General features: G+C 35.5%; 2 protein-coding genes across 3 annotated transcripts; one reads left to right on the forward strand and one right to left on the reverse strand.

Moving 5' to 3' along the window:
• The first annotated feature begins 25105 nt into the window (after positions 1-25105).
• LOC107853971 (pollen receptor-like kinase 4) lies at positions 25106-38627 on the forward strand. The gene is made up of 4 exons (XM_016698956.2): positions 25106-26389; positions 28939-29532; positions 29921-30248; positions 38017-38627. Exons 1-4 carry the CDS (start codon positions 25708-25710, stop codon positions 38363-38365), a joined length of 1953 nt encoding a protein of 650 aa, XP_016554442.1. The 5' UTR covers positions 25106-25707; the 3' UTR covers positions 38366-38627.
• Positions 38628-43767: 5140 nt separating this feature from the next.
• LOC107871888 (U-box domain-containing protein 52) lies at positions 43768-49572 on the reverse strand. Of its 2 annotated transcripts, XM_047411734.1 has the most exons (10): positions 49022-49572; positions 47678-47781; positions 47399-47520; positions 46786-46991; positions 46631-46706; positions 46122-46413; positions 45852-45953; positions 45351-45779; positions 44192-45011; positions 43768-44097 (listed from the first exon to the last, which is right to left on the reverse strand). In XM_047411734.1, the coding sequence occupies exons 1-9, from the start codon at positions 49179-49181 to the stop codon at positions 44238-44240; spliced, it is 2265 nt and encodes a 754-aa protein (XP_047267690.1). In that variant the 5' UTR covers positions 49182-49572; the 3' UTR covers positions 43768-44097; positions 44192-44237. The 2 variants fall into 2 exon arrangements, with proteins under 2 accessions (XP_047267690.1, XP_016574233.2); XM_016718747.2 differs by lacking the exon at positions 43768-44097 and having other exon boundaries at positions 44191-45011; positions 49022-49535.
• Positions 49573-72089: the final 22517 nt, after the last annotated feature.

Genomic DNA, 72089 nt, shown 5'->3' on the forward strand with positions numbered 1-72089 from the left:
GACTCTATTTCTGTAAGACCTTGCAAAGTTCCCTTGTAGTATGAGCCTTTAGAGCATGTCAAGTGAAGTGTAATTCAGGCCCTAAAAGATTAAGGAGTGGCTTCTAAAGTGATTAGAGTTTAAACCTTGATGAGTTTTCCTAAAAATGACTTTCTATTATGTGGGAAATTGAATTGTCTTTCTAACGATACCCATTTCATCAAATTTTGACATCAGAGGAGAAAAATATGACCATTTTATAGAAAGTAGTAAAATCGCCCAGGTGTGACGAAGAGGGACGATGGACCGTCAGCTTCCGATGGGCCATCGCCCAAACCATCATAGAGGAGGAAGTGAGGCCCAATTCTGGTTAAGTGTGATGGTAAGGGTTGATGGACCATCGAGCCCTCGATGGACCGTCACACCCATCGTCACAAGTGAGGCAGTGAACCAAGTTCTAGCCCAGGTGCGACAGTCAGGATCGACGAATTGTCGGGTCCTCGATGGACTTTCGTACCCCATCATCGCACATTCTGATTGGTAATTTTAAGTTATTTTAAAAAGGAGGTTTTGGTATTTTCCTACCCTTTTAACACTCAGATGTATCCAGAATAAAACTGAGGGCTTCATTATTCATTCAAACATCTCCAAAGCTAGGGTTTCTCCCTCAAGAACAAGAATAAATCCTTTCTTCAAGAACTCCAAGAATTCACTATAGATTTTACAAATTGAGTTAAGATTCAAGGTTCCCAAGTCAAAGGCTTCAAGAACCCTTTCTCAAGAATAAGAAGAAGATTCTCAAACAAGTTTGTTCATCCAAATCATAATCTAAGGTATGCGGGGTTTGAACAAGGACACTTTTTCATTCTTGTGCCTAAAATCTATTTTTCATTACGAGAATATATGATTTTTTATGTTTTCTTATGAAATTAAAGTATGGGTTTATACCCTATGTGGTTATTCCTTGAGATTTTAATAGTTTCAATGTTCTAGAAATTTAAATACATGAGTATGTTAAGATTTTAAGACAAAATACTGAAAATTTTAGATTTCTATATGATTTGTGAATCTTTATGACATCTAGTATGAAATTTGATGAGTCTTACCTTGAGATTTGATTATAAGTAATTAAGCGCTACTTGAGATTTGCAATTTTATAAACTCTTGTGCTATAAGCACCCATGAATTGAGTACTTTGATATCATTGAGAAAGATTTGGCCTTTTGGTCATAATAGAGTTAAAATCCACATTGAGTATGATTTAAAGTAAATAGAAATATATTTTGGTCTTCATTATAGACCCTTGAGTTATTTTGAGGTGGATTTCCTAAGAGTTCTGAGCTGAGTATAGGAGTAGTATTTAGCACTGAGTTGGGTATGTTTCCAAGGTCTCATACCCCAGAACTATGTGCCACCATAGATTTGAGATTTATGGGCCTAAGACCTAGATAGTGATCACTAAAGATGAGGTTCTACTCCGATGGCAAGGATAGAATAGCTCTCCCCAATGTGGGCAAGACTTTGGACTCCATGTAGCTTACATGATTTATGTCAGTTATAAAAAACTCCCGAGTTCCAAGTGTTCCGAGTCAAAGAGTTCTAGAGTTCCCAAGTGTTGAAGTTCCTAAAAGTTCTAAGTCCTTACGTTTTAAAGAAGTTTTACTCTCTATGAGATAAAAGCATGAGTTTGAAAGTATTTGTTTAAGGCCTTCTTTAGCCTTCAAGTACCGAGATTAAGAGGAGAGTATAAATTTTAAAGTTAAGTATAATGACTCACGAGATTTGTGTTACATGCTTCACTATTCATGATTCATGAGTTTTACATTTTTGACTTATTCAAGCTATGTGAGTCATTCCACATGATTTTATTAAAGAGTATTGAAATTATTTCATGTAAATACATACACCCCCATATACTCAGTACATTCCCAAAGTGATGATCCACATATACATCTGTGTGCTACATTGTCTAATAATGTAGGTTCAGGTGCTCATCCTTAGTAGTGACCGTGATTCTTGAGTGTCTTGCCTACATCCCACAGTTGGTGAGTCCTCATGGTTCGAGGACCTACTCTCTCAGATTTTCAGTTGTTATTACTTTTATATCAGTTTGAGTCAGTTGGGGGTCTGTCCTAATGGCTCTCCAGTTTGAGTAGTAGAGGCTTTATCAGACTAGACTAGCAGTTGTGTTTTAGACTTTTAATATTTTATATTTCAGATTATGTTTTACAATTATTTTGGTCTTAAGATGATATATATTATAGTCTTATTGCTTGACTGGATATCCCAAAGCGAGAGATAGAGATAGTAATAGGTTTGAAGTGTTAGCTTGGGGCTACTCGTAGCCTTAAGCACTGTGTGACACTCCAGGATGAGATTTTGGGGTGTTACAAACTTGGTATCAAAGCCTAAGGTTTAAGGAGTCCGAAGGATTTTAAAAAGATACGTTAAGTAGAGTCTTGATCATCGGTGTGTAGCGCGCCACATCTATGAGCAAGAGGCTACAAGACATTTTAGGAAAAATTTATTTATTTCTTTTAGATTCTATCGTGCCTGCAATTGTCCCTCTCATCTAATAATTCGTGCTCTCCTATTTCAGAAAATGCCTCCCCGAAGAGAGAACACCGGCAGAAATAATAATGAGCAACCCCATCCTGTTAATCTCTTGAATGAGACTGTATCTCATGCTGAGTTTTGGGCGGCCTTTCAGGTGTTAGCCTAAGTAGTCACCACCAATGTTCAGGCCAATAACTAGGCCACAGATTTGAATCAGCAGGGTGGTGATTTAGCTGCTACTAGAATTCATGATTTCATGCGGATGAATCCGCCAGAGTTTTATAGGTCTAAGGCAGGTAAGGACCCACAGTTATACCTTGAGGAGGTAAAAAAGATCACACAGGTGATGCATGTTTCTGAGGAATAAAGTGTTGAGATGGCGTCTTACAGGTTGAAAGACATTGCTTATGACTGGGTTGTAGCATGGAGGAAGGGTAGAGGTGAGGATGTTGTTCGTATGACTTGGCAGGTGTTCTAAGAAGCATTCTTGGACAAAGTCTTCCCGCTTGAGATGATAGAAGCAAAGATTTAGGAGTTTAAGAACTTAAGGAAGGGCTCTATGACTGTTAAGAAGTACTGCTTGAAGTTCAACCAGTTAGCCAAGTATGCTCCTGATTTGATTGCTGACACCAGTAATAGTATGAGCAAGTTCGTGATAGGTGTTTTTGGTTTAGTACTAAAAGAGTGTAGGACTATGATGCTGAATAGAGATATAGATCTATCTAGGTTGATGATACATGCACAGCAAATTGAGCCAGACAAGATAAGAGAGAGAGATAAAGTGAGGGGTAACAAGAGGGCTAGATCTGAGCAACATGAGTATAGTCAAGCTAGGTCCTATGGAGGGAACCACCCACAGTTCCAGAACCTTTTGTCTATGCTAGAGCCTTCATCAGCTAGTACTCCTGCACCTAGAAATAAGAAGGAATAAGGGAGCAGGTCTTCTATGTCTAGGTTACAGAATAGTGTAAGTAACAGGCCCTGTTATCCTTCTTATGTTAAGTATGGTAGGGACCATCCCGGTGAGTGCTTAGTATACCAAAGGGGTTGTTTTGGTTGTGGAAAGATGGGTGCTTTATCCAGTACTGCTGACGGTCAGCACCAGAAAAGATTCTGTCTTACCATTCTATCAGGAGTAAGAGGATTCTCCCGATGTTGTTACTGGTATGCTCCGTGTCTTTTGTTTTGATGTTTTTGTGTTGTTGGACCCCAGGTCAAGTTTCTCTTATGAGACCTTATTAGTCGCTGTGAATTTTGGAAAGAGTCTTGAGAAGATTCCTGAGCCTTTCCTAGTTTCTACTCCAGTAAGTGAGTCAGTTGTTGCTAATCAAGTGTATAAAAATTATCCTGTTAGTGTTCTTCATAAAGTCATACTTACTGATTTGATAGAGTTATACATGATGGATTTTGACCTTATTCTAGGTATGGATTGGCTTTATTTCTATTATGCATCTATAAACTGTCATACCCGTGTGGTCAAGTTTCAGTTTCCTGATGAACCAGTTTTTGAGTGGTCTGGAAAATCCGTATCTTCCAAGAGTCATTTTATATCCTATCTCAAAGCCAAAAACCTAATATCCAAAGGTTGCATCTATCACTTAGTTAGAGTTAAAGACACTAAGTCCAAGGCTCCAACTATTCAGTCAGTCAACATTGTTAATGAGTTTCTTGATGTTTTTCTAGAAGATCTCCCAGGGGTACCTCCTGGTAGAGAGATAGAATTCAGGATTGACTTTCTTCTAGACACTCAGCTTATTTCTATTCCTCCATACTGTATGGAATATGCAGATCTTAAGGAGTTGAAAAAGCAACTCAAAGATCTTTTAGATAAAGGTTTCATAAGGCCCAGTGTCTCTCCTTTGGGTGCATCTGTTCTATTCATGCGAAAGAAAGATGGTTCTTTGCGTATGTGTATTGACTATCGTCAGTTTAATAAGGTCACAGTCAAAAATAAGTATCCTCTTTTGAGAATTGATGACCTGTTTGATCAGTTGCAAGGTGAAAGTTATTTCTCCAAGATAGACCTTAGATCCGGCTATCATCAACTTAATGTGAGGGAATGTGATGTTCCAAAGATAGCCTTCCAAACCCGCTATGGTCACTTTGAGTTTCTAGTCATGTCTTTCGGGCTAACCAATTCTCCAGGGGCATTTGTGGACCTCATGAATCAAGTGTTCAAGCAATATCTTGATATGTTTATCATAGTATTCATATATGATATTCTTGTTTACTCCCGTACTGAGAATGACCATGCAAATCATCTTAGGATTGTTTTGCAAACTCTTAGAGATCACCAATTATTCTCTAAATTCAACAAGTGCAAATTTTGGCTAAGATCAATAGCCTTTCTGGGTCATATCATTTCAGCCGAAGGCATTAGAGTTGATCCCCAAAAGACAGAAGCTGTAAGAAATTAGCCTAGACCTATTTCTTCATCTGACATTAGGATTTTCTTCGGTCTGGTTGGCTACTACCACTGTTTTGTTAAAGTTTTCTCTTTTATTACGTCTCCCATGACCCATTTGACCCAAAAGAAAGTTAAGTTCCAGTAGTCAGATTCCTGTGAGAAGAGTTTTCAGGAGTTGAAGACTCGACTTACCTCAGCCCCTGTGTTGAATTTACCCAATGGTACAAATGGTTTTGTGGTGTATTGTGACTCCTCTAAAGTTGGTTTGGGTTATGTGTTGATACAGAGAAGTAAGGTTATATCCTATGCCTTTAGACAGTTAAAGCCGCATGAAAAAAACTACCTAACCCATGATATTGAATTAGCTATTGTGGTCTTTGCTTTAAAATTATGTAGACATTATCTTTATGATGTTTATGTTGATATGTTTACTGATCATAAAATTCTGCAATATATGTTTACTTAGAGGGAGTTGAATCTTAGGCAGAGGAGGTGGTTAGAGTTGTTAAAGAACTATGATATGATTGTGTTGTATCACCCCGAGTAAGGCCAATGTAGTGGCAGATGCCCTTAGTAGGTTGTCTATGGGTAGTGTTACTCATGTAGAGAAAGGTAAAAAAGATTTAGCTCGTGATGTACATCATTTGGCTAGACTGGGTGTTAGTTTGATCGATTCCGTTGAGAGGAATATTTTGGTGCAGAGTAGTTCCGAATCCTCTTTAGTTTCGGAAGTGAAGGAGAAATAAGACAGGGATCCTAGTTTGGTCAGACTGAAGTAGTCAGTTAAGGACCAAAAGGTAGAGGTTTTCTCCCAAGGGGGAGATAGAGTGTTGAGATTACAGGGTAAATTATGTGTTTTGTGTATCGATGATCTAAGGCAGAGGATTATGGCTGAAGCACATGGTGCATGGTATTCTATTCATCCCGGCACTACCAAGATATACCGCGACTTGCGGGAAATCTATTGGTAGAGTGGTATGAAGAAGGATATAGCTGACTTTATAGCAAAGTGTGCAACGTGACAACAGGTTAAGTTAGAGCACCAAAGATCTACTGGTGTGATGCAAGATTTTGGTTTACCCACTTGGAAGTGGAAAGATATGAATATGGATTTCATGACTGGTTTACCTCTTTCGCGCTATCATCATGATTCTATTTGGGTGGTTGTGGACAGGTTGACTAAGTCCGCGCATTTCTTACCCATGCATATATCTTATACAACTAAGGATTATGTTAGACTATATATTTGAGAGTTAGTTAGGTTGCATGGAGTTTCCTTGTCCATCATCTCGGATAAGGGTACTCAGTTCACTTCTCTGTTTTGGAGAGCATTTCAGAAGGGCCTTGTTACCCAAGTTCATTTGAGTTCTGCTTTTCATCCACAGACAGATGGTCAGGTTGAGAAGACTATTTAGACTCTAGAGGATATATTGAGGGCATGTGCACTTGATTTCAAAGGTAGTTGGGATGAGCAATTTCCACTGATCAGTTTGCATATAACAATAGTTACTATGCTAGCATCAAGATGGCACCATTTGAGGCTTTGTATGGTAGAAGATTTAGATCACCTATAGCTTGATTTGAAGTGGGTGAAGCTGCCTTGATTGTACCTGATACAGTATTTGAGGCCATCGAGAAGGTGAAGTTGATTAAAGAAAGGTTAAAGACAACTCAGAGTCGTCAAAATCCATACACTGATGTGAGGGGAAGGGATCTTGAGTTTAAGGTGGGTGATTTGGTGTACTTGAATATTTCACCCATGAAAGGGGTGAAGAGATTTGGCAGAAAAGGAAAGCTTAGTCCCCGTTATGTTGGCCCTTATTGGGTCTTGAGTCGTGTTGGGAGAGTAGCCTATGAAGTTGAGTTGCCCGCAGAGTTTTCAGCTATTCATCCTATTTTTCATGTCTCCATGCTTAAAAAGCAAATTGGTGATTCCATGGTGGTGGATCCTTCAGAGAGTGCTGATATTCAGAGTAGTTTTTCATTCAATGAGATTCCTATTGAGATTCTAAACTTCCAGATCCGTATAATAAGGAACAAAGAGGTTCCCTTAGTCAAAGTTTTGTGGCGAAACCAGTCAGTTAAGGGCACTACTTGGGAGGTAGAAGCAGATATGCGAGCCAAGTACCCGCACCTCTTCTCCACAAGTTCAGATCAAGCTGAACATATTATTCTTCCTTAATTCATCCCTTCTAATCTAAAGTTCATCTATGAATCTATTCTTATATGAGTTCTTGCAATTTTCAAAGTATTTAAGAGTTTAGAAAGATATGAAGCCCGCTTAGCAAATTGCTTCAGCTATGTGTACTCAGTTTTCCCGGTGTCCTTAGTCTAACTAGAGACATTCAAGGATGAATGTTTCCAAGGGGAAGATATTATAATACCCCGCAAAGTTTCCTCGTAGTTTGAGCCTTTAGAGCATGTCAAGTGAAGTGTAATTCCGGTCTTAAAAGATTAAGGAGTGGATTCCAAAGTGATTAGTATTTAAACCTTGATGAATTTTCCTAAAAATGACTTTCTATCATGTGGGAAATTGAATTATCTTTCCAACGATATCCATTTTATCAAAATCCAACATCAAAAGAGAAATATATGGCCATTTTATAAAAAGCAGTGAAATCGCCCAAGTGCAACGGACCATCGAGCTTGTGACGGACCGTCACCCAAACCATCGTAGAGGAGGCAGTGAGGCCCCATTCTGGTTAAGTGCGATGGTAAGTTTCGACGGATCGCCGGGCCCTCGATGAACCATTGTATCCATCGTCACAGTAAAGGCAGTGACCAAGTTCTGGTCCAGGTGCAACAGTCAGGACCGACGAACCTTCGGGCCCTCGACGGACCGTCGCACCCCACCATCGCACATCCCGATCGATAATTTTAAGTCATTTTAAAAAGGGCTTTTTGGTCTTTTCCCATCCTTTTAACACTCAGATATATCCAGAATGAAACTGAGGGCTTCATTATTCATTCAAACATCTCCAAAACTAGGGTTTCTCCCTCAAGAACAAGAACAAATCCTTTCTTCAAGAACTCCAAGAATTCACCATAGATTTTACAAATTGAGTTAAGATTCAAGGTTCCCAAGTAAAAAGCTTCAAGAACCCTCTCTCAAGAGTAAGAAAAAGAGTCTCAAACAAGTTTGTTCATCCAATTCATAATCTAAGGTATGTGCGGTTTGAACAAGGACACTTCTTTCGTCCTTGTGCCCAAAATTTATTTTTCATTACGATAATATATGATTTTCTATGTTTTCTTATGAAATTGAAGTATGGTTTTATACCCTATGTTGTTATTCCTTGAGATTTTAATATTTTCAATGTTCTAGAAATTTAAATACATGACTATGTTGAGATTTTAAGGCAAAATGCTGAAAATTTCAGATTTCTATATGATTTATGAATCTTTATGACATCTAGTATGCATTTTGAAGAGTCTTAAATTGAGATTTGATTATGGGTCATTAAACCCTACTTAAGATTTGCAATTTTATGAACTCTTGTGCTATAAGCTACCATGAATTGAGTACTTTGATATCATTGAGAAAGATTTGACCTTTTGGTCATAATAGAGTTAAAATCCACATTGAGTATGATTTAAAGCAAATAGAAATATGTTTTGGTCTTCATTATAGAACCTTGAGCTATTTTGAGGTGGATTTCCTAAGAGTTTTGAGATGAGTATGGGAGTAGTATTTAGCACCAAGTTGGGTATGATTCCAAGGTCTCATACCTCAGAACTACGTGCCACCATATGTTCAAGATTTATGGGCCCAAGGCCGAGATAGTTATCGCTAAAGATGAGGTTCTACTCCGATGGCAAGGATAAAACAACTCTTCCCAACATGGGCAGGACGTTGGACTCTATGTTGCTTACTTGGTTTATGTCAATTTGAAGAAACTCCCGAGTTCTAAGTGTCCCGAGTATAAAAGAGTTTGAGAGTTCCCAAGTGTTGAAGTTCCTAAAAGTTCTAAGTCCTTACGTTTTAAAGAAGTTTTACTCTTCATGAGATAAAAGAATGAGTTTGAAAGTATTTGTTTAAGGCCTCCTTTAGCCTTCAAGTACTGAGAATAAGAGGAGAGTATAGATTTTAAAGTTAAGTATAATGACTTATGAGATTTGTGTTACATGCTTCACTATTCATTATTCATGAGTTTTACATTTTTGACTTATTCAAGCTATGTGAGTCATTCCTATTTGCATACACGATTTTATTAAAGAGTATTGATATTGTTTCATGTAAATGCATGCACCCCCATATACTCAGTACATTCCCAAAGTGAAGATCCACATATACGTCTGTATGCTACATTGTCTTATAATGTAGGTTCAGGTGCTCATCCTTAGCAGTGACCATGATTCTCGAGTGCCTTGCCTACATCCCAAAGTTGGTGAGTCCTCATGGTTCGAGGACCTACTCTCTCAGATTTTCAGTTCTTATTACTTTCCTATCAGTTTGAGTCAGTTGGGGGTCTGTCCCAATGGCTCTCCAATTTGAGTAGTAGAGGCTTTGTTAGACTAGACTAGCCATTGTGTTTTAGACTTTTAGTATTTTATATTTCAGATTATGTTTTCCAGTTATTTCGGTCTTGAGATGATATATATTATAGTCTTATTTCTTGACTGGATATCCCAAAGTGAGAGATAGAGATAGTAACAGGCTTGAAGGTTTAGCTTGGGGCTACTCGTTGCCTTAAGAACCGTGCGATGCTTCGGGATGAGATTTTAGGGTATTACAGTTTCCTCATTATCATAAGCTTTAGCACTCTTAAAAGCAACAACGCTAACCGCCTTAGGAGGAGCCCCCATCACATGTTTGGTAAGAAGATCAAGTTGAGTTATCATTTTAGCCATATTTGCATCTCTTTCTTCATCTTTTTTCTCTTGTTCTTGGCTCACAAAAGATGCGGAGGGATCCCCCACATCCATATCGGTATCTCTTGTGTTACACCCTCTACTTTTCTTGGTCACTTGATCTAGCAAAGTTAACGCAACAACATATGATAGTCTAACAAGAGAACCCCCGGCCTCATTAGCGACTACTGTCTTATTGAATTGTTCTAATGCCCTATAGAAAATTTGGAGAACCTCATGATTTGGGCATTGCATTAACTTGTTGTTGAACCATTTCCAAACCTCATATAACGGTTCTCCATTAAGTTGGCGAAAGTTAATAATTTCATTCCTTAGTTGCAATATCTGAGAAGGAGGAAAATATCTTTCCAAGAATACCCCCGTGAGCTCACTCCATGTCATGATAGATCCCGTGGGAAAATACCGTAACTATAAGACCGCTTGTCCCATCAAAGAGAATGGGAAAAGACCCAACCGGATTAACTCTTGAGATATGTGGGCTAGGTCAAATGGAGAACACACATCAATAAAATTCTTTAAATATAGATTAGCATCCTCATGAGCTTGGCCTCCAAATAACCCTTTAATTTGAAAGAAAATAAAGCATCACGCTAGTAACATGAAGCACTTCATTTCCTTCTGCCGGTGGAATATGAATAGCACTAGCTCGGCCCGCATCAATGAGGTAATCCGCATCCTTAAGACATCCATCAACCGTCCCAACATTACTGTCGTGTTGGCTCATAGTATCGTGTATACTATTATACACATCCAAGAAAGAACCAAACCACCAAACAATGTAAAATAAAAAACTATGGCTAACCAAAGTAACTAAAAACTCTACAAGAGTGAAAACTATATTTCACTCACCGAAAATGACACCATTTTTTATAACACTCAAATTACACTCTTGAATGGGTGTAAGCGATTGTTGTTAATATAATAACCCAACTTAGGTTGGGGTCTAATCCACAAGGAGTGAAAGCATGGAATTCAAAACTCAAGAGTATTAATAGTCTACTAAAAGATGACCCGTAGTGTGAAGAAAGCAAGAATTAATGTAAAATGGGGGATTTAGTTTGAATGTGTTTATAGTGACAATTACTACAATTTTAGAGTACTATCTTGATATTTGAAAAATGCTAAGAGTGAATTCAATTGAGAATAAGCCTTGGGGTTATGCAATTATAGGTGTGGGATCATGCATGGATATTTGGCCATTTATTCAACTTTCAGTTAAAAGTCATGGGTAGGCTAGATGTCAATGTACTGGTGTCAATCTTTCAATTACAACACCAAATTTCACAAATGGGTTCTTTCAAACTCCTCACAAGTGTGACAATTTTCCACATTTATTGCCTCAATTGACATCCTTATATCTAAGAGATATCATTAAATGAAATGAATCAAGTTATTGGTTGCATTTATTTCTCACCCATGTTCTCTCTTTCAAGAATGACATAGGTTCTAGGATGGTTGGAGTTTGAAACCCCCAACTCTCAATTAATTCATGAATAAATACAACAGCCATCACAACTAACTAATTAAAAAAATAATTTGCTAAAACCCATGCACTACCACTACCTAAGCAAGCATAATCCCAAGATTGAAAATTAGCTATTCATAGATAAAAGAGATAAGAATATACCAAAGTTATCATTAAATTAATCCATGAGAGATAGGGACAATGTAATTCCACACTTGGGTCAATAATTCTTCAAAGAAAAATCACTATCATGTATTTTTCATTCAAGCTTAGTACAAAATTCTCAAAAGATGAAAAGCTTAGGAGTAAGATGAAAGCATGATACTTGAAAAACAACCACAGGATATCGATCAACTTGAGAGTCAAAAGAAGCCTAATATAGATGAAACTGAAGTCATCAATTTGGGTGATGAAGAAACGGTAAAGGAAATGTGAGTCAGCATACACTTGGAGGTTGAAAGGAAGAAAGAATTGATAAGTTTTCTCAAGCAATACATCGATGTGTTTGCTTGGTCTTACGATGACATTCCTAGTTAGAGCACTGATATCATCTCGCATCGACAGCCAATTAATACTGTGTGTCTGTTAGTAAAATAAAAGATGAGGAAATTCAAACCCAATTTGAGTTTAAGGATCAAGGAGGAGGTGACCAAATAGATAGAAGCTAACGTTGTGAGGGCCACAAATTACCCCACATGGTTGGCCAACATTGTGCTAGTGCCGAAGGACTAAAAGATAAGAATATGCTTAGATTGTTGAGATAAGGCTAGACCAAAAGATGATTTTTCTTTCTCAAATATTCTCATTCTTATTGATAATTGCGCAAAACATGAGTTGCAGTCATTTGTTAATTGTTTTGCGAGATATCATCAAATCTTGATGGATGAGAATGACGTAGAGAAAATAGCCTTTATCACTCTATGGGGAGTTTACTACTACAGGGTAATGCCATCTTGAATCAAAAATGTCGATGCGACTTTCAAGAAGGTCATGACTACCCTTTTTCATGATATGATTCACAAAGAGATTAAGGTGTACGTGCATGATGTCATTATAAAGTCTAAAAAGAGTTCGAACCACCTGGATGATTTACAAAAATTCTTTGAAATGCTGTGGTTCTACAAAGGTATGACCTAAAGTTAAATCCAGCTAAATGCGACTTTAGAGTTCCCACAAAAAAGTTATTGGGATTCATTATTAGTAGGAGGGGTATAGAGTTGGATTCATCCAAGATAAAGGTAATCCAAGACTTACCACCTCCTAAGACCAAAAAGGACATAATGAGCTACTTAGGGAAACTCAATTACACCAGTCAGTTTATAGCCCAGTCTATGATAATTTTTGAACCAATATTTAAGTTATTAAAGAAAGATTCTGCCAGTGGATGAACTAAAGAATGTCAAGTGACTTTATATAAAATTAATAAGTACTGGTCTAACCCACCAGTAATTGGTTCCACCAGAGCCTGGGAATCCATTGTTATTATATTTATCTTTTATGGATAATGCATTTAGATGTGTGTTAGGGAAGAATGATGATTCAGGATGGAAAGAACAAGTTATTTAGTACCTGAGTAAGAAGTTCACATCGTATGAAGTAATATATATATTATTGGAGCAGACCTGTTGCGCATTGACTTGGGTTGCACAAACGTTGAGGCACTACATATCCGCATATACCACATACTTGATTTCAAAAATAGATCCACTCAAGTACATCTTTTAGAAACCAATGCCCACTAGAAAATTAGCAAAATGGAAGGTTTTGTTGAGCGAGTTTGATATTATGTACGTGACACAAAAACCCATTAAAGGACAATCTTTAGCTGATCACCTCACAAAAAATCTAGTGGATCAAGATTACAAGCCACTCAAGTCCTATTTTCCTGATGAAGAGGTGTTGTTTATAAGAGAAGATACCTCAGAGCTGTATGATGGATAGATAATGTTCTTTGATGGAGCATTGAACTTAAAAGGAGTTGGAATTATAGTTCTATTTTCAAAATAGGTCAACATTATCCGATCTCAACCAAGATTGGGTTTCTTCGTAAGAATAACATAGCAGAATATGGGGCTTGCATTCTCAGATTTTGGATGACAGTAGACATGAACATCAAAGAGCTTTTGGTGATAGGATATTTAGATTTATTGATCCATCATGTAAGGAAAATGGACCACTAAGAATGTGAAAATCCTTTCTTATGTGCAATATGTTAAGGATTTGATTAAATATTTCACGCATATTAAGTTCAAACATGTTGCTCAAATTCAAAATGAGTTTGCTAATGCCTTGGCAACATTATCTTTAATGATTCAGAATCCATTCTGATCCCATCAAGGTAGAGATACATGATCAACATACATACTATTTACATATAGATAAAAAGCCTGGTAGAAAGATGTATTACTATAATATAAAAAGGTTACTCAAAACAAGGGAATATTCGAAGAGCGCTACTAACAAATAAAAGAGGACCTTAAGAAGGATGGCCAATCACTTCTTTCTCAATGAGGAAATCCTATATCGGAGGACCCCGGACTTGGGATATCTAAAATGTGTTGATGCCACGAAATCTATGAGATTACTGGAGGAGGTACACGCAGAAACTTACAGACCACACATAAATGGTTTTATTCTTGTAAAGAATATTTTGAGATCCAAATACTTTTAGATGACCATAGAGAAAGATAACATCTGATACGTGCAAAAATGTCACCAATGTTAAGTTTATGGGGATTTTATACGGGTTCCGCCAAATGAGCTCAGTGTGATGGGTTCCCCTTGGCCATTTACTTCTTGGGCCATTGATGTTATTGGCCCATACAGCCTCATGCCTCCAATAGATACTATTTTATCTAGGTAGCTATCGACCATTTCATGAAATAAGTTAAAGCTTCAATACATAAGGCAACAACCAAAAAGGTGGTGGAAGATTCCATCCGCAATAGCTTAGTCTATTGATTTGGGATTCCGGAGTCAATCATAATAGATAATATGTCCAATTTCAATAGCGACCTGATGTGAGAGATTTGTGAAAGTTTTAAGACCGTTCATCCAAATTCCACGGCAAATCGACCATAAATGAATAGAGCAATTGAGGCTGCAAATATGAATATTAAGAGGATCTTGAGGAAGATTGGGGATGGTAACAAGGACATGCATAAGAAAATACCATATGCTTTACTCAGCTATTGCGCCATAATAAGAATATCCATTGGGGAAACTCCCTACTGATATTCAAGGGGGGGGGGGGTGAATTGAATTTTTCTTCTATGAGTTGACTACTGACTCCTCACAGTTGACTCACCTGTAAATCAATGAACTTCACAAATATATTAGATTTAAACAATTAAGCACGTAAATAATAGAACGTAAAGTAATAACACAAAGATTTATCCTGGTTCGGAACACCAATGTGGTGCCTACTTCCAGTCCCCTTGGGTTTCAAAGTTTCCTTAGATCATTCAATGTCGGGCTCGAGTACAATGATAGAAAAAAAGTTCTAAAGACTTATTTTGCTCTTCAGATCTTCTGACATAACTTCAGTTGATGTTAGAAAGTTGACTCAATCGTACTCTTTATATAACAATTGTAAATTAAAAGTTACAAAGCCTTGTGATACTAAGAAAGAGACACTTTGATTTTTCTTCTTGAAGTTGCATAACCCGTGCCTCTCTTCAGTCGTCTTCTTTTATAATCTTCGGCTGTTATTCTTCATAAGGAAACCCAAGATATTTCTTCTCAATCAAAGATTGAAATTGATTCCTTGATTGAGGGATTTTACACCTAATGGTATGTCTATATCAGTATGACCATTCTTAGTATGATTTTCTTTTTTCACATCTATATATGTCCATATGAGATATGTCGATGTAAGGAGTGACATCTTTCTTTTTCTTTGATCTTGCTGTGAGATGCGTCCAATTGTCTTGGCTATTGGGATCTTCATTTGATATGATTTTTGTTGCCTTGTCAAGATATATCCTACTTTTGATGAGGCTCCATATTTAGCATGATATTTGAGAGAATATTCTTCACCTTGTATGAGATATCCTCCTATGATTTGAGATCTTCAATATCCTTTTATGTGAGATCTCTTTCAATAATTAGGGATCTTCAATATCTTTGATATGGATCCATATTTAGCATGATATTCTTTGAGAGAATATTCCTTGACTTATGTGAGATATCCTCCATGATTTGAGATCTTTAATATCCTTTGTGTTAGATCTCCTTCCATCATTAAGGATCTTCAATATCCTGTAAAGTTCACGTATTAGTTTGTCATTATTAAAACATAAAACATAAATATAAGAGGCTAACAATCTCCCCTTTTTTAATAATTACAAACAAGCATAAACATCAGTTGACTTCCCTGTCTATCACAGTGGTCGGGTTTCTCTCCCTAACTTGTAAATACTTTTGATGTTCCAAGTTTCTTGAGTATCAGTCAATTTGATCCCTCTAAATTGAAGGCATTTTTGATGTTCCTGTCTTTTTTCCCCTTTTAGCATAATAAAAAATAACCATAGAGTATCAAACAGAGCAGTAGACAGATAGCAGAGATTTAATGTATTAACAAAAAAGTACTAGGCAAAACAAACAATGTGGAAGATAGTGTGTTAAAAATTATTTTACAACCCAGCAAAAACAAGGGACATGACCCTCTTTTGAAAACCAATTTTTGGTTAAAAACTGACGAGAAAATTGGAACAAGTAAAAGAGATTTTGGTCCAAAAATAAGACTCATAATTCATTAATGCTGAGAATACCAAGTCCTTTCTAAGGTAACAAAATCTTTCTTCTAATACGGATTTTATAAAATATCTGCCAGTTGATTTTCAAAGTCAACAAATGCTAATGAAAAATCACTATTTTCTACATGATCTTGAAAAATTATGCTTGAAATCACTGTATTTGGCCCTAGAATAATGCAGAGTATATTTAGATAAGCTAATAGCACTGGTATTGTCACACAATATGGGAACAAATTCAAAGGACAAATTAAAATCACGTAGATAATGCATAATCTATAAAATTTGAGTACCACAACTTCCAACGGCAATGTATTCGTGTACAGTTGTTGAAAAAACAACTGAATTTTGATTCTTGTTATGCCATAAGATCAGGCCATCACCAAGAATTTGATATATTTTTCTAGTGATTTTTCTATCACTTTTATCATCTGCAGAGTCAGTGTCTGAATATGCAATTAAATCAAAATAAGAAGAACAAGGGTACCATAGTCCAATGTCTTGAGTTTCTATGAGGTATTGGATGATCCTTTGGACGGTAGTCAGGTGAGTCTCTTTGGGAGTCGACTAGAACCTGACACACTTATATACACTGGACATGATGTCTGGTCAATTGGTGGTCAAGTGGAGTAGTGATCCAATCATTTCTCTGTACATCTTTTTATCAACATCCTTCACATACAAGTCTAAATCAATACTTGTGGATGGACTCATTGGAGTTCCATAGGCCTTTCCTTTTTCTAGACTGAATTTTTTAAGAGTTCCTTTGTGTACTTATCTTGATTAATGAAGGTACCTTTAGGAGTTTTTTTTATTTTTAATCCCAAGAAGAATATGAGCTCTTCCATAAGACTTATTTCAGATTCTTCTTTCATTAAGTTAGCAAAATTCTCATGTTTCTTCATTCTATTTGTTTCTGTAGACCCATATAGTTCCAATTACTGAGCAGTTCTTAGGTCTTTTAACCAGAGTCCAAACTTCATTTAGTTCAAACTGGTTCAATTCTTCTTTCATTACTTTGACTGATAATTCATCTTTGAGGGACTCATTACTTTTTTGGTTCAATTTGAGATACAAGGGCAATAGATGCTTGCTTTCTCAATGATGCTCTTGTTTGCATCCTATCATTTGGATAGATAGCATCATGTTTCCACTCTTTTGGAATAGTTGGTTTGACTATTTTTGTTGTGGAAGTCGACTCTTGAGAGGGTATAGTCAATTCATCTTGTGATGGCTCAGAGGTTGTACTAGCATTGGCTCTAGATTGTAGATCACTCATGTATTCTTTTAATACTCAAAGTTATAGGAGGATGATTAGATTCATCAAATACAATATGAATACTAACATGCTTAAGCTTTCTGTGCCATAATAAAATATCATTAATTTCCATAGTGATGTAGGTTAAGTAGAAAAATCAAGAATATTTAAAACATAAATATTATAAACACATTCACTGATGAGAGAGATGTCTTCTTTTTCATGTTGGATTGAGAAAATTCCGGCTTGAAGGAGGCTCCAAATTCAGAGTCACACAATTGACTGATGTTGAGCAGGTTATGTTTGAGGCCGTCTACTAGATATATTTCAGTAACTTCACATGAGGAGCAGAGCTGACTCTGATGATATTACCTCTAGTATTGTCATCGAATCTGACTGATTTTCCATTTATTTTCTTTAGAGCATAAAAATTTTCTTTCTTTTTGGTCATGTGTCTGGAAAATCTGCTATCAATAACCCATATTTCCTTCTTATAGATTTTGCGGACATGTTCCTACAAAAAAAGATATATTTTATTTAGGTACCCAAGTGGTCTTGGGTCCTTGCGGGTTAGATGTGCTTTAGGCTTCCAATAAGGTCTTGGGTCCACACACTTTTAGGCTTATGCCTACAATTGTAGGATTTGTGCCCGTTTTATCTACAGATAAAATAAATAGGTCCTCAAGAAGAGGAAGAGGTCCTTGCTGATTTTAACAATTTTGATTAGGAACTTGGATTATTTTTAAAAGAATTTGATCTCACAAAATTGTGAGTTGGCGATCTCTTCATACTGTTTAATTTTATTTTTACATAACTAAGCTCTTTATGAAGTAAGTCAACTTTGATTTGACATGTTTCAATTTCTATTTGATACCTCTTTATTCCTCTTTGAGTTTTTATTTAAATCGAGCTTTGCAGCTTTTCTTCTCTTGAGTGAGCTTGTTATATTCATCTATAACTTTTTGAAGTTTGTAAGTTATCATATCTAAATTAGATTCAAGATTATTATAATTTAGACAATCGTGTAGTCTTACCTCGTTGGATTCACCTGTTGCCATAAAGCACAAATTGATGGCTTCTATTTCTTATTCAGTTTTATTTTCATCACAGGCCCCAAAATTTTGATTCTTCCTAGATGTTCTTCTTTTTAGTTAAGGTTAATTTTGTTTGAAGTGGCCAGGCCTTCCACAGTATTAGAAGTGATCATTGTTTCTAGTGGAGTCATTATTTTTGGCTCCTTGGGATCTTTGTTGTCTCTGTCTCATGATCTTTCTTACTCTACGGTTAATGAGGGTCATTCCTTCTCTATTAGCATTTTTTAGAATGTCTTCTTCTTCAATTGGAGCAGCATTGAAGGCTACTTGTTTATATAATTGCATTCATATGTAATGAGGTTACCTCGTAGTTCGTCATATGTCATGTTGTGTAGATCTTCGTCTTCCAGAATGGCAACCTTGGTTTCCCAAATCTTTGGGAGACTTTGGACCATCTTTTGGATTTGCAGAGTGTGTGGATAGATCATCCCTAGTGATTTCAGTTCGCACACGATCTTACTGAATCTAGCAAACATTGTTTCAATGTTCTCATTCTTTTCTATCTTGAACAATTCATATTTATTGAATACAAAAGCAATCTTTGACTTCTTGACTTTGGAGGTTACTTCATAGGTTACCTTTAATTTTTCCCACATTTTTGTTATAGTTTCACAAGTTGATATCTTGTCATACTGTTCCCCGCTAACTGCACACAAAGGTAAACTTATATCACATGCATTAGTTTGAATTACCTCTTTCTGTTCTTTGGTGACCTCAAAGCTTTCAAGGTCCTCTATGTCAAAACTGCTAGATTCTTTATCTTTGTCCTTTGACTTCTCCTTGATTCCTGGAATCATCTTTGGACCCTTCTTGATGACAACCCAGTCTTGGAAGTCATTTGATTGGACAAAGATTCTGAACCTGTTCTTCCAGTAAGAGTAATATTGTCCATTAAAGTATGATGGTCTTGTGGAGGAGTGACCATCCTGAAGGAGAGCACCAGGAATTTGATAATTGGCTATTTGATCTTTGCTCTCTTGCAGTTAAGCAATGCTATTTATTAGACCTAATTTGATACTAATTAAAATTTAAGGGGGGGGGGGGGTAAATTGAATTTTTCTTCTGTGTGTTGACTACTGACTCCTCACAATCGACTCACCTGTAGATCAGTGCACTTCACAAATAAATTCGATTTAAATAATTAAGCACATAAATAATAAAATGTAAAGTAATAACACAAAGATTTATCCTGGTTCGGAACACCAATGTGGTGCCTACTTCCAGTACCCTTGGATTTCAAAGTTTCCTTAGATCGTTCAATATCGAGCTCAAGTACAATGATAGAAAATAAGTTCTGAAAACTTATTTTGGTCTTCAAATCTTGTGACACAACTTTAGTTGATGTTACAAAGTTGAATCGATGCTACTCTTTATATAACAATTATAAACTAAAGTTACAAAGCCTTGTGAGACTAAGAAAGAGACAGTTTGGTTTTTCTCCTTGAAGTTGCTTAACTCGTGTCTTCCTTTTGTCATCTTCTTTTATCGTGTTTGGCTGCTATTCTTCATAAGGAAACTCAAGAGATTTCTTCTTAATCAAGGATTTGAATTAATTCCTTGATTGAGGGAGTTTTCACCTTATGGTATGTCCATATCAGATATGTCCATACTTGGTGCGATTTTCCTTTCTAACATCTATACATATCCATATCAGATATGTCCATGTAAGGAGTGAGATCTTACTTCTCTTTTGATCTTTTGTGAGGTGAGTCCAATTGCCTTGTCTATTGGGATTTTTAGTTGATATGATTTTTGTTTCCTTATCAAGCGATATCCTACTTTTGATGTGGCTCCATAATTAGCATGATGTTTGAGAGAATATTCCCTGCCTTGTGTGAGATATCCTCCCATGATTTGAGATCTTCAATGTCCTTTATGTGAGATTTTCTTCCATCATTAGGGATCTTCAACATCTTTGATGTGGCTACATATTTAGCACAATATCCTTTGAGAGAATATTCCTTTCCTTGTGCGGATATCCTCCATAATTTGAGATCTTCAATGTCCTTTGTGTGAAATCTCCTTCCATCATTAAGGATCTTTAATATCCTGTAAAGTTCACATATTAGTTTTTCATTATTAAAACATAAAACATTAATATAGGAGGCTAAAACCTATATGCTGGTTTACAGTTCGGAAGTAGTGCTACCTGCAGAAGTCGAGATACCTTCATTGAAGATAATTCAGAAGGTTGGTCTAGATAACACTGAGTAGATTCGTAGAAGGATCAAGCAACTGATGCTTATTTATGAGAAGAGATTGGATGCAGTCTTTCATGGTCAATACTATCAATATAGAATGATCAAGGTGTTCAACAAGAAAGTTGAGCCTCGTCGATTCACACCAGGACAACTAGTATTGAGGAAAATATTTCCTCACCAAAATGAATCCAAAGGGAAATTTTCATCGAATAGTCAAGGCCCCTACATAGTTCACCAAGTACTTTCAAGAGGAGCAGTAATCCTTGCAGAGAAGGACGACATAGCAACCACGAAGCCGATCAATTCAGACGTCATCAAGAAGTACTATATTTGAAGACATTAGGACTAGTTGTTATTTTCTTGTACATTTGCATTTTTCTCTAATGTAACAGAACTATGTATTAGCCTAACTTCCCACGGCGGGATACGTAGACAACCCACATTGAGTCTAGTTTCCCTTAGGAAAACCCAAAAACATCATCCCTTTATGTATTCAGAACTACGCTCGACCTGACTTCCTATGGCAGGAACATAGGCAATCCTCTTTAGATTCGGTCCCTTCATATAATTACTCTTTCATTGTAATGAACTAAGGCCTGACTTGATTCCACTTAGATATGTAGGCTGCTTGAGTCAGGCCCAGTCACTGCATTATTCTATTGTACCTCTTTGTATTGAACTACGTCATGACCTGATTCCGCTTGGATACATAGGTAGCCTGAGTCAGGCTCAGTCATTGCATCCCATATTTTTATTTCTCCCATTGTATTTGAACAACATCATGACCTGATTTCACTTGGATACGTAGGCAGTCTGAGTCAGACACGGTCATTGTATTTTATATTTCTTTCTCTACCCTTGAACTACGTATAGACATGATTTCTATTTCAAGGATACGTAGGCAACCTGAAAGGTTCGATCTTACCTTTAGAAAAAGCCCCTTTTGCTCACAATATATCCCTAGAATATAAGCAATATCGCCACCAAAATCGTCGATAAAGTCTGACGATCTCCACCTGAAGGATAAAGTTACGTGGGTCATGATCAATAAATAAAGGATTAACGGATTTCCGAACATGTCATAATTTTAAAATGATGAAGGATTACTATATATGCTTAATATATACGTAATATATTTGATAAAATGTATATACATATATTTTTCAAAATACTTTCTTACCCTCCCACCTACCAAGACTCCTGATTTGGGAATGATCGAGCAACCGATGAGGTGTCGGAGGATTCCATAGACAAAGCCAGGTCCCTAAGTCAACACAAATCAACACTCCCTCCCAACTAAGAATTTTTCTTTGAGCACAAGAAAACAGGAATTGGAAAGGACGATCAAGTTAAGCTTTTGGAACAGGATCAGAGACATCATGCAGCTTATCACCACGGCATGAGCCAAAATATTCTTTCCCTACTTTATTCTCTTCACATATATTTATACTAATCCTCACCAGCTTTAAGAATTTTATTTGAATTCTTTTGCAGGCACATCCAAGATCCGAATAAGAGATTGAAGATAGAGGATCCTCATAGAAAAATTAGGCTATTTTATTTCTTTCAATAAACTCCACCAAACGGAGCCAATCACCTAACTGCATCGAATAACTTTGCTAATTGAAGAATTACCGTCTAATTGTATCGAATAACTCGGTCAATTATAGAGTGACGTCTAATTTAAATAAAGTCAAGTTATACCAAGGAATGTACATAAGCAAACAAAGTCAAATTCCGCATTTAAAAGACTTTACATAAGCAAACAAAATCAAGCTTTCATATTTTGAGAACTGTACATCAATAAACAAAGTCAAATTCCGTATTTCAAAGATTGTACATAGGCAAGAAAAAGCGACTCTCACCCATATCAGAGGATACGAATGAGCAATACTACTTTTCTCTATATCAAAAGGTGTGCACCAACAAGGAGAACACCCCGGTGCAAATTAAAGAATGTATATAAGCAAAACAACGCTCCGCTATATCAGAGAATCATATTTAAGCAAATAGAGCACAGTCTACCAATCAGAGAATCGCGCCATAGCAAGCACCCAAAAATCCTACTATCACAGTAAATGTATCTAAATCCACCATAGTGGCAGTAAGAAAGCCACTATCGTAGTAACATCAAATCCCAATAGCAATACCATCTTCTAGTTCAGATCAAAGGTTACCTTGCTAGGACGAGGCTGTTACTTTTAAGAAATTACCCCGCCAGTCAGGGGCTCTACTCTTCAACCACTGCCCGCCAGTTAGATGGCTTTTATGCTTCAACAATTGCCCGTCAGTTTGATGGCTTATTCTTCAACTACTCTCCAGTCGAATGACTTTATTCTACAACAACCACTCAGTCGACGGATGCTATTTATATTTCAGTCATTGCCCCGCCAGTCAGATGGCTTTTATTCTTCAAAAATTTCCCTCCAATTGGATGGCTTATTCTTCAACTGCTCTCCAGTCAAATGACTTTATTCTACAACAACCACTCAGCCGACGGATGATATTTATATTTCAGTCATTGTACCGCCAGTCAGAGGCCTCCATAAAGGGAGATCACAATACTAGTTTGAATATCTAAACTCTACTTTTTATATTATAATTTTTTAGCAGCAAGTACTTTTCACCCTTTTTATCTATTTTGCAGAACAACATACTACAACGTGGACCTACCCTCTTAGAAGTAAACTCAGGCAAACTAGTGGAATGTCAATCATCCCTAGCTACGTCAAAGATACTGGCGAAGAAACTTAACTCAACTCAACTCAATTTTTCATTTATATAATTCTTAGTGTCATCTCTCAGTTCCTTCTTAATCTGATACTAGAGCAGTCTTAAAAAATCAGCAATCCCCTTTTCTCTCGAAATCCTTTGCACATATTGCTATCCAACGTCTTCTTATTCCCACATATCCCAAACAATCAATTCAGGGATAAATGCAACCATGATTTCATTCATGCTAAAATTTTTGCAATCATCTTAGAAGGAACCAGTGTCACCATAATTTTACATTGGGGCAAATTTTAAGATGAATCAAATTTGCAATGATTTGAATAGTGTTTGATACTAGTTTAAATTGATATTTCAATGTTTCTATTTTGTGTTATCCCTTCCTCTACTTCTATCTAATGCTCGTTGTTCATGTTAGTATAGCCTCAATGGCCATAAATTAACATGTATGCTTGTCTATGCTTGGTATACTGCTTAACCTCTTTGATAATACCAAAAGGGGAAAATTTTGAGATGTAGCTTGCATTTGTTTATGTATGTAGCTGGGGTGTAATGCATGATATGATTGGTGATAGTGAATGAAGACAGGGGTGATAGTAAATGAAGACAGCAGTGATAGGGGTTCTTATACTCAAGAGGAACATGGTGATCCATGATGCTCATACTCAGAGGGAATAAGGTGACAAATGTTGTGTGGTTGTTTGAAGATGTTGAATGCTTGCATGAGTTTGTCATCATCAAAAGGGGGAAAATTGTTAAGTCCTTAGTTTTGATGATTAACAAATTGTATTTTGGGACCTGTTTCTTGGAGATTATGTGATGAAAAAGTTGTTACCACTTAGGGAATATGTCTGTCTCACCTGTCACTATCACAGTCAACTGTCACAGCTGGCGCAAGTACAAAAGTAGGTGAAAAGATGTTGCCACCTTTTTGCCTCAGCCAATGGGATCACTCTTAGGTTTTCTTGTGGCATAGTATACAATGCTCATATTCTTCAATAAGAAAATTAACACTTTCATATTCTTACAACTAAATATCTCTCAAAAGTTTTGAATCAAAGACTTCTTTTGCAACAGGGAACTGATAGCTCATCTAGTTTATTTTTATTTTCTTGTTGTATTTGAGTCTTTGTAATGTGCTCTTAAATGTTTGCCTACGTTTGCTTATGATTGTCAGTAGGTGGTGTGGTGTAAACTTCTTTCCTTTGTAATCATCTATAGTTAGGTGATTCTCAAGCTAAAGTTAGCTTGTTGTGTCCAGTTAGAGTTAGCTGGGGGATGAAGCAATAGAGTTTACTGGTTATATTTCTTTATAATAGAGTTATTACTAGGAGAGTAAAGATTAAGAGCTTAATCCTGAAGTTTGAAGTCTGTATTTAAAAAGTTGCTTGGATATAGTGGAGCTTAGAAATCCTGGAGGCAGGTCGTGGGTTTTCTTCGTTAAGCAAGGAGTTTCCACATAAAAATTTTCGTGTCTGCTATTTTACTTTCTTCTTGCACTTTATTGTTAATATCTCTCCTAGTTCCTATTGTGAGAGTTCACAAGGGAACTGGTCCTAGAATTGAGGAGCAATCCACTTCAACTCTTCAAGTGATAACTTTATTCATACCAAGTAAAACTAGTAACTCAGATAATAACACATGTGATCTTTTAACATATTAAATTTCATGGATTGTGCAAAAAATTATTTATATTGCTTCGATAGAAATTAAATCCAAATAGTAAAAAGTAACAATCAATAAATGCATCTTTGCTTGTCTGATACTATTGTTTTTGCAATATGTTGAAAGATCTTTAATTTTTTTTGGAAAAAAAGGTTTCTAATTCTTTAACAAGAGAGATCAGCGAATCAGAGCATGAGAGAATATTTTTCCACCATGAATCTTGGTGGATGATTAGAATCCTTCCACATTTAATTCGAGTTTCGAAAATGAAAAAAAAATTACTGGAAAAAATAAACTCAACAATATACGAATTCAAATTCAATCGAGCCCCAATACAAATAGCAGACGAGAAAACCTCCCAAAATTTCGCCGCGTCCCCATCCCATTAGTCAACCCCCAACCAATTAGACAAATCATCGGAACAGGATACAGGAAAATGGTAAACAAGTTATACTAAAACAGCCGGCTTAAACAGCTAATGATTTAGTGGACTTTGTCAATCCCACCACCCCATTTGTTTTGTATCCTCTGGCCTATCTATGTACATGTCATACAACAACAAAATCATAGTGATGTCCGAATAATTTATCAAAATACGTACACAAAACTTGAGTTCGATCAACACCACCACCAACACCTTCTTTTTCCCAAATTGGAAAAAACACAAGACCAAATTCAGTTTGATTGACGTTTGTCTGTTCATATCAGAAGAAAAATCACCTCCAAATGATGGCTTGTTCAACAAGAAACCATCGATACATGGTGACCAACAACATTCTCCTAACGATCACATTAACTTGTTTGATAACATTGTGTTACGGTCAAGAGCCTGACTCAACTCTCCTCCTTAAATTCAAGTCATCCCTCAAAAACGCCACTTCATCACTTAGCAACTGGGATCCATCTGTGCAGCTTTGCAACGTCAACATTTCAAATTGGAATGGAGTACTCTGCTCCAATGGAAAATTGATCGGTCTTCGCCTCGAATCCATGCGATTATCGGGGTATCTCGACATGGACACGCTCTCTGAGTTGACTTCTTTACGTACAATAAGTGTTATGAATAATAATTTTGAAGGTCCATTTCCAGACGTGAAGAAAATAGGAGGTCGATTACGAGGTGTATTTTTGTCGAATAATCGATTTTCTGGTGAGGTGCCAGATGATGCTTTTGCTGGAATGAAGTCAATAAGGAGAATTTTAATGGCGAATAATGAGTTTAGAGGGAAGATTCCCACGTCGTTATTGGGAATTCCAAAGCTTGTTGAGTTGCAGCTACAAGATAATCAGTTTGATGGTAATATACCTGCATTTGGTCAGCAGGATTTCCAATTAAATGTTGCAAATAATAGACTTGAAGGTCCTATACCATCTCAATTAAGCACCCAAAGTGCAAGCTCCTTTTCAGGTTAGTGTTTAATCTCTTAAGAAATGTAAGATTGTAAATCTTCTTAAAAATAATTCTGCCTAGTGTTCAGACTAACTTGAGTGTATCTTAACTAATAATTTTATGCGATATAAGCTGCCAACATAAGTAGTGGACAATTTTATTTCTAACAACTTAAACAAATGTGAAAATATTACTACTAAGTAATTTTACCTTGATAGAAATTTGAACACTAAGATGTATCTGTTTCTTTTTCAAGTTATTCAGTCTCCAAACCGGCCTAGTACATATATGACTAGTTTTTATTGAGTTTTAACTAATTTTCACCAACAATAAATATAACTTTATACTATCAAGTTATATTTATATGTTGTAACAAATAATTATCTTGATTTATTTTGAAAAAGAATAAGTATCGATAATTCACTTTTTATATTAAAATAATGCTTATATGAATATAATAGAGGTGACTTAATGCTGTAAAATAATATTTATGCGGTCTCGGTGAACATATTAGTTACTTAGTTAAACTCATTTACATTCACGCTATGTCGAACTTATTACAAAAGGAAGAGTTGTTATCTACATAGAACTTTGATTTAATTTAATCTAGATTTTAAATAAATAAAGTTTAAATTATAATTTTTTTTAACCTCTTCCTACAAGTTTTCACCTTTTTTTTTTTCTTTATAATTCGAACCACAGCCTTAAAATTAGCTAGAGACGGAGAATGTTTAATAACCAGCAATCCCGTCTTATCTAGTTCAAAGTAATTGGTCTAGTTCCAAGCGCTAAATATCATCATTTCTTATCGTGTCATTAATTTTTTCCTACTTGTGATCTTTATGGAGAATGAGTTGCTAACTCGAAGCGTTTCACTATGAAAATTTAGCTTCACTAACACTCAGCTAAGTCTTAAACCTTTGTGTTAGTCATTCACTTTTTTAGTAGCAAAAACGCTTCTCATTGTTCTTTAATTTTAAGTAGAAGGATAAGAAAGAGATAATTAATTTTCTTGCTTCCGCTTCTTTATCTGCACTCATCAAGCCAAGTTTGCTATTTGGGCGGAGAACAAGTTTCAGTAAAACAAAAATTAAGCAGTAGGCAAATAGTTATTTACTTTCTAAATTAGTATTTAGCACTATAGCTTTTTAAAAAATATTTCTAAGCTAACAATAATGCCAAGGAAAAATATTAACATAATATTTTCCGTGCTAAAGTCATTTGTTTTGCAAGATTTCCTGCTCCCTCAAATATTAACATAATAGTTTCTTCTTCAGCATATTTCAAAAGAATAATGATTTCAGTATATATTAGCAATAATTTAATTTAATTTTTTTCTTTTATTATTAATGGAATAAATTTAGAATCACACAAATATTTATATCTTATTTTAGATTTAAAAAAAAAAAACTTATTTATTTAGTAAACTATGTGATCAATCAAACAGCATTACATAAGTTGGATAATGAAAGTACTATCATTTATGACCAACTTAACTTGACATAAAATGCTGAATAACATCACTCCAGTAATTCTATAAAATTGACATGCATACATGTGTCCTAATTATGAGTTGGGGAATCACAGAGACCTCGTCCAAACTACCAAAAGAATAGTATGCAATTAGACATTAAAATATAGAAATAAAAGTAATTCTATAAAATTGACATGCATACATGTGTCCTAATTATGAGTTGGGGAATCACAGAGACCTCGTCCAAACTACCAAAAGAATAGTATGCAATTAGACATTAAAATATAGAAATAAAAGTAACAAAAAAATGAAGATACCCTGTCAATTAGATTGATCTACAAGGATCCCAGCAGGAATGGATATTATCACTACATGGGGAGCACGTCCTGACAATTAAGTAGGTGAAGTCCATTATTGATATCTTAGCTATCTCTTATCCTCAAATATAATCATAATTATGTTTTATAATCTATTTTATTAACATATTTCTTTAGGTAGACGTGGCAATTTCATTATTCATATATATATGCCCCCCACGCAAACTATATTTTTAATTCAGCAATTTAGTTACCGCATATAATCTAATGGGTTCAACTTATTTGAGATAATGAATAATACTTTTGTCTGCTCAGCTAGAAGGATCTAAATTTAGATTCGATTTTCAATTTATGAGTTTTGAATCGCAATTATTTTTAATTATATTTTGAATAGATTATTTATACATTAAATAATTTTTGTAATATAAATATTGAGTTTAGCAACCTAAAGAATGCAGAAATAATCCTACTATAATCAATTAACATAACATTGTTTATGTAGGAATTTATTGTGTTTTAAAATGATATAAGTTATATCCTTATTGAACTATGACTATGGTATCGTAGTGTATTGGTGGTCACAATCGCGCTTGTGATTTTCAACAAATATTCTTACATTTAAATTTGTGAACCTCAATCATGCTATAGAGATTGGACATATGTAACTTTCTTTTTTCTGGGAGTTACTTTTCTTTGAATGCTGTTAGTAAAGTATTAGTAGTTGCTAAATTTAAAATTAAGCATATAATACTTTTAATTTTGTGTGAATAAAACAGGAAATTTGGACCTATGTGGTAAGCCAATGCCACCATGTCCGCCACCAAAGAAGAAGAAGAAAGGAATCCCAGTACTGACCATAATCCTAGCAGCCATTGGAGGATTAGTCATATTAGCCATTATCTTTTTTGCACTCTTCCTTTTCCACAAGCAAAGGAAAAAAACGACACAATATGAAAAATCATCAGTTCAAAATCTCAACAAAAAACCCTCAGAAAATAATAATTTCCCAAATAAACCTGAGAAAGCAGACAAGTACACAAGAAGTGACAAGGGTAAATTGTATTTTGTGAGAAGGGACAGAGAAAATTTTGATTTGGAAGATCTTCTTAGAGCACCAGCTGAGGTTTTGGGAAGTGGAAGCTTTGGTTCTTCTTATAAAGCTGACCTTCCTATTGGAAAACCTATTGTTGTGAGGAGATTTAGACAAATGAATAATGTGGGGAAAGAAGATTTTCATGAACATATGAGGAGACTTGGAAAGTTGTCACATCCTAATGTCCTTCCTCTTGTGGCTTTCTATTATAGAAAGGAAGAAAAGCTTTTGGTCACTGATTTTGTTGATAATGGCAGCTTGGCAAGTCATTTACATGGTAAGTTAATAATTTCAGAGTTAAAAACTTACTCGCACTTATGTTTATGTCAAATTAAATAATTTAAAGTGAACTAAATAATACATGTCAATTATAGTAAAGTGATAAATGTGTGTATAAAAAAACATGTTTTACATTTATTCATTCGATATACACATCATGTGCAAACAAATTTTTACCACTCAAATCAAGCATGATATATACCATTCCCTATTTATACGAAGCAATTGGAGCATTTAAAATAAAAGAACTGTCACACTATCAAGTCACTTATATTTAATGTCAACTGTATGTATGTGTGTGTATATATATATTGTGAGTGCATACAAGGTAAGCTCACTCATAGATTTTTCTTGATTTTGAACCTATTTTGAATCTTGTATATCAGGCAAAAGAAGTCCTAACCCACCATGTCTTGGCTGGCCAACTCGTTTGAAGATCATAAAAGGAGTAGCAAGGGGTTTGGCTTACCTCTACAGGGAGCTACCAACACTAACACTCCCACATGGGCATCTTAAATCGTCGAATGTTCTTCTAGACCACAACTTTGAGCCACTAGTAGCAGACTACGCCCTTGTCCCAGTGATAAACAAGGACCATGCCAAACAGTTCATGGTAGCCTATAAATCACCTGAGTACATGCAAAATGAACGTCTGACAAGGAAAACTGATGTCTGGAGCCTCGGCATCCTCATCCTCGAGCTACTAACCGGCAGGTAATACAGTCAAATCTCTCTATAACGATGTTTTATTTGTTCGAATTGTTAGGTTTGTCATTTTCAACGTTTTCGGGTACAAGAATCTGTATATATGCAACAACAACTTCAACACAAGTTCAAGTCAAAGACAAGAACACTTATGAAATTCCTTAACACCTTCAACACAAGATTATGAATAATCTATCCAAGAAGTATGTTAGATTTCAGAAATGAGATGAAATAGAAATGTAAAGCCAAGTCCCTCGACCTCACGGAGTGTCCTTAAAGAATAATTCCCCTCACTGTACCCAAGGTTATGGAATCTTTCTCCCAGGATAAAATGGCTTTCGATCCAAACAATAGCGGTACCTCAAATTGTTGGATTCTTCGAACTCACTCAACAGCTTAATGATCACACAGAGTTTTTGTATAGAAGAAGAGTGTTTTTGCTGTCAAAAATCATATCTATACCTGAGGAATATATCAAGTATTTATAGTCTTTAATGTGTTCTTTCAAAAAGGGATGCATTGGTTCAACAGAAAGGCACCTATTCAGTAGCAGTCACGTCCCTGCGCCCAGTCTATGCTAGACCTGTGCCTGATCTGTGGCCGCAGGTGACGTTTTGCAATTTCCAGTAGCTTCTGAGCCCATAGGTCGCTTATCCTAGTTACATCTGCGCCTGCAGGTCACCCTACAGTGCGAAACAGTGTGTCTTTTGCCTCGAAGGGTCGCATCCCTTCCTGATGCGTTGCATATGCGTTTGCATGGCGTCAAAAATGCGCCCGCACTTGGAGAAAAATAATTCTATCAAATTTTTGGATTAAAATTTCACTTATAAAACAAGTTTCAAATAAAATTCATCTAAAAAGATATAGATCTCATCGATCCAATTCTGAATTCGAATCTGAAGCCTAGCCGAACGAGCGACGACGACGCGAGGCACCACCTTGTTCTTGCCTCACTATCTATGTGGAGTAAGTGTTCTTTATTATAAACACTACAAAGTTTTCTTTTCCCACCAATGTGGGAGAATTTGTGAACTTTCCAATTTGATGACTCTTTTTCCTCCACTATTTTTTCCTCCATTTTTTATTCATACACACACATTGAACCCAACAATCCCCCATATGAATGGGGAATGGCTATATTTTGAAGAAAGATATGGACAAGCATGTGATCATTTAGCAAAGACTGATTGCATCTGGATAAGTAGGTTTCCCCGTTGAACTTTCCGTAGTAAACATGCATCGGATGCACTCGGTCAATCGGTAGATTTGATATCTTTGAACCGTCGAACTTTGATGTACACCTAGACAATACATGTCACACAATCAGCCTTTTACTGTTTATAGTTCTCATGGTTTTGCTATTTTTAACCATGAACACGTCTCAGTTTCATGAGAACTTAGAGAATACGCCTTTACTAACATTCTCCTTGAAGTGGTTTCCACTTAGCCCTTACATAGGTGATTTCTAAATGTTCAATCCTACAGATTAAACTATTTGGTCAAATCTATCAAATTTAGATAATCATTAAAAGACTTTTCACCTTAAGTCTTATCCTTGTTTACTAAACATTGTCTACATCATGAGAATGATTTGGTATATTGACAATGTTGAACCTATCAGACACAGCTTTATTTGATCTCCTTGAACATGGCTCTTGGGATCTCCAGTCTACTCGGTAGAGTTACCGCCATGCTTACTTGTCCTAGGCCTTAAACTCATTTCCTTAGATATCCTCTCAACTCCTTCTCTAGATAGGCCTTTTGTAAGTAGATCCGACACATTATCCTTTGATTTCACATAGTCAATAGTGATAATTCCACTAGAGAGAAGTTCTCTAACAGTATTATATATTCTTCTTATGTGATGAGATTTACCATTGTACATCATGCTCTCTGTCCTACCTATCGCTGCTTGGCTATCACAGTGTATACATACTGGTGCCACTGGTTTGGTCCAATAAGGAATATCTTTCAAGAAATTCCGTAGCCATTTTGCTTCTTCACCGGCTTTATCCAATGCGATAAATTCAGATTCCATTATAGAGCGAGCAATACAAGCCTGTTTGGATGACTTTCAAGAGACCGCTTCTCCACCGATAGTAAATATATATCCACCTATGGATTTTACTTCGTTCGAGAGCTGGTGATCCAATTTGAATTACTATATCCTTCAAGTACCATGGGATATTTATTATAATGCAAAGCATAGTCTTGAGTGTATTTAAGATACCCTAAAACTCTTTTCATTGCCATCCAATGAGTTTTGTTGGGATTACTCGTGTACCGACTCAACTTACTAATAGTGCATGCTATGTCTGGTTGTGTACAATTCATTATATACATTAAACATCCCAATACTCTTGCGTACTCTAATTGTGAGTCACTTTTACCTTTATTCTTTCGAAGTGCAAAGCTCACATCTAATGGAGTCTTGGCAATACCAAATTCCATATACTTGAATTTGTCAAGTACATTTTTGATGTAATGAGACTGTGGCAATGCCAACCCTTGTGGAGTTCTATGGATTCTTATTTCTAAGATCACATCCGTACTCCAAGGTCTTTCATATAAAACTTGCTCCCGAGCATTCGTTTTATTGCATTTATGTCTGAAATGTCTCTACTGATAATCAACATATCATCCACATATAAACACACAATGACTTGGTGATTTGGAGTGTCTTTAATATAAACACATTTGTCACATTCATTAATCTTGAATCCGTTTGCCAACATGGTTTGGTCAAACTTTGCATGTCATTGTTTAGGTGCTTGTTTTAGTCCATAAAGTGACTTAACAAGTTTACACACCTTATTTTCTTTTCCTGGAACCACAAAACCCTCAAGCTGTTCCATGTAAATTTCTTCCTCCAATTCTCCATTTAGGAATGCAATTTTCACATCCATTTGATGAATTTCAAGACCAAATACCGCCGCCAAGGAAATCAACATTCAAATCGACGTTATCCTTATTACCGACAAGTATGTATCAAAATAAACAAGGTTTTCTTTTTGTTTGAAACTTTTTACTACAAGTCTTGCCTTGTATTTATCAATAGTACCATCTGCTTTTATTTTTCTTTTAAAGATTTATTTAGATCCTAATGGTTTGTTTCCTGGAGGAAGATCAACCAACTCCCACGTATGGTTGCTAAAGATTAAATCAATCTCATTATTGACTGCCTCTTTTCAAAAGGATGAGTCCAAAGATGACATCGCTTTCTTAAATGTTTGAGGCTCATTTTCTAAGAGAAATGTTATAAAATTCGATCCAAACGAAGTTGACGTTCTTTGATGTGTACTACGTCTTGGATTCTCATCATTATGCACATTCTCACTTAGTTCATCTTGAGGTTGTTTAGACCCCCCATTAGACTGTTCATGTCTAGTTTTATACGGATAAATGTTGTCAAAGAATTCAGCATTATCTGATTCAATTACCGTATTTTCATTTATATTCGGATGTTCAAATTTATGAACCAAAAACCAACATTCTTTACTGCTTTTATCATATCCTATGAACACGCAGTCTACCGTCTTAGGTCCTATCTTAACCTTTTTAGGCATAAGAACTTGGACCTTTGCTAGACACCCTCACACTTTGAAATATTTCAAGTTGGATTTCCTTCCTTTCCATTTTTCATAAGGAATTGATTGTGTCTTACTATGAGGAACTATATTTAGTATACGATTAGCTGTAAGGATAGCCTCCCCCCACAAGTTTTGCAGTAAACCGAAACTTATAAGTAAGACATTCGTCATTTCCTTTAAAGTTCGGTTTTTTCTTTTCGTAATTCCATTAGATTGAGGTAAATATGGGCCTGTAGTTTGATGTACGATTCCATTCTCTACACATATTTTGGCGAAGGGAAATTCATATTCTCTGCCCCTATCACTTCTTATCATTTTTATCTTTTTCTCTAACTGATTTTCTACTTCAGTTTTGTATTGCCTAAACGCATCTATTGCTTCATCCTTACTATTTAGCAAGTAGACATAACAATATCTAGTGCAATCGTTAATAAAAGTTATGAAATACTTTTTCCCACCACGTTATGGTGTTGACTTCATATCAAAAATGTCAGTGTGGATTAAGTCTAAGGGATTGGAATTCCTTTCAACGGACTTATACGGATGCTTAGCATACTTTGATTCCACACAAGTTTGACACTTTGATTTATTGCACTCAAAGTTTGGCAAAACTTCTAAGTTAATCATTTTTTGTAACGTTTTGTAATTAACATGGCCTAATTGTTCATGCCACCAATCATAAGACTCAAGCAAGTAAGAAGAATTTGAACTTTTATTGATTTCAACATTCATTACATTCATTTTGAATAGGCCCTAATTGTGGTAGCCTTTTTCTACATACATTTCTCCTTTTACTAAGTATAATTTTTTTGAAATAAATACACATTTGTATCCATTTTTGTCTAGAAGTGAAACAGAAATCAAGCTCTTCCTTAACTCCAGAACATACAAGACATTGTTAAGTGTCAACATTTTGCCGGAAGTCATCTTCAAGCACACTTTTCCTGTTCCTTCTACTTTTGCAGTAGCGGAGTTTGCCATGTAGATCTTTTCTTCTACTTGAGATGGAGAAAACGTTGAAAATAAATTCTTATTAGCACAAACATGGCGGGTGGCACCAGAATCTATCCACCATTCTCAAGGATTTCCCATCAAGTTGCATTCGGAAAGCATAGCATACAGATCATCGATTTCTTTCTTAGACAGCCAGATTTGCTTGGTCTTTCTTCTTCCCTTTTTTTGGGGCGAGACAATCCGTAGACTTGTGGCCAATCTTGTCACAGTTGAAGCACTTTTTCTTGAATTTCTTCTTGGGTTGATTGCTTTCATTTCTAGCTTTTTTCGCTTTTTAGAGTCATTTTGGTCATCTTCTACAATGTTTGCTCCATTCATTGCAGAATTGCTTCTTGACCTTCCTTTCAAAGCCTTATTATCTTCTTCAATGCGTAGTCATATAATCAGGTCTTCGACTGACATCTCCTTACGTTTGTGTTTCAAATAGTTCTTGAAGTCTTTCCACATAGGTGGTAGCTTCTCTATTATTGCTTCTACTTGAAACACTTCATTCATAATTAAACCTACAACAAAGGTTACGTGAATACTAAGAACATGTTTAAACTTCTCAACAAAGGTATTTGTTAATATCATACCTTCTTCAAGGAGATCATGGATGATCAGTTACAGTTCCTAGACTTGGAAAATAATATATTTATTGTCTATCATTTTGTACTCCAGGAATCTTACAACGAAGAACTTTTTAGTTTCGGCATTCTATGTCTTGTAGTTCTGTTCTAACACTCCCCATAACTCTTTTGCAGTCTTTGTTCCGCTATACACATTGTAAAGGTCATCTTGAAGACCACTAAAGATGTAATTCCTGCAAAGAAAATCTGAGTGTTTTCAAGCCTCCACAATCACGAAGTGCTCTTTTTCATAGGTTTCCTTGGGCACCTCCGGAGCTTCCTCAAACGTGAATCTTTAAAGACAAAGAGTGGGGAGGTAGAAGAATATTTTCTACTGCCACCTCTTGAAGTCAATACCCGCAAACTTTTCAGGTTTTTCCGCTGGTGCCATCGCCGGCGGAGCATTTGTGGAACTTGTTGTGGCAATACTAGTTTCCCCCACAGTCGTTGCGGCGTCTTACACTTGACTATCGTTAGTCATTTTTCTGTCACAACAAGACAGCACCTTTAGTATATCAAAATACTTATTAAAAAGTTGCAGCAACTTTAAACACTTCTTATTTCTAGTTTAATTATGAAGTTTTTATGAGTTTCAATCGTCAACCGAGTGATCTTTAACTTGTGATGAAGATTTTGTCTTCAAATCACTTGTTAAGTTCAAATGGAGTAGAAAAGTTAAAGCTTTAATCTCCAGAAAACAAGCAATACAGATTCCGAAAGATTATTTATTCCTTAAGATTGTTATTTTCAACATTTTTGGGTATAAGAATCTGTATATATGCAACAACAACTTCAACACAAGTTCAAGTCAAAGACAAGAACACTTATGAAATTCCTTAACAATTTCAACACAAGATTATGTATAATCTATCCAAGAAGTATGTTAGATTTCAGAAACGAGATGAAATAGAAATGTAAAGTCAAGTCCCCCGACTTCACGGAGTGTCCTTAAGGAGTAATTCCCCTCACTGTACCTGAGGTTATAGAATCTTCCTCCCAGGATAAAATGGCTTTCAATCCGAACAATAGCGGTACCTCAAATTATTGGATTCTTCGAACTCACTCAACAACTTAATGATCACACATAGTTTTTGTATAGAAGAAGAGTGTTTTTGTTATAAAAAATCATATATATACTTGAGGAATATATTATGTATATCCTTTAATGTGTCCTTTCAGAAAGGATGTATTAGTTCAGCAGAAAGGCACCTATTCAGTAGCAGTCACGTCTTTGCGCCCAGTCTGTGCTAGACCTGTGCCTGATCTGCGACCATAGGTGACGTTTCGCAATTTCCAGTAGCTTCTGAGCTACATCTGCGCCCACAGGTTGCGTACCTGTGTTGCATCTGCACCCGCAAGTCACCCTAAAGCGTGAAACAGTGTGCCTTTTCTCTCGAAGGGTCGCATCCCTTCGTGATGCATAGCGTATGCATTTTCATGGCGTCAAAAATGCGTCTGCACTTGGAGAAAAATAATTCTGTCATATTTTTGGATTAAAATTTCACTTGTAAAATAAGTTTCAAATAAAATTCGTTTAATCGATCAATCAAATCCGAAGCCGAGCCAAGCGAGCGACGACAACGACGCAAGGCACCACCTTGTTCTTGCCTCACTATCCCTGTGGAGTAAGTGTTCTTTATTATAAACACTACAAAGTTCCCTTCACCCACCAATGTGGGATAATTAGTGAACTTTCCAAAATAAGAGTACACTTTTCAATTTGGTGACTCTTTTTCCTCCACTATTCTTCCCTCCATTTTTTATTCACACACATACATTGAAACCAACAAGGTTCAGTATAGCATAACCTTGAAATGGATTTCAAAGTAAACTTAGATGTTATAGTAAAGTGTTGTTATATATAGAGGATGATTATATTGTTATAGAGAGGTTTGATTGTACTTCAATATTCCATCATCTTAGTCTCACGAAAATAATTTTTAAAAAAAAAAACAGTTTGGATGCACGAAATGTCCTGCATCAAGTGTAGGTCTGGGGAAAGGGTGGCATCACAAGTTATTTTAGCAAATAAAGTTGATCTAAAAGACATAAGGTCATTATAAAGTTACTTATTTGATAAAAAGATTATGATATTTCAGTCAAATATTTTTATGACTAAAGCCATTTATTGATTTTCTTAATGGGTGTAGTGTGCATGTCCGAATCTTAAAAGACAGACAAAAAGAACTAGGAGAATATAAAATAATTTTAGCCCACCAAATTTACATTAAGTTGTATGTTTTCCTACAATAGATACTCTATCTTTTCATTTTACATATGACAGTATTTGACTGGATATGTAATTTTATTAAGAAATAAAGTTTTTTTGGCCACGTACTAAAAGTATGTAACTAGCATTTCTAAGTAAATCATTTCTTGCCTATATATAAAAGTATATCATTAAAGAGGGCTTGAGAAGTTTAGAGTTAAATTAAAGAGCTTCCACGTACAAGCGTATCATTCTTTCTTAACCAGCAGACTAAAAGAAGAAAACGTGTCATATAAAATGAAACCGAGGTGTTAGTAGTACTAAATTGTATCTGTTTTTATGTTCTTAATTAACAGGTTTCCAGCCAATTATCTGAAGCAAGGGAAAGGTGCAAATGCAGACTTGGCAGTGTGGGTGAACTCAGTGGTGAGAGAAGAGTGGACAGGTGAGGTATTTGACAAGGACATGAACACAAACAAACATAATTGTGAAGGTGAAATGCTTAAGCTCCTGAAAATTGGCATGTGTTGTTGTGAAATGGATGTTGGAAGGAGATGGGATTTGATGGAAGCTTTAGACAAAATTGAAGAATTGAAAGATAGTGATGGTGAAGATTATTCTTCTAATTATTATCCAAGTGAAGGAGAAATGTACTCTTCTAAAGCCATCACTGATGATGATTTCTCCTTTTCTAGGAATGTTTAATAAGTTATACATATAAGCGAAACACTACTAAAAAAATGTGAATTTATGACGGTTGTTATGAAGGAAACGTTCGTTGGTCGTTGGCATTTTTTTAGTAGTGAAATGGCTTTGAGGATTAAATTACACATATATATACTTATAATTTGAGGGGTTGTGAAAATGTAAAGTTTTTGTGTAAAACGAAATCTTTGTCTTTTTTTATATAAGGATAGATAAATGTGAAAGTTAGAAAAATTAAAGGAAGCTTACATCTCATGTTCATGGATACTTTCTTTTGTTCTATTGGATTTTATACATGTATAATTCATTACGAGTTATTTTGCTCAATAAAAGATGTTTGTTCTTTACTTGGATTAAAAAATATGTACTTTTCTTTTGGAATACGATTCTCCTTATTTGTTTTTATTTTTTATTAGTGAAACTAATCAACTTAGTTGCTATTATCCGAACTAAGAAGAGTATAACTTTTAAGTTCGAACCATAAATCATTTAAAGCCTAAAAAAAGAATGGTCCATGTTAGAGTTGTGACCCGAATTATATTGAGTCGGCCCTGAAAGTTTCACGGTGCGACCAATATTTTTGATTTTCAATGAGGTCTGTGGTAGTAGCATAGGGATCGGATGGACCTTTATGTTTTTGAGCTTGGAACTTATTTGCATGCACATATTATATAAGTGCATTTAGTGGGTTAATTTGTGTATTCAGAAAATGCTCATTCTCCACATTGTACTCCTCTCCTTTCATTATAGTGAAACATCATTTGCCTCTGCCCGTGGTTTTTCCCGCAAGGTTTTTTATGTAAATCTTTGTGTACTTATTTATTATTTTGCTTATGGTTTGCTTTATTTCTATTGATTTATAACAAAATGATATCAGATCTTGGTCGATTGTTTTCTCGGAGATGGCAACCATGAGGTATGACATTCCGTTATTGGATCGCAATATTAGATTTTCGTTATGGCAGGTTAAAATGCGGGTTATGTCACTTAAATGGATTTGGATGATGTGCTCTTAGGGTTTGATCACATGCCCTCATCATGGACAGATGATGATAAACGGTATAAGGATCAGAAGGCCCTATCACAGATCCACCTTCACTTATCCAATGAGATTCTACATGACGTTTTAAAAGAGACCATTGTCGTTGCGTTGCGATTGAAACTGGAATCTTTATGCATGACGAAAAGACTAACAAGTAAGTTGCATCTCAAACAGCGACTCTATTCCCATCTTATGTCTGGGGGAGCATCTTTGGAAGATCACCTATCAGTCTTTAAAGAAATTGTCTTTGATTTAGAGACTCTGGAGGTTAAGTACGATGAGGAAGATTTAGGGTTGATTTTGTTGTGTTCGCTGCCTGCATCATACACGACCTTTAGGGATACGATTTTATATAGTCTTGATACCCTGACCATAGATGAAGTCTATGATGTGTTGTTCTCTAAGAAGAAGATGAAGCATCTTGTTAATGGGTGGGAGACTCAAGGAGGTAGTCTTATTGTTCGAGGAAGGACTCGTGAGAGGAATTCTGGAGGTGATGATAGGTTTAATTCCAAATCCAAAAATAGAAACAAAACTTTTAATTACTGCAAGAAGAAGGGTCATATCAAATCTGAGTGTTGGAAGCTACAAATAAAGAGAAAAGAAAAGCTCCAAAACGAAAGGAAAACCAACCAGAGAAGTCTGGTGAATCCAGTTTTGTAGAAGATAGCGGTAGTGATGGAGAACTCTTGGTAGTTTCTGATGGTAACTCCAAACCCTGTAAGGATTGGATTATTCATTTAGCTTACACGTTTCATATGTGTCGTAATTGGGATTGGTTTACAATATATGAAACAGTCTCTAAAGGTGCTGTGTTGATGGGAAATAACACACCTTGTAAGATAGCTGGTATTGAAACAATCAGGATCAAGATATTTAATGAGGTTTTGAGGATACTTAGTGATGTGTGGTATGTCCTAGATCTGAAGAGAAATTTTATTTCCTTGAGTACCCTTGATTCGAACGGTTATGGATACACTGGTGAAGGTAGAGTACTGAAGGTTACTAAAGGTTCTTTTGTTGTGATGAAGGAACAGAGAAAGTCTGCAAATTTGTATGTCCTGCAAAGCTCTACTGTTATAGGTGATGCAGCTGTTTCTACCTCCTCTCTATCAGAAAGTGACATTGTTAAACTTTGGCATATGCGCCTGGGGCATATGAGTGAAAACGGGATGGATAAACTAAGAAGAAAAGGACTTCTTGATATGCAGAGTATTACCAAATTGGAGTGTTGTGAGCATTACATTTTCGGGAAGCAGAAGAGAGTCAGATTCACTAAAGGCATCCACTCAACTAAGGGCACACTTGATTACATTCATTCTGATCTCTGGGGTCCTACTAGAGTACCTTCTAGAGGAGGCGCTAATTACTTGTTAACTATTATTGATGACTATTCCAGAAAAGTTTGGGTGTTCTTTCTAAAACAAAAGAATGATGTATTGCCTACTTTCAAAGAGTGGAAAACTATGATTGAAAAGCAGACAAGAAAGCAGGTAAAACGCCTTCGGACCAATAATGGTTTAGAGTTTTATTCTAATGAATTTAAGGTTTTGTGCAAGTCAGAAGGAATTGTGAGGCACTTGACAGTTCATCATACTCCACAACAGAATGGTGTAGCCGAACGAATGAATAGGACTATAATGGAGAAGGTTTGTTGTATGCTCTCTAATGCTAGTTTACCCAAGTCTTTTTGGGATAAAGATCCTTCCACAACTTGTCTTCTTATTAACCGCTCTCCCTCAGCTGCGATTGATAAAAAGACTCCACAAGAGGTATGGTCTGTTACTCCTGCTAGTTATTCTGATTTGAGGATATTTTGATGTCCTGCATATGCTCAAATTAATAATGAAAAGTTAGAACCTAGATCTGTCAAGTGCTTATGTATGGGTTATAAGCCTGGTGTTAAAGGTTATAAGCTTTGGTGTCCAGCAAGCAGAAAGGTTATAATTAGCAGGGATATTGTCTTTGATAAAACTGCCATGCTTCGGGCTCCCTCCGAATCTAGTGCTTTGCCCCCAAATGAGCCTAGTGACATGAATCAACAAAAGTCAAGCACCCATGTTGAATTGCAGATTGGAGCAGATTCTACACCAGTGCCTACTTCTTAGTCTAGCCCAAAGATACAGAGTGATACTATTTCTTCTTCACCACCTGTGGAACCATAATATTCTATTGCTAAATATAGGCCTAGAAGAGATATTAGACCTCCTCAGAAGTATATTGAAGTTGATTTGGTTGCTTATGCATTAAGTGTAGAAGAAGGTATTGATTTCGGTGAAGATCCTTCTTCTTACTTAGAGGCAGTTAGTTATGATTATTCCGACCGATGGATGATTGTTATGCAGAGGGAGATGGAATCACTTTATAAGAATGGCACATGGGATCTGGTGAGATTGCCTAAAGATAAGAAAGTTTTCTGTTGCAAGTGGGTATTCAAAAAGAAAGAAGGAACATAAGGAGTTGAAGATACTAGGTAAAAAGCAAGACTAGTTTCTAAAGGTTACAGTCAGGTTCTAGGTATTGACTTCACAGATGTGTTTTCTTCGATTGTAAAGCATAGTTTGATTCGAGCATTGCTTGGTATTGTGGCCATGTATAATCTTGAGGTTGAGCAGTTGGATGTCAAAACTGCATTCTTACATGGAGAACTTGAGGAGGACATCTATATGCAGCAACCAGAGGGCTTTGTAGTCTCAGGAAAGAAGGACTATGTATGCTTGATGAAAAAGTCTCTTTATGGATTAAAGCAGTCGCCCAGGCAGTGCTATAAGAGGTTTGACTCTTTTATGACCTCTCATATGTTTCAGAGGAGCAACTACGATAGTTGTGTCTACTTCAAGGAGATAAGTAATGGTTCATTCATGTATCTTCTTTTGTATGTTGATGAAATGTTGATTGCAGCAAAGGATATGAGAGAGATAATAAAAGTCAAAGCCCAGCTCAGCAAGGAGTTTGAGATGAAGGATCTAGGAGCAGCAAAGAAGATTCTTGGCATGGAAATTATGAGGGATAGAAAGAAATGTAAGTTATACTTAAGTCAGAAAAGGTATATTGAGAAAGTGCTTCACAGGTTCAATATGCAAAATGTCAAACCTGTAAGTACTCCATTGGAAGCTCACTTCAAACTCTCGGCCACTTTATCTCCAAAGACAGATGATGAGCGTGACTATATGTCTCGAAATCCATACTCTAGTGTCATGGTATCTTATGTATGTGATGGTGTGTTCCCGACCAGATTTATCTTATGCCGCCAGTTCAGTTAGCAGATACATGGAAAATCCTGGCAAAAAATATTGGAAAGCAGTTCAATGGATTTTCAGATACTTTGATGGATCTGTTGATATTTGTTTGCAGTTTGAGCGAAATAGAGATGGAGTAATAGGGTATGTTGATTCTGATTTTGCAAGAGATCATGATAAAAGGATGTCCCTTACAGGCTATGTTTTCACCATTAGTGGTTGTGCTATTAGTTGGAAAGCTACCTTACAGACTACGGTTGCTTTGTCAACTAGTGAGGCAGAGTACATTGCTATTATAGAGGCTTTCAAGGAAGCTATTTGGTTGAAGGGTCTGTTTGGTGAACTTAGCAAAGACTTAAAGATTACTACAGTCTTTTGCGACAGTCAAAGTGCTATCTTCCTTACAAAAGATCAGATGTTTCACGAGAGGACAAAGCATATCAATGTTCGGTATCATTTTGTGCGTGAAATTATTGCTCGTGGTGATATTGTCGTAAGCAAGATTAGCACCCACGATAACCCTGCTGATATGATAACCAAGACACTACCAAGTGCCAAGTTTGAGCATTGCTTGGACTTGGTTGGTGTTAGCTGTTGAGATGTGCCCTTAGGGGCTTTGGTGGAAGAGGTGGAGAGTTTGTCTTGCAATGGATTTGAATTCTGAATTAGAATTCGTGTCAAGGTGGACATTGTTAGAGTTGTGACCCGAATTATGTTGAGCCGTCCCTGAAAGTTTCGCGATACGACCCATATTTTTTATTTCAATGAGATCTATGGTGGTAGCGTAGGGATCGAATGGACCTTTATGTTTTTGGGTCTAGGACTTATTTGTATGCACGTATTATATAAGTGCATTTAGTGGGTGTGTATTCAGAAAATACTCATTTTCCACATTGTACTCCTCTCCTTTCATTATAGCGAAACATCCTCTGACTCTGCCCATGATTTTTCCCACAAGAATTTCCACGTAAATCTGTGTGTTTTTGTTTATTATTTTGCTTGTGGTTTGTTTTATTTCTACCGATTTATAATAGTCCAAAATATTTGTCACTTTAGAAAATCAAGAGATTCTAACTTTTTAATATCCACCATTATTACTCCAAGATTTTAGACTAGAAAGGGACCAAAACTGAACAGTTGGATTATTAACAACCAAATGTTTACAGTTGAACAATACCCGAATCAAAATCGAATAAAGTAAGGACCAAAAATGCTACTATTTTCTCTATTATAGGGATGGAAATGTACAATCCCTTGTCATACTATAAAAACAATCAGTTTTAACTTTTTCTTTTTCCTTAGCATTCTTCTCCTTTGGCTCTCCCCCCTGAGAACTTCAGAACTATATGTGCTCTGCTTATCATACACCTAAGAGTGTGCTTCATGATCGATGTGCTCGTCGAGCTCTTGGAGCCATATTACATCTTGTTTGGATAGCTTTATGTTTTTTCCTGCATAAATTATGTTTAAAGTTGCGTCAACAACAGATTATACCCAATAGAGCACAATATGTGAATCTAGTATACATATACCAAAAAGTCATACCACTCCTAACAAGTTAAATGTTCGTGTAAGATCTAATGTTGTTAATCTATTCATGTTGACTTGCTTGGGAGACGGAAGCTTGGCTTTGAATTGTTGAGTGGCCTGAACTATAGAAGCCTGTTTGGCATGGAGTTTCTTCACCAAGTGTTCTCAATCTCTCTAATTCTGGCATAACAACCTTACTGAGATCCGGTCTATCTTTCCTTCTTAGCTCAGAACATCTCAGCGACAACTTAGCAAGGCTCAAAGCCTCATCACGGGGCCAATCAGGAACAGCTGGATCAAGCATGTCATTGAATGTCCCCTTTTCGATTGCCCTCTCAACATGGTGAGTCAAACCCATAGGGGGCTTGGCTGTTAGTATCTGCAAGAATATGATACCTAAAGAGTACACATCAGATTTTATACCAAGCATGCCTGTTTGCTGATATTCGGGGTCTATATAGCAGAAAGTTCCAGCAGTTGATGTCATTCGATACTGAGTTACAGTATCTGCCACTGATGGAGGGACAAGCCGAGCCAAACCAACATCACTAATCTTACTCACTAAGTTGCGATCTAGTAGAATATTTGCTGGTTTCAGATCACGGTGCACTATTGGTTCTGGTTTGCTCTGGTGTAAGAAAAGCAGACCAGCACCTATTTCAGCAGCAATTCTAAATCTATGCTGCCAAGAGAGTGGTGGGGTATTTCCTATCTGGAATAGACGGTCTTCTAAGCTTCCATTGGACATAAACTCATATATTAAGCACCCATACTCGGGACACGCTCCTAGCAGAAGCACCATATTAGGATGTCGTATGCAGCTCAATACTTCCACCTGCAATGAAAGATTGGGGTGAGTGAGATTAAAGGGATACAATGCTACATATAAAGTTCATTTATGAATGGGAAGGCAGAACTCTCATGTCCTTTTAAATTACATGGAAATATACTGATTCTTAGTTCTACTTTTACAATGCATCTTTTTCTCGTTTGCAGACTATATGTGCAATTATTGACTAATGGATGCTAATTATATTACTGTCCTGATCCGGTGTCATCAGCATACCATTGAATCCATTTCTTGTTTTAAATCATTCACGTGTTGGTATCAGGAAACACTATTAATCTTATTAAGAACGTCTCCGAGAATTCCTAAGTATTATTGGCTTTATACCTCTTGCTGAAACTGTTGCCTTCCATGAGTTGCATCAGGGCGAAGGACCTTAACTGCGACATGTGTGTGGTCCATGTAACACTTGTACACTGGTCCATAACCTCCTTCTCCAATTTTATTAGATTGAGCAAAGTATTCCGTTGCAGTTTCAATCTCCTCTATTGAATACCTTCTATACCTGAAATCTGAATTTGAATATTTATTTAGTACCTTATTCCTCTCTTCTGCTTCTTTCAAAGCTTTCATTTCTGCATTAATTCTCTTCTGAGATTCTAGTTCTGCAAGTCGTTGAGCTGCCTCTGCATGCTCGAGGGCTGCTCTAGATTTTGCCTTTTCCTTCTCCGCAAGTGCTAATGCAGCTTCCTCTGCAATTCTTGCCTCCTCTATTCTTCTCTGTTCTTCCGCTTTCCAGCGCTGGAGTTCCATCGCCTACAATTGACAACATGTTAGCTCATTGTGCATGCAATCACCAAGGTGCATAACATGCTGGAAATTTCCTACCTTTTGTTGTGCTGTGAGTGCTTCCTTGCAAGCTGTACTATACATTTCCATTGTTTGCTTGAGCTCCAACTTCAGCCTTCTCATTTCTGCTGCTACATCATCCTAAATGAAAGTAAAGACCTCAATAAGAACACTTGGAAGCTTTAGTGGAACATGTGAAGACCTTTCAAGTCCGCCATAATAGCTTGTCCAGATCAGAGACGGCTCAGTAAAGATTTTGCCTTAGGCACCCAAAATACACCCAAAAAATTAATATCTTCGATTGCCTACCTGTGTCGAGGAAATTGATGTTCTATCACCCTCCATTGAAAGAAATGTCAACTCTGATGGCAAGATGTCCAAGGATCTGCGTCCCATGGGCATAGATTCAAAATTTTGCCCTTCAAAATCAGAGAAAGCTGACAGACGAGGAGGGGTTGCTCCGCTATCATAAGAGTCAGCAAATGAAGGAAACATACTGTCAATACTTGGTCTACCAGAACTGACAAATGATATGTCAGTATCTGGCTGAGAGATCTCATACGGTTTGCCATTTGGGCCTTTCCTATGAGTGAAAGGGGACCTGTTTACAACAGTGATACAAAACTTAGGCCTCGGAGTGTGAAAATATGCAACATTTCATGGTCAATTAGTATGATATTTCAGAGTTCCAAATTGTTTGATCTAATCAGTAAGAGTTTACATAAGCGGTTATTGCTTGTTGTCCTTACTAATCAGTTGATTATTGATATTAAGACATGAATACATTTTGGATAGGAATTTAAGATAATTTGACTTACTTCATGTTGAATGTATCACTATGAAGGTTGGACATGGTCATATCAGATACAGGCTTTGGAACCCCAGAAAAAGAACCTATTCGAAACATAATAAGATTAACTTTGCACAACAAAATGAAATGAATTGAAGAATTTGCTTCTAGTGTTTTGCATACCTCTGGGAGGAGGGTTTGAATCCTCAATTGAATTAGATCTGTCGTTGGCATGTTGCATGAACTGGTGACGTAGTGGGTGGATAAATGGTGCAAGGCGAGCAGCAGATCGTGTTGATGAAATCTTTCCAGATTTGGAGATAACATACACAGTGCAGAAATCGGGAACCCCTTTTACAACGTTTCCAGGAATATCTTTGAGTTTAAATCTTCAAGGCAGAAAGGCTACTGAAATTAGAACTTCAAAAAAAATTGTTTCTTTTCAAGTATAAGCGCAAAGCTAGAACACTATCCATATAGTGCAATTAATAGTTCTCCTCAACAGCTCAACAGACATGACTAAACACAAATATATAAATGCACATGCAGATCTTCACATTTCTTCTTCACAAACTTCCCATATAGCTTTGGAACAAATTTGCATATTTTTATGCATTACTTTTTTACATCACAATGGTCAGGTAACAAATATAGCTTCAAATTAACCAAAACTATGACTATCCAATAATAACAAGTTACTCATCTAGGTAATTGCCTACATTCAACAAATACATCATATCTACTACTCCCTCCATCCCAGACAAGGAAAAATTTCAAGGCATAGAAAGAGTCATACCTGAGAAGGCCACCTTTTGCTGCTGCACCGAGAATTAGTACCTCTATTGCTGTTCGATTGATATATTCGATAATTGCTTTGACCACATCGGCATCCTCTAGCACAACATCATAACATTGAATCTGTTTTTTATTGATGCAAAGAATCAATATTAGACACGTTAAGGAAATCACAATGAAAATAAACAATTTACAATGCCAAAGACTGATTCTATAACTGTGTTTTGCGAGTTCATGAGGAATTCTTTTGAAGTTTCGAGATTGAATACTGAACACTAACATCTTTACGTGTACAAAATACTCGGAAAGGAAGAAAGAGTTCCTTCAACTGCGGTTCCAATTCAGTCATTCCTGATCCATCATTGCTAGCATCCTGGTTTAATCCTGATATGTAAAAGTACATCAGTTACTCCTCACTTTTCCTTTCTCCAAATTTTTTATTTGAAATCTGACAAGTTGTCAAGACACAAAAAAGAAGTTGCAAACTAATCCTTCTTAATGGGAGAGGTTGGATAGAAATGAACACAAGCATAAATTAAATTAACTGAAAACTCAAATGCTTGCATGAGAGAGTTGTGACTTTACGAGGTAAAATCCCAAATTCAACGCTTTTTGAAAAGAATTTCCAGCGAGATGTCAATCTTGCTGGAACACGGACAAATAGATAGCTCATTTGAAGAATATAATTATGTGACAGTTAAGATTCTGCGGAAATACAACAAATAATATGGCTAAACTACATGATGGTTCTTCCTTTTAAGGATCCAACGGCATCAGCCATCTTTAAAAGTGTCTAAGATCTACCAACATACAACAAGTATGGTGTTCAATTGAAACATGCCTTGTAACAATGTATCAACAACAACATACCTAGTGAAATCTGACAAGTGGGGTCTGGGAAGAGGGGGGGGGGGGGGGGGGGGGGGTGTACACATACCTTATAACAATGTATCATACTTCTAAATGCAGTTTCTTTCACCACATATACTCCTACATCTCTACCTCACTTGGTAAGCATAAAAGAAACTACTCTAAAAACATAGATGTGCCATAAACCGCTCAAGTATAAAGAAGTGCAACATTGAGAGGATTCTAGCTGATAAAAGTTAGAAGGCAAATTTTTTTTTTCCAAATAACACTATACAGCAAGCAATTTTCAGTTGTTCTCCCTCAGTTTTTCACTCATGCTTGCTTCAATATAATAGTGTAAGCCCCTCAACAATGCTCTAACAACCAACCAAGCCAACCAAACCTCATTTTCCAATAAGATTTTGCACAAGTTTGTCTTGCCATAGATAAAAGAATATGTTGATCAAGAACAATCTTCTCTTCGCAAGAATGTAATTTATTCACGACATCATGATCCCAAGAATCCACATTCCGACAAGAGGGAGTTGCCCGGATGGTAAGCACCCCTCACTTCCAACCATAAGGTTGTTAATTCTAGGGGAGAAAAGGGTGGCCTGCCTCATAGGGATGGGTAAGGAAAAAAAGAATCCATATTCCAGTTCATATCCACAAATTTGGTCAATATTATTCAAGAATCCACATTCCAACTCTATATATATTCATACAAATGTCCAAAAAAAATTTGGTTGATCCATATCATCAAAAAGAGACTTACTGTTGGTTGCAGATCCTTTAACTTTGACATGGATCAAAATAACAGTCTGTCCCCTAGCCAGAAGATTATCAACAGCCCATTTTAGAGCAATTTGGCTTCCTCTATCTTTGTCTATTGCCACTGCTATCAATTTAGTCAATGGGGGTCCATGATGATTCATTGCTATTGCTGGTGCCCAAAACTATATTTCTCAAAATTTTTCAGCCCCCACTTCTTCTCTTTTCCATATTCTTTCAATCAACATATCACAAAAGGTTCAATTCTAATACTCTTTGTTTTTGTCGAATTCGAGGATAAAAATTGTTCTTGTTCTACTCCTAGCTTATTCTACTTGTGGTGATTGTAGAAAATTATGAGCAAATATTGAAAAGAAAAAGAAGTTTAATCGTGTTTGATGAGTTTGTTAAAATTGTTAAAAAGAATGAAGATGATTTTGAGTGTAGTTAAAATTTGAAGGGAGGTCCACGTTTGGCGGGGTATTTTGTTGCTACACCTTTGCTTGTGACCACCACTTGAGAACGAGGGGTACTACTATAGTATATGTCAGTGTCTTCACGTTTGCTTATGAGAAAGGTTTTTTATTTAACTAAAATCTATTCGATTACATAATTTATTTTGCTTGGTAGATTAATACTCTTTTCCTTCTTCTTCTTCTTCTTCTCCTTTTTTTTTTTTTTTTTTTTTTTTTTTTTTGTATTTTGGAGTTACTACTAAATAAAGAAATATGTCATATTTTTAGCAATAACTATAAAAAATGAGTCATATAAATTGAAACAACGAGAGTAACCCTTTTTTTGTTTTTAAATAAATATTTAAAAGTGTTTGGAAACACTAATAAATTAAACTACAGTTTTCTAGTGAAAATCAGATAAAAGGTCTACATAATATACAAATTTATATTTGAGTTTGGAGAAAAATATAGAAATGGAAATTATATTTGGTTCATAGTGCCAGTCAATGAAGATTCACCATCAAGTGACGGAAAAACCTTGACTTTAGGTTGGGCCGATCTTCATCATTCACGCAATTTTTCCATCCATCAATTGATCACGTGAGTATGCATCCAGTGAGCGCAACTCGAGTTTCCACTGTAGGACTGAATGAGATGGCAAAAGTTGAAATTAAAGTTCAGTATGACTCCGGATTTTGGATGTGTTTGAATTAAGCATCTCATTAAGTCTTCACTGAAGAATTGTCCACTTTCTCAAGCATCTTGCTTCTCCACTTGTTTGTTGTAGTCTTCAGAGAAGAGAAAGATGGATCACTTCTTATGAATTTGTTAAGAATGATTTTGATCTAGTTCATGACCTATTAGAAGTAGAAGATGCTCATGTGGGATTCTCATAGGCAGAAAAAGATTGCACTCAATTTGATAATGATGCATTCTAAGTTTTCTAGCCTCTTCATTCTCTGTGTATGAAGAGTAGAAGTGGAAACTGTTCTATGTAAAGTCGTCCAATCCTGCATCTATAAACAATTCATGTATTGTACTCGTTCGTCGGAAAATTTTTATATTCACTCCTATCAAAGATATTTGTCTTGATTTTGATTTGTTATGTACAAATGGGCCAGCTAATCTATTTAGTAATTGATTATAAATTCAAGGTAGGCAGCAAAGCGCGAATCTTTTCATCCTCCTCCAAAAAGCAAAGTTGACACTGAGCTACTGTTGGGTTCAATATGTATGAAAAAGGTGTGAATGAAAAATGGAGGGACATAACCTTTGAGGAAAAGACATATTGTTTTGGAAAAGGAGTGATTATTCAGATAGTTGTGTCTGTTCAGAAAAAGACACAATGTTTCGAATGAACAGACATGACTTTTCCAAAGAATACACCTTTTCAGATGAACCGTCTCCACCTTTGGGAAGGGGCACTTGATGGCTATATAAACCTGCATTTATCCACAGATTTAGGTATGAAAAATTTTCTCAATATACAAACTCTTCTTGTCTTCAAAACATTTTGTGTGATCAATCAAATCGTTGAGTGAGTTCGAATAGATTCCAATTGTTTGAGGTACCGCTACAGTTGGTTTGTTTGGCCATTTTATCATGGGAGAAAAATTCCACAACCTCGGGTACTTGAGGGTAATTATTTCCTTAAGGACACTCCGTGAATTCGGAGGACTTGGCCATTTCTGTTTCATCTTAGTTTTTGAAAAATAAAACTCACTTCTTTGAAAGATTATTTTGATCTTGTGTTGAGGGTGTTGTTGTACTTCATAGTGTTCTTGTTTTAAACTTGAACTAGTGTTGAAGTAGTGTTGCAAAAATACAGATTGTGTGTACCCGAAAACTACAATCTTAAGGAAATAATTTTGAAAAAAGAAAGAAAAAAATTATTCTTTTTTGCTTGTTTGGTGAAATTTTCTTTTCACTAAAGTTTTTTTTTTAGAATCCGTATTACTTGTTTTTGGAGATTAAAGCTTTAAGCTTTCTACTCCATTTGAACTTAACTGGTGATTCAAAGACATAAATCTTTATCACAAGTTAAAGATCACTCGGTTGACGATTGGAAATCATAAAAATTTCATCGTTAACTAGAAACAAGAAGAAGAGTTTAAAGTTGCTTAACTTTATAAGTAGTATTCTGAAAATACTAAATTTTATTGTCTTATGGTGACAGAAAAATGACTAATGAAAGTCAAATGCAAGATGCGGCTACGACTGTGGGGGCAACTAGTATTACCTCAACAAGTCGAGCAAATGCTCCGCAACCAATGGCACCTGTGGAGAAGCCCGAAAAATTTACGGGCATTGACTTTAAGCGATGGCAGTAGAAGATCTTCTTCTACCTCACAACACTATGCCTTCAAAGGTTCACTAGTGAGGATGCTCTTAAGGTGCCCGAGGAAACCTCGGACAAAGAGCATTTCATAATTGTAGAGGCTTGGAAACACTCGGACTTCCTTTGCAAGAATTATATATGGAGTGGTCTCCAAGATGACCTCTATAATATTTACAGTGGAACTAAGACATCGAAGGAATTGTGGGGGGTACTAGAATGGAAATATAAGACAGAGGATGCGGGAATTAAGAAGTTCTTTGTTGCAAGGTTCCTGGACTTTAAAATGATAGATAGAAAATCGGTGGTCTCTCAAGTGCAGGAATTGCAAGTAATCATCCACGATCTCCTAGCGGAAGGTATATCTTTGAAAAATACCTTAGTTGAACAAATTGAAAATATTCTAAGTACTCACATAAACTGTTATGTAGGCTTGATTGTGAATGATACATTTCAAGTAGCAGCGATAATTGAGAAGCTACCACCTATGTAGAAAGACTTCAAAAACTACTTGAAGCACAAACGCAAGGAGATAACTATCGAAGATCTTATTGCCCGACTGCATATTAAAGAGGAAAATAAAGCTGTCGAGAGAAGGTCAAAAGGGAATTCTACAATTAATGGAGCACATATTATAGAAGATGACCAAAACAATTCTAAGAAAATGAATAAAGTTGAACAAGGAAGCAATCAAACCAAGAAGAAGTTCAAGGAAAAGTGCTTCAACTGTGGAAAGATTGGCCACAAGTCTACGGATTTTTGAGCCCCTAAGAAAGGTAAGAAAAAGGACCAAGAAAATATAATTGAGTCCAACAAAGAATGTAATGATCTGTGTGCTATGTTTTCAGAATGCAACTTGGTGGGGAATCCTCGTGAGTGGTGAATGAATTCTGGCGCCACCCGCCATGTTTATGCCAATAAAGAGTTGTTTTTATCATTCGCTCCGGCTCAAGTAGAAGAAATGATCTACATGGCTAACTCTGCTACGGCTAAGGTAGAAGGAACAAAAAAAGTGGGCTTGAAAATGACTTCAAGAAAGGTCTTGACACTTAACAATATCTTTTACGTTCCGAAATTATGTAGGAACTTGATTTTTGTTTCACTGCTAGACAAGAACAGATTCAAATGTGTAACCATTTCTGAAATAATTGTAATTAGCAAAGGAGAAGTGTATGTAGGAAAAGGTTATCTCACTGAGGGCCTTTATAAGATGAATGTAATGAATGTTGAAATCAATAAAAGTTCAAATTCTTCTTACTTGCTTGAGTCTTATAATTTGTGGTATGAACGTTTAGGCCATGTTAATTACAAAATGTTACGAAAACTGATTAACTTAGAAGCTTTGCCAAACTTTGAGTGCAATAAATCATAGTGTCAAACGTGTGTGGAATCAAAGTATGCAAAGCATCCTTATAAGTCCATTGAAAGGAATTTCAATCCCTTAGACTTAATACATGCTGACATTTATGATATAAAGTCAACACCATCACGTGCTGGGAAAAAGTATTTCATAACGTTTAATGACAATTGCACTAGATATTGTTATGTCTACTTGCTAAATAGTAAGGATGAAGCAATAGATGCGTTTAGGCAATACAAAACTGAAGTAGAAAATCAGTTAGAGAAAAAGATAAAAATGATAAGAAGTGATAGGGGCAGAGAATATGAATCTCCCTTCGCCGAAATATATGTAGAGAATGGAATCGTACATCAAACTACAACCCCGTATTCACCTCAATCTAATGGAATTGCGAAAAGAAAAAACCAAACTTTAAAGGAAATGACGAATGCCTTACTTATAAGTTCCGATAAATCGAAAAACTTGTGGGAGAAAGCTATCCTTACAGCCAATCGTATACTCAATAGAGTTCCGCATAGTAAGACACAATCAATTCCTTATGAAAAATGGAAAGGAAGGAAATCCAACTTGAAATATTTCAAAGTGTGAGGGTGTCTAGCAAAGGTCCAAGTTCTTATGCCTAAAAAGGTTAAGATAGGACCTAAGATGGTGGACTGCGTGTTCATAAGATATGCTAAAAGCAGTAAAGCATGTTGGTTTTTGGTTCATAAATTTGAACATCCGGATATAAATGAAAATACGGTAATTGAGTCAGATAATGCTGAATTCATTGAAAATATTTACCCGTATAAATTTAGACATGAACAGTCTAGTGGAGGATCTAAATGACCTCGAGATGGACCAAGTGAGAATGTACATAATGAAGAGAATCCAAGACGTAGTACACGTCAAAGAATGTCAATTTCGTTTGGATCAGATTTTGTGATATTTCTCTTAGAAAATGAGCCTCAAATATTTAAAGAAGTGATGTCATCATCAGACTCATCCTTTTGGAAAGAGGCAGTCAATAGTGCGATTGATTCAATCTTAATCAACCATACATGGGAATTGGTTGATCTTCCTCCAAAAAATAAACCTTTAGGTTCTAAATGGATCTTTAAAAGAAAAATAAAGGCGGATGGTACTATTGACAAATACAAGGCAAGACTTGTAGTAAAAGGTTTCAAACAGAAAGAAAACCTTGATTACTTTGATACATACTCGCCAGTAACTAGGATAACATCGATTCAAATGTTAATTGCGCTGTCGGCGGTATATGATCTTGAAATACATCAAATGGATGAGAAAACTGCATTCCTAAATGGAGAAATTTACATGTAACAGCCTGAGGGTTTTGTGGTTCCAGGAAAGGAGAATAAGGTGTGTAAACTTATTAAGTCATTGTATGGACTAAAGCAAGCACCTAAACAATGGCATGCAAAGTTTGACCAAATCATGTTGGCAAATGGGTTCAAGATAAATGAATGTGATAAATGTGTTACATTAAAGATATTTCAAATCACCAAGTCATTGTTTGTTTATATGTGGATGATATGTTGATCATCAGTAGAGACATTTCTGACATAAATGTAATGAAATGAATGCTCGAGAGCAAGTTTGATATGAAAGACCTTGGAGTTGCGGATGTGATCTTAGGTATAAGAATCCATAGAACTCCACAAGGGTTGGCATTTTCACAGTCTCATTACAGTGAAAATGTACTTGACAAATTCAAGTTTATGGAATTCGGTATTGCCAAGACTCATTTGGATGTGAGCTTTGCACTTCAAAAGAATGAAGGTGAAAGTGACTCACAATTGGAGTACGCAATAGTATTGGGATGTTTAATGTATATAATGAATTGTACACAACCAGACATAGCATGCGCTATCAGTAAATTGAGTCGATACACGAGTAATCCCAACAGAACTCATTGGATAGCAATGAAAAGAGTTTTGGGGTATTTTAAATACACTCAAGACTATGCTTTGCATTATAACAAATATCCCGCGGTACTTGAAGGATATAGTGATGCAAATTGGATCAATGGGTAGAACGAAGTAAAATCCACAAGTGGATATGTATTTACTATCGGTGGAGAAGCAGTCTCTTGGGAATCAATCAAACAGACTTGTATTGCTCGCTCTATAATGGAATCTGAATTTATCGCATTGTATAAAGCCGGTGAAGAAGCAGAATGGCTCCAAAATTTCTTGGAAGATATTCTTTATTGGCCCAAACCAGTGGCACCAGTATATATACACTGTGATAGCCAAGAGGTAATAGGTAGGGATGGGAGCATGATGTACAACGGTAAATCTCATCACATGCGACAGAGACATAATACTGTTAGGGAACTTCTCTCTAGTGGAATTATCACTGTTGACTATGTAAAGTCAAAGGATAATGTGTCGGATCCATTTATAAAAGACCTATCTAGAGAAGGAGTTGAAAGAACATCTAAGGGAATGAGTTTAAGGCCTAGGACAAGTCAGCATGGCGGTAACTCTACTTAGCAGACTGGAGATCCCAAGAGCTAGGTTCAAGGAGATCAAACAAAGTTGTGTCTGACAGGTTCTACATTGTCAAAATACCAATCCATTCTCATGTTGTACACAATGTTTAGTAAACAAAGATAAGACTTATGGTGAGAAGTCTTTTAATGATTATCTAAATTTAGCAGATTTGACCAAATTGTTTAATCTATGGGATTGAAAGTTTAGAAATCACCTATGTGAGGGCGAAGTGGAAGCCGCTTCAAGGAGAATGTTAGTTAAGTCCTATTCTCTAAGCTCTCATGAATCCGGGACGTGTTCATTGCTGAAAAGAACCATAAATGGTAAAAGGTTGGTTGTGTAACATGTGTTGTCTAGGTGTACATTTAAACTCGAAGATTTATCAAATCTACCGATTGACCGAGTGCATCCGATGCATGTTCACTATGAAAAGTTTAAAGGGAAACCCAATTATGAAGATGTAATCAGTCTTTCCTTGATGATCACATACTTGTCCGTAAAATTTTATTAAAAAATAGTCATTCCCCATTCATGTAGGGGATTGTTGGGTTCAATATGTATGAAAAAGGTGTGAATGGAAAATGGAGGGACATAACCTATGAGGAAAAGACATATTGTTTTGGAAAATGAGTGATTATTCAGATAGTTGTGTCTGTTCAGAAAAAGATACAATGTTTCGAATGAACAGACATGACTTTTCCAAAGGATACAACTTTTCAGAAGAACCGTTGCCACCTTTGGAAAGGGGTAATTGATGGCTATATAAACCTGCATTTATCCACAGGTTTATGTATGAAAAATTTTCTGAATATTCAAACTCTTCTTGTCTTCAAAACATTCCGTGTGATCAATCAAATCGTTGAGTGAGATCTAAGAGATTCCAATTGTTTGAGGTACCTCTACAGTTGGTTTGTTTGTCCATTTATCCTGGAAGGAAAATTCCACAACCTCGGGTACTTGAGGGGAATTATTTCCTTAAGGACACTCCGTGAATTCGGAGGACTTGGCCATTTCTGTTTTATCTTAATTTCTGAAAAATAAAACACACTTCTTTGAAAGATTATTTTGATCTTGTGTTGAGGGTGTTATTGTACTTCATAGTATTCTTATTTTAAACCTGAACTAGTGTTGAAGTAGTGTTGCGAAAATGCAGACTGTGTGTACCCAAAAAACTACAGCTACTTCCTACCTTTTTCATCAAACGGAAATGACTCCACTCTCAATTGCAGTGCGGCTTAGACTAGTAGAAGGAGAAGGGATGTTGAACCTTTGTTGTAGCCAGGTGGAGCTCAAGAGTATGGATGTCAATGATTTTTAAAAACCAATGTAACCGATCGAACTGTATCAAATCGATTTTAGGTTTCTTTTAATAAAATCGACAGTTTTTATATAAGTTGATAACCGTATCGAATAATTAGGTCAATTTTTATTTTATAAAATATAATAAAAAACATATCGAACTTTACCGAATAATGCATGTGTAAATATATTTTATATATTAAGTTTATAAATAATAAAATATTAAATTTTCTCTTGACTCGGGGTGATTGAGAGTAGGCATAGTTAACACTCTAAATTCTAATACTGAAATTTACTATACTACTATGATCGAAATTAAAGTTCTAGCACCTGGACTTTCGAATAGTAATTAGTTAGAGACAAAGTATTCCAACGATCTTGGATAACAAATTACAAGTTATAAGATATTTTTCATCTCTTATGATTTAAATTTCTCTTATTAGATAACTAATTTATGTAGATCAAGTTCTTAAGTTTCATCTTGATTGATTTTGATCTGCTTGTGTTATCTACATTAGGAAAAATAATATTTTTAGTCCTGATATTATTGTATTATTCCTATTTTAGTCCTTGTTATATTAGGCTAAGCGTATTTGACCTTAAATTAAGCAGTGCGTGTGATTTTAGTCCTTCAAATAACGAACATCAAATAAAATAACAATATGTTAAATGCAGAGGGACAAAATAGGTATTTTATATGCGAAGGAAAAACTTGTTGTTAGTAAAAATGAAGGGGGAAGAAATTGGGAGAGACCTTCTCTATAGAAGAACATCAATATTGAAGAAGAAAACTGACGTGCGTGAATAGACTATTTCTTTCTTTATATATTGATTTGCTCTGAAACGGATGAATAAATTAAAAAATTACAATAAACCAAAAAACAATCCCAAGAGGATATATTGATTTAGGAAGACGATGGGAATCGAAGAAATTGGAGAAATAAGATGTAAAAATGGGGCTCTTTTTTACCTTTGTCATTTGGTTGTAAAATTGTTATCCCGGGATAACTAATACCGAGATTAGTTATTCCAGTATTACCCGGGATAACTTATCTCACCATGTATATGAGATAAGTTATCCCATTACTATGGTGTAAATGGTGGGATAAGTTATCCCACCATTGATTAATCTCTCCAACCAAACATGGGATAAATTGATCTTTATATTTTATCCCAAAATTACTTATTCTTTGAATTACTTATACCTCACACCAAATGACCTACAATAAAATTAATATGAAATACCTGATTTGCCCCTCTGCAATTTAACAGACTATTATTTTATGTGTTGCCCATTAGTTGAAAAACTAAATCACATGTATTGCTTAATTGAAGGTTAAATGTTCTTAAATGAATATCATGAGTACTAAAGGAGAAGTAATACAATAACATAGGGACTGATAATATCACATGTCTTTGCTTAATATTATTTTACATTATCATAATAATGGGATGAATATCTATCCTTGATTTTGTTTATATTTTCTTGATTTAGCACCTTTTAACTAATAAAAATACCTAAAGAGTTTTTGCTAAAGTCACATACAAGTATACGTGGTAGGATGTTATAACGTTTATATTTTTTAAAAGGAATATCAAAAATTAACCGAATTGTACCAATATTGAAGAAAAACTTAAAAGATGGGATGGTTTCAGGAAGTCTAATTTTGGTTATATAAAATAAAATAATCAAAAAATTAGTATGGTATATTATAAAATAACCATTCGAACCGTATCATTGACACCCCTACTCCAGAGGATGTTTTCTCAAATTGAAAAAAAAAAAATTACAGTCTATAGCCATCTACTGAATATAATATTTTTTATTTTATAATATAGTCAAACTTCTTTATGATGACAATCTTTGTCCGAAAATTTCATTGATACTGAGCAGAAGTGTTGTTATATATGTATAATGACATCTCGCGTTCAGTTCTTATTTAGCTGTTATAAATAAAAGTATGCAAAATTAGAAAGAGCATGAACAAAAAAAGGAAAGTATTAGTAGTTTTTTCCTTGTGAAGTTATGAAATAATAGATGTGCTCTATTTAAATATATATATTTTTCTTTTAAATTAGATGTTCATGCATGACATTAATGGTGATTACCAAAAAATTTTTAATATTTTATTTTTTACATAATATATTTCTTACGAAATATCATTACATAACATTTGAGTATACTGTTATAGAGAGGTAACTTTATAAAGAGTGTACCATTATGATGAATGTCATTGTTGTTATAGGCAAAATGTCGTTATAGAGAATTAAAATATAATATGAAAAATCGATTCCAAAAAAAAATCAGATAGTTATAATAAAATATCGTTATAACGAGGTGACGTTACAAAGAGATCCGACTGTATAGTATGAATCGGAGATCTGTAGAAAACAACCTCTCTACCTCACCTCTAGGGTAGTGATATGGACTGCATACATTCTAGTCTCCCCAGACCTCTACGAATATACTGGGCATGTTGTTGTTGTAATGTAGTATGAGATACGTAAAATAAATTAGCTAAGGGTAAAGTCATTATTTTCACCTTAAACTATACTCGAAAAGTCGAAGACACACCTAAACTACTAGAGACTTATCACACACATATACTATATAAAATCGAAGTTTTCTACACCCTACAAAGTATTATACCACTTGCATGAGGTGCGATGTTTCACACGCGCCTGCCACATCAGTGCCACATCAGTATAATATGAAAAAATAATAAATTTTTAATTTTCATAATTTTTTTTAAATTTAAACTTGTTTTTCTTTTTCTTCTATATCCATCACAAAACCTCCATTGTTATGGTGTATCATCATAGTTGTACCATCAATTAATCACCACCATAAACTTTATCCCACCAACGAGGTTATCAGAGAAAATTAAAGGAAAGGTGTCATTTAAGTCTTGAATGAAGGATTGATGACATTGACCAACTCAAAGAGTCAAACATAATTAGGAAACTTGATTAAGTTAATTGTGGACTTGATTAATATTTTCAAAACTTTCTAATTTTTAAAAAAATATAAATCAACCCACACCCCTCTCCTCTCCAAATCAACCATTTCTCTCTTCTCTTTCGACAATTTCTCTCAACTCTTTCCCAACCAACAGTTCTGCAAAATTTCTCCCTTCAATTCCCGGCGACTTCGATCTCCGGGGATAAATAGTTGGGAAAGTATGTGAGATGCATTGAACCCAATACTTGGAGTGTACAAGTGAACTGCAAAGGAGGTCCCAAATACCCACCAAAACTGTCCATATAATACTCCAAGGGCACCTTTGTTATTCACTCTTTATTAAGGGGTCTTTTTGAACATTTCACATCCTATTTTTTAATAGATATAAATAGAACTTTTTAGGGTTTCATTCATTAGATTTTTGATGAATATTGAAGTTGTAACACTTTGAAACATTCCTCTCTTGTGAAAGGGTCTTTGGCCGAAACTAGGACAACTAGAGTGTGGATTCACTCGTGTTGTGATCAAGCTTCGAAACATGGGTGCTTGGGGAGATTGACGTCCGTCTTATACCTACGTAAGATTGTCGGTGTTAGTATTACATGTTTTAAGGGTTTTGGTGTTTGATACACACCTTAGTTCTTAAATCTTATAATAATCTATGTCACACTACCTATCTTTACATTTCTTGTATTAGTTTGTTCTTGTTGTTTCTTGTATCCTTCAAGTCGTGGGTTGTTTTTATGATAGTGTTGTTGTTCTTATATTATTTTTGTCCATCTTGTGTTGTAGTTGTTGTTTTGATGTTGTTACACCCTTGAAATGTTGGTTGTTGTTGTTGTTTCCCTCGGCTATATCTTGTTCCACCCACTCTCAGGTTTGTGTTGTTGTAATCTAGTTTTGTTGGCTGTTTTTTTGGTACATTCCATTGTTAGTTTGTATCACGAGTTATTTTTTGACTTCCAACCGTCAATCAACGTGACAGCAGTGTTCTCCGGTGACAACAGCTTTGAGTTCTTCGTTGTTCTATTTCTTCTTTCACAGGTAAAAAATTATGTCTTTTTAGTTATGAAGAAAAAAAGAAACTTGAGCCAACTTATTTTGTAGTATTGGTTAACAATTTTAATATTTTTTGCTTAAATTTGAAATGTGGATTGACGAAAACCCTAATTTCTAACATTTTTTCTCTACTCTTTTCGGTATGAAATATAATTTTTTGTAGTTATTGTAGTTCTTGTTGTTGAATTGTTGATTCAATTTGTTGGTGTCTGTTGAGTTTTTTGAAGTTTAATTTTTGTTGTTTGTGTTTGTACAAAAATAAAAAAACAATGTTGGTAATTTTTTGTCACCGTTGATGTTCTTAGTGTGTGTGTGTTGTGTTGGTATTGCTGGGTTGATTTATTATTTTTTTTCTTGGTAAAACTGGTATATTTGATATTAAACGGTGATAGTGTTGTTGTTCTATCAAACAAAATCCTGGTACTATTTTTTTCTGCAACAGATGAACTATTTGATGCAACAAATGAAAATCTGATGCAACGAATGAAAATTTGATCAATGGATGAACAATCTAACAGATCATGCATCAATTGTGATAAACGACTCTTCTGTTTGGAAGAAATCTAGATAATATTGATAGTTGATAACAGTTCCAATAGTTAACTTATTTGGCAACAGATGAGTGATTGGTTTTTATTATTTTCAACGGATTACTCATCCGTTATAACAGGTTGGTTATATGTTGCAACAGATAACCTACATGGCTCAACATATGAGTGGTTTTTTTTTATTATTTCCAATAGATTACTCATCCGTTGTAACATGTTGGTTATATGTTACAACAGATAACCTATCTATTTCAATAAATGAGTGATCTGTTTCAATAGATGAGTGATCTTTTTTTATTATTTCCAATAGATTACTCATTAGTTACAACAGGTTGGTTATATGTTACAACAGATAACATACCCAGTGCAACAGACCAGTCATCTATTTCAACAGATGAGTGATCTATTTTTATCGTTACACAAACTACTCATCCACTACAACAGGTTAGTTATATATTGCAACAAATAACCTACCTGGTGCAACAGATGTGTGATCTATTGTAACTGTAATTTTACTGTTATACGTGCCAGATATGTTGTTATTCTTTTTTAATGATGCATTAACCAATTATAATCTATTTTATGTTCCTGGTATTTTTAGATTATATGGCTCCCCAAAAAAAAAAATGAATCAAGTCCAAGTAAAGGAACAAGTCAAGCAACTAGGCTACATCCACCACTCTATGAGCTTGCTTTACAAGCGTAATCTTAATCAGGAGCAGAAGATAATGAACACGGGGAGGAGGAATGTTTCAAAAGAGATAGTCCAAATGCTAATAGCCCTTCCACTAAAGAGTTGGTCAAAACCTTCAGTATTGATAGTTATCCTGTGAGAATACAGTGCGATGGTGCCATATATTTAACCGGTGATTTTGTGGTTAAGTCAGCCATGAAAAAATCTTTTGACGCCTTCAGAAAAATACTTCAAGAACAAAATTTGGAAGCTTATTTTAGGGACAACTGCTTTGGGCAATATCTTGATTTTTCGGAGGACACAATGCTCATTTCCAAATGAAAATGGTATATGATCTTCTCAAGCATAGGTTTATGTATGAATATAAAGATAAGATGGATGAGGTGTGGATAAATTACTGTGGCATGCCTGTTTGTTTTGATTGGAAGGAGTTTTCTATAGTTACTGGATTAAAATGTTATCCTCCTTCTCCTTCTCAAGTTATACCTATTCTAACCCCCAAAAAAGCACCCCACATACCCAAAAAAGGTAAAGGCAAGTCGAGTAATCGTGATGACCTGATGTCCCTTGTTGGTCCAAACTTCAAAAACACAAATTTGATAGAAGCGTTAAAGGTAAAAGACTTTCAAAAAAGCACAAGCAATCATTGTGCTTGATTTGATTTGTACATAATATTTTTTAGGCGAGAGACGTTAACAGCAACATACCGCTTGGTTTAATAAAGCTCTACGAGGATCTTAAGGCATTTAACAGTTATCCTTGGGGTTATGAAAGCTTCAAAATGACTGTCAAATATTTGTTGACTCTATTAACGCTAAAGACAATCAACTTATATGATTTTTCATGGGCTTTCATGGTAAACATTTCTTTTATTATGATATGATTCATTTTTTATTCAATAATGCTTTTGATTTATTGGTGTTATTTTATAGGCTTGGCTATTTGAAACCATTCCTTATTTGAGACAATAAGTGAACTACCAGAAAGAAGTTTTCTATCCAAGAATCTTAAGATGGTTGTCGGTCAAAACTGATAAAAATGTAAAATTTCTTGATCTCTTCAACCCCCAAAGGAAGCAGAAAGTCTAATCCTAATTAAGGTTTTATTTGATTTAATATATTTTTAAATGATTTCATCATCATTCTAATATATGTACTGATTTATTTTAGATTATCCATTCATGGCTTGTTCCGACCAATCGAGAATTGAAGTTGCCATTTTTTCTTACTTTATGGTCTGTGTAAACTTTATCGAACCCTAAGGTCATTGATAGGATAAAAAAGAAATTATTTAGAGCAACAACCATCACAAGAAAAATAATTTTAGAGGGTGGGCTTATTGTTGTTGATAATGGTAGTGGTTGTGGTGCTGCTGTTGGGGCTAATGATGCTCCTTTTATAGTTTTTTAAACAACAAACCATTATGATTATAATCGTATTGGTTATACAAATTTTGCCACTTCTAGCGAATATTTTGCATGCAAATGTCAAGACTGCAAGGAGAAACATGATGGAGTGATTAATGCTATTAATACATTAACTGCTTCTATAAAGAAAATGACATCTAAGAGGGATATCATTCCATCAAAGAGGATTTCATATCCATACACTCCACTAGAGATCAAGGTGTCTAAGAGGAGAAGGAAAGAAATTTCCAAGGCTTCACAAGCATAAAAAAAAAAGCAAAATTGCAACTCATCTGTCTTTGTCTTGCACCTTTGATCAATGTTCAAGGGCGACAGGAGAGCAGCATGAGCAGAATAAGGTGAATGTGTATCATCTATTCCAACAAACAAATAGACACATGTTTGTTTTAATAGATGATACATCTGTTGAAAATTATCAAATAGATATATATATATATATGTTGCAACTGTTGTCTAACCTGTTACATCAGATGTGTTATCTGTTACAACATATGTCCTTCTATTTCAGCAAATCAAACAGTTCTTCATACTATTTTAATTTATACTAACAGATGAGTCATATGCTGCAACAGATGGGTCATCTATTCAAAATTATCATACAACTCTATTTTACTTGTTTGAATTTATCCCAACAAATGATTCATCTGATGCAATAGATAGATAACCTGTTGTATATCTATGATTATCATTGATAATTCTGGATTTTTAGGTGGATGTCACAGTAGAAGCTACTGCTGAACAACATAATATCACAGTTGATAATCCATCAACTGCTTTCAAGAAAGAAGAAAAAGTGAAGTCTGTCAGTTCGGGAGAATGGAAGAATTACCCATTTGAAGGGTTCAACACCTTGGATGAGGCTCTAAAAGAACTAACAAAGTTGATCAATGACTATTCAGAATGAATTGCCGATGGACTGTTAAAGCATCATGCCGGTAGGTACATAAATCATTTTTAAAGATATTGATTTATACAATTCTTATTGTAGAAACATGACATTAACACATAAATCATGTAGAAAATAAAATGATGAACACTACAAAGTGAACGAATCGAGTCTTGGCTTTGATATGTTCGACTTTGTTATTGCACATTCCGAAATGAAGGATTGGTTCTATTTGATGTCACAGCCCCAAACTTGCTAGAATGATGAGGTTTAAATGTCATATATATTACTATTAATTAATACTTTATTTAATTACATTTGTATATTAATTTTATTATCACGTAATCTAAAATATTTGATAATATGTACAGCACATTGATGTTATTTTTTACTACCTCCGAAAGAAGGCCAAGTTGCAAACACAAGAACAATACAAATAGTATCTCTATTGGAGTGTATGGATATGAAATCCTCTTTGATGGAATGATACAAAAGTTGTACAAAGCCATTATCTGAGATACAAAGTTTACATCAATAATTCCTATGATACAAATTAGATGAGGCATTTCGAGCCATCATCTGAGATACAAAAGTTGACCAAAATATTGCCTACTTACCTTGATATGAGTGGTTTTTTGGACCAAAATATTCGTATTGATTGGTCGACGATTGAAGCATACCGGAATAAAATAGGTAATACATTTGATGTAGAATATGTTGAACAAATTGCTCAACAACCCATTGGTAGCCTGTAAGTATCATTATTTAGTTTCATTTCATAAATTTCACAACGCTTACATGAATTGCAAGATATGGATTATCTGGTTTTTTTAATATAGGAATTGCGGTCTTTTTGCTGCCACGTACTCCAAGTATTTGAGTGATGGATTACAAGTACCAAATTTTGAACTTGATGTCGGATTACTCTGCAAAAGATATGTTGTTCTTTTATGAAAATATGGAGAATCAAAAGCTCAGAAACCGTACGTAAGCGACACTAAAGATCCACGACAACCAAAATTGAATTTCATAGCAACGAATGAAGAACAACTTTTCCATATTGAGTAGATCTATATAGCTTGAGTCTTTCAAATTAATAACCTCTCCTTAGGAATTGTTGGCACCAAAGGTTAAATTATTAATTTATTTTTAGAGTAGATCATTTGTACCCATAATAATTTTTTTACATTTCATTTATTTGTTGAGTTATTTCATGTAATTTCTGAAGGCTTCAATTTTATTTTATGTTGTCTATGAATATAATTTAATCCTTAGTTTTGAACTTATTAATTGAAATGAAATACTAGATTCAAATATTGTAACAGATAATTCATCTGTTGCAACAGACGATATATCTGTTGGAAACTATCAAATAGATTTAGACATATGTTGCAACATGTAGGTCATCTGTTGAAAATTATCAAACAGGTCTTCCTACTATTTTGATTTGTTCCAATAGATTACCTATCAGTTTCAAAAGATAGACTATCTATTGTAAAAGATTGTATATCTATTAAGACAGATAGACTAAGAAACATCTACATAATGCAACAGATGACCAATCTATTGAAATAGATAACCAATCTGTCACAACAGATAGACTATCTATTATAACAGATAGACAATCAGTTGCATAATAAAAAATTCTGCTTTTATCAAACATAAAAAATTTCTACTACATGTAAAGTGAAGTGGCTTGAATAAAAAATTGTTATGGTGTTTGTCTTTGTACATCTTCTTCTTTATACATAGGGTCCAAACATCTAGCTAATACCCCATAAGCTCAGACCTCTTGCATCTTTTCTATAATGTTGTTGCACTCTGTGTCGATCAGCAAAAAATTTGATGTATCCAAGCGCATACGACCCGCACGCGACACCGTTTTTATGTTTTTGAAGGTCCATGTCCTTGTTTTGACTTTCAAAATTCCATACTTTCTTCTTCAACACTTCCACTAGCAAATGATCCATCAGTTTACTCTGACTCAATAAGCTGGGGAACAACTCCAATGGTGGCTGCATGTGGGTAAAAAAATCATACTCGTCGAAGACAAGTAAGTTGCAGTCATAAACCTTAATCTTTTCCTCCTCGAGAAGTATCTCAATAGTGAGAAAATGTTTGACCTCCACGTTCATGACTGCAAGAATTTTCTTTGCCTTGGTCCATCCCTTACCATGTGGATATGGCTTCTTCTCTCTAACATAGTTAATTATATCTTCATCTTATTGGAACCTAGAAACTAACGAATCAAATCCCAGGCCACTGGGAGTTGAAGCTAGCTTACTAAGCTCATTATACCTATTCTTGAAATTGCTGTAGAAGTTAAGGTCCATTATCCTATCGGTAGCATCATAATCATCCAGGTATGCTAATTGTCTGCCCCTCATGAGGAAGAGAATTTTATCAACATACTGTGATATAAGAAGATAATTTTTAAATAGGTTAGTAATTGTAAAGAAGAAAAACATAATTGAAAGATGCAGTGGATGGTCAATCTGTTGCAGATGGTTCTCTGAATGTATCCATAGATAACCCAGCTAACATAACTTATGCAATAGATGTATAATCTGTTGCAACAAAACCACTACCAGTTGCACCAAAATACCCAGCTGTTGCAATAGATGACACATCTGTTGCATAGCTTCTTCTACATGGTGTAGATTAGAAGGCTAGGTTAGAAAAAGTAAACTTACCCAATCCACGTACCACTTATGCATATTTTTCATACTCTTGAAGTCTTGGGCGTCAAAGATTTGCATGGTGTATTCTTGTATGGTTTTCTTCTTGTCATTCATGGTCCTTGGCAATTCCTTCTTCTCTTTGACGCCAAGTGTCGTGTATATGTCTACCTTCTTCAATGGCCCCTGAACTTCTTCAACAACTTTTGGAGAGGGAGGAGTTGCAAAATTTTTTGTTTTCATACTGGAGAGTATTTGAACAATTTTTCTATTCTTTCTCCTAACCACCACTATAGGAGTGTATGGCTCCCTCACCTTCTTGGATGGTATGACACCCTTCTTGGATTTTAATTCCTCTGCAGCTTCAGCGATAGTCTCTAGTTTTCAAGAAGTTTATCTTGTCTATCCTTAAACACTTTGTATTTGCAATGAGGAGGGTGAAGAGGGGTGAGAGGGACCACTGTAAGGGGGAGCGGGATCTGTGTAAGGGTGAGAGGATCTTGTGTAAGGGGTGATTTCAAATGTATTTATTTTTTATTGAGCATCAACATACTTATTATCTCAACTGGCAGTAGCAGCAGCAGCATCAGGATGGCTGCCACCAGCATCAACAACTCCCCCAGAAGAAGAACCCAGATCTGTTGGAGTAGGTTGGTCATGAAGAGCCTCAACATTAGGCTAACCTTGCTCTTCTTATGGTTGTTGCTCCAGCCAATTCCTTCTTTATTAACTCCATTGTTGGGTCTACTATTGTATCAACAAGACCTAGAGTAATAAAAGAAGTCAACCCCAACTCTTGCTCAGTAGGCATGATCCATGGATGCACAACCTATAAAAAAAGACATATACATTTAAATTATATAATAATAATTTACGGTCAGCTGGGTTACATGTTAACACATATAACTTATGCAACAGATGATTTTTTCTGTCACAACAACTAATCTGTCTGTCGCAATAGATTAATAATGTGTTGCATCAGATTACTCATTTTTTGTATAATTTACAGTAGATGGGCAATCTGTTAAGTCGGGTTTAAAGAACCAGAGCAATATATGGGTAATCTATTGCAAAATATGAATTGTCTGTCGCAATAGATTACCTATCTATTGCACCAGTTATAGTAGAAGGGTAATCTGTTGCATCAGATGACCCATCTGTCACAACAGATGGCACATTGTGTTCAATATCTTTCTTTGAGTCAAATTACTTTACTTGAAAGAAGAAGTACTGCATCATCGAGAGAGTTAAAGACACCAGCCTCCTTAATTATTGTGCTGCTCTTTGCATCCAACCACCTAAGGACCCTTGGATGAAAAACCTCATCCAGGTAATCCTTGACCTGCTTTCGGAGGGGAGGAATGGCTTTAAGTGCCCAAGTCCAAAATATGTAAACAGAAAGCAAGCAAAATGTCATAATAATTATTCAATATAAATTAATCGATGAGTAAATAAATAGTGATTAAATTTACCATGAAAGCCTAAGGAAAGCCATATAATGTGATCATCTTTGGGGATAACTTTGTCAATAAATATTTGACAGTCAAGTTGAAGTTTTCAAATCCCCAGGGATAATCGTTTAATTTCTCAAAATCCTTAGTAAGCGCCAACAAATCATCTTCTATGACTTTCTTGACGTGTCTTGCTAATATAATGGAATGGGCAAACCAAACCAAGCACAATTGCTCCCTGTACTGCTTTGGTATGGTTTTATCCTTGAGATCTTCTATTAAATCCACCATTTTCTAGCTACGTCCAGCAATGTCCAATAACCCATCTATTTTTTCCTTGCATTTGTTGGTTTTGGTGGTTAGTCACTTGGACAATACCTTTCCTTTATTTGATGGTGGTGGTTTGGAGGTCCTGCTTGCCTCGGGTTTTTTGTGTGGTGTTTCCTTGATGAGAGGTTCTTTTGGACAATCGCATCAAGCCCGTAACTATGGCAAACTCTTCCATGCCAACACAAACCGGATTGCCATAGTAGTTGATTAGTTTTCATCCATTTTCCCCCCTCCATCGATTCTTTATCATTCCCCACGTACTTGATCCTACATTTTAGAAGACCATATACCATGCTCATTTGGAAACGGGTTGTATGGTCCTCAGACAGCTCAAGAAAGTATCCAAAGAAGCTTTTCTTAAAAAGGTCGTCTATGTTTTCATTCTTCATAATATTCCTAAATCGTCAAAAGGTTTCCCCAACTGACATTTAAGTACAAGACCAGTTAGTTCTGTAGGGTCATCTATCGGCATCACAACTTAAAACCTATCAATACTAATAGTTTTGACAGGATCATGTTGGGATTTCGATCTTAATTCACGCCCTATTGGTGATACATTATCATTATGTTGATTATCATCCTCTTTCTCACTTTCTCCTTCTTCCTCTTCTTGTTTATCTTCTCCTTCCTCCTCATTTTAGTTTTCCTCACCAGCCTCTATATACCACTCTCCACCTACCTTTACATAACTTTCTTCAGCTTTATTTTTCCCTAACTAAGATTGATCGGAAAGTTCCTCCGAATCCATCTGTACTCTAGATTTTTTTGTTAGGTGGTCAGAACTTGATGCACTTTCAGTTTCTTTACTTTTGGGAGACATCTTTTAACTACAAACAACAAAAAAACCAAAAATACATTACATTTGATGTTTGCATAATTTTTAAAAAAAGGTAAAACAAATTCAATAAATTATTATACGCCACATTACAAAAAAATATTTCAATGGATAACCCATCAGTTGGAACAGATGGAGAATCTGTTTGAAGACTTATTTAATATCTCCCAACAAATGTTTCACTTGTTGCAACAGATGGACCACTACTAAGACCACCACCAATGCCACCAAGACCACCACCAAGACTACCACCAAGACCCCCAACACCACCACTAATGCCACTAATACCAACACCAACACCAAGACCACTAACACCACCACCAATGCCACCAATACCCACACCAAAGCCACTAAGACCGCCAACACTAGTACCATCAATAATACCAACACCACCAACAACACCGACAACACCATAAACACAATCCAATAATACCCTGACAGTTAATGAAATAGTCTGATAAAAAATGGAGTTTTCTCAAGTTCTTCCTCATTTTTAGCATCAAAACTTAAAATTGTTAACCCATTCTCAAAGATAATACAACTAAAAGTCTCTTTTTTTAATCATTAACTAAAAAATCCTAATTTTTAAAATAAAAAATAAATGTAGAACTCTTCTCAAAATTTGTTGCCTGCGAAGACAGAGAAAATGATGAATAGAAGAGAGAATGAAGTTAAAAATAACAACTATGTGGTCAAAATGGGAAGAAAATCGATCTGTTTTAAAGGATTGAGCAATATGTTGAGTAGTTGTTGTCTGTATTGTTGAGAGAGAGAGAGAGAAAAAAAAAAGAGCAAAAAATTGAGATTTGAAATGATGAAATATTTTTCCCACATATGGATAATTTGTATGGGTTGATTTGTATTTTTGAAAAAAATGACAAGTTTTGAGATTGTTAATTTGGTCTGAATTGATCTTAATTATTTTTTTAGAAATTTTAAAAGATATAATTTTTAACCATGTCATCATAATAAAGTGTATTAAGTTCAACTGGAATACTGAAGAATTTTAGGTATTAACTTAATAATAGGTTAATATGAATCGTTTCAATTTGGAGTGATCAATCGGGGACTCGGGTCGGGAGGAACGCAATACCAACATCATGCAATTGCAAAAACTCAATTGAAGTTGTAGTTGACCCTATCAACTCGTCCCTAGTTCTAGCTAAATCAATTATACGTATTAGCTTAATAATAGGTTAATATGAATCATTTTAACTCAGAGTGATCGATCGATGACTCGGGTCGGGAGAAACGCAATACCAACATCATGCAATTGCAAAGACTCAATTAAAGTTGTAGTTGATCCTATCAACTCATCCATAGTTCTAGTTAAATCAATTATATGTATTAGCTTAAAATAGGTTAATATGAATCATTTCAACTCAGAGTGATTGATCGACAACTCGGGTAGGGAGGAACACAGTACCAGCATCATGCAATTCAAAGGCTCAATTAAAGTTTTAGTTGACCCTATCAACTCATCCCTAGTTCTAGCTAAATCAATTATACGTATTAGCTTAATAATAGGTTAATATGAATCATTTCAACTCGGAGTGATCAATCGATGACTCGGGTCGAGAGAAACACAATACGAACATCATGTAATTTCAAAGTCTCAATTGAAGTTGTAGTTGTCCCTATCAACTCATCCCTAATTCTAGCTAAATCAATTATGTGTATTAGCTTAATAACAGGTTAATACGAATTATTTTAACTCAAAGTGATCGATCGATGACTCAGGTTAGGAGGAGTGCAATACCAGCATCATGAAATTGCAAAGACTCAATTAAAGTTATAGTTGACTCTATCAACTCATCCCTAGTTTGAGCTAATCAATTATATTAAAATTTGTTGTAACAGACAACTGAGTTGTTGGAATTTTTCAAACAGATATTGAGATCTATTGCAACAGATTACCTATATATTTTAATTATCAAATAGACATCTGCATCTATTGCGATAGATGTCTGAGCTGTTGGAAATTTTCAAACAGATATTGATATATCTTACAATAGATGACATATCTATTTGAAAATCTTGGTTTTAAATTTTAAAGTAATTTTTTGTCTGAAATAAAAAAGATAAATTCCTAAGGAGGTCAAAATATTTCATGGATAACTCAAAGATCTCTTCCTTGAGCAGTCTTATCTTGTCTTTTCAATGTCACCAGTCTCCTTGTGCCCCTCAAAGTTATTAATGAATATTTAAACGCATCTCTCCTTCAGCCATAAATTTATTGATCTCTTTTTTTTTCTTTCT

Source organism: Capsicum annuum, chromosome 1, assembly GCF_002878395.1.
Source record: "Capsicum annuum cultivar UCD-10X-F1 chromosome 1, UCD10Xv1.1, whole genome shotgun sequence".
Taxonomy (NCBI): domain Eukaryota; kingdom Viridiplantae; phylum Streptophyta; class Magnoliopsida; order Solanales; family Solanaceae; genus Capsicum; species Capsicum annuum.

What these genes read in the sequence shown, in the direction of transcription:
- LOC107853971 (XM_016698956.2), top strand. Translation starts at nt 25,708, where the DNA reads ATGATGGCTTGTTCAACAAGAAACCATCGATACATGGTGACCAACAAC. An exon ending in CTTGGCAAGTCATTTACATG is followed by an intron (nt 29,533 to 29,920) that starts GTAAGTTAATAA and finishes CTTGTATATCAG; the next exon opens with GCAAAAGAAGTCCTAACCCA. An exon ending in CTCGAGCTACTAACCGGCAG is followed by an intron (nt 30,249 to 38,016) that starts GTAATACAGTCA and finishes CTTAATTAACAG; the next exon opens with GTTTCCAGCCAATTATCTGA.
- LOC107871888 (XM_047411734.1), bottom strand. Translation starts at nt 49,181, where the DNA reads ATGAATCATCATGGACCCCCATTGACTAAATTGATAGCAGTGGCAATA. An exon ending in TTCAAACCCTCCTCCCAGAG is followed by an intron (nt 46,707 to 46,785) that starts GTATGCAAAACA and finishes TGTTTCGAATAG; the next exon opens with GTTCTTTTTCTGGGGTTCCA. An exon ending in AGTGATACATTCAACATGAA is followed by an intron (nt 46,414 to 46,630) that starts GTAAGTCAAATT and finishes TGTTGTAAACAG; the next exon opens with GTCCCCTTTCACTCATAGGA.